The following is a 59,762-nucleotide window of genomic DNA, read 5'->3' as shown; positions in this document are numbered from 1 at the left end:
ACGCCATATCCCCTTGCGCGGCGGGAACAACCACGCGCATCGAAGGGATAGAACTAAAATCTTCCAAAAAGCTAGTTTTAGATGTTCAGCGTGAGGTGCTCTAACTGTGACTCCATGCACTACCTAGTTATCTCCTGAAAGACACGTAAAAACATTTGAATCAGTATAAACTGAGTGAGTTCACAAGTTTTAGTAACTTGATAAATCGTATTGCATCATAATCTTGATACAAATCATTCTGAAACATAATTCTGATAGCATCATTAAAACACATGCTTGGTAAAACATAGTTCTATCAACATATTCTGATAAAATCGTTCCGCGGGTTACGCGCGAACATTTCTGGGAACTGTGCTCGTCTATGCAAAGTGGCGCTGCCACTACGAGCTAAAATAAGTAATACCGTCCCGCGGGTTACGCGCGAACGTTTCAGGAAAATGTGCTCGTCCATGCAAAGTGGCGCTGCCACTACGAGCTAATCAATAATTCCGTCCCGCGGGTTACGCGCGGACGTTGTGCCGGAAAACAAGGCGCTCGTCCATGCAAAGAGGCGCGACCCCTACGAGCGGGCTCAAACCCATAGTACTGCCCCATGACCATACTAGGCACTCGTCCATGCAAAGAGGTGCGACCCCTACGAGTGGGTGGATCAAACCAGCAGTCCCTACCCTTAGAGTTCCAATGGTAAAGTGATCACTTACTCGAATTCTGGCGCACATACATCGTAAACCAAAGATAACCGTTTGCATTGCTCATCATGAAACATAACTTAAACACATAATCGCTTGCATAGCTTGTAAGTATACCATGATAAAACATTATTTAAGTACGTGTCCCTCGCCCCGAAAACAGTTTAAAAATAGTGAAAACAGTGAAAATAGGGGCTGTGAGACTCACCTGTGGTTCTTGTTAAGGGATTAATCGAGATTCGGGTTTTCTTGGTGTTGGCCTCGGAATCGAAGGTCTAGAATACGATTAAATAACAAGAAGTATATATATTAAGATCAAGAAATAGGAGAATATAAGGGTTGGAAAGTAGATCTCAAGGTTATATTCTCGGCTTACCTAGTAACAGGATCGGAAATGAAAACAACGGATGCTTGGGAGGGGATTAGTGCAAGTTTGCAGTTCTTTGAAGTGTGTTTTGGGTGATAATTTAGGTTACATATTTATAGGCAAACTCAAGGGAACACAATTCCTTGTTTTAGGGGATTGTAATCTTTTCATATCTAGGGGTAATGATGATAAAGTATGGAAATTATTATTATTTATTTAAAAGTGGAGTAGTGGATAAAAGATTTTGATTTTGATTTGGTCAGGACATGCAGGTCTGGGGTTGGTGAGAATAGGGTGGCTGACAGTTGACTTTTCGTGTTACAGTGTGCTTTTTCAGGTACTTTTGTCAGTGTACAGTAAAAAAAATGGAAAATCTCTGAAACACGCTACTGTTTCCTTTTGGGCGGGAGTAATCTCCTTACGTCTGGAGAATAGACTAAGTGTTCCGTGCGTATCACTTTGTGCGCATAGCTTTCTGCGTGAAGGACATTTCTTTGCTGCGGGTAGGTGCGTAACCTTCTCGCAGTTAGGGACATTGAGTTTCATTTGTAGATTCTCCAGGTGGTCTTGGTATTTCAACATAGTGATCAGTTATGTTGAAGTCAATTCCATCTTGGAGCTTCAGACAAACTAGCTCTCAATGTTCCCGCCATGCGGGGAGGTTAGTTCCCTTCCGCACGCGCATAAACGATTTAGGGTGCACCCGCCTTAGCATCATGCGTGACGGTCAACCCATTAGACAACATAACGTTAAGGTACATGAAAACATAAAGCCAAAACATTCGCGCATGGCGCATATAACATATGCCCACGCTGGTTTTTAACATGGCGCGCTCGCGCAGGGCGCACATAATATGCCCGCGCTGACTAACATGGCGCGCTCGCGCAGGGCGCACATAACAAATGCACGCGCTGACTAACATGGCGCGCTCGCGCAGGGCGCACATAACAAATGCACGCGCTGACTAACATGGCGCGCTCGCGCAGGGCGCACATAACATAATTACCTAATATTTAGGTTGATTACTTGGTTTAAGGGATTGGGAATTTACCGGGTGTCACACATATTGACATACGTCATCATTTTATACGGGATTGTGCTGAGAAGAAACTGATTGTTCTTGAAAAGGTGGATACGCTTGATAATTTCGCTGATTTATATACTAAAGCGTTTGACAAATCCAGATTTCAAAACCTTATTGAACTAAATGGGATGATCAATCCCGAGTAACCATGCTTTTTGTTCGTAAAAAAAAAAAAAAAAAAAAAAAAAAAAACGTCACTATCGCTTAAAATTATGTCGGTTACCTCAGTTTGAAGGACATGTCTTAGGATATGTTTGGTCCTCATTTCTACTTGTAGAATATAAGGATAGCCATTAACCAAATGACTGACAGTGACCGGGGCGGTTTATGATGAGTTTTCATTCTTTCGCTGAAAAGTTAGTCGATCATACTTAGTTATAAGGACACATACTAGTATGTGGTCGGTCCAGCTGATCCATTGGATCTTCGGGATAGCCGTTTACCTGAAGACTTTGTTTTGGTCGGGGCGATTAATGTTAAATTTTTTTAAAAAAAAGGGGAAATGAAATTATTTTTCAAGTCTACTACTTCGTAAGAAGTACGTTTGCTATGTTAAACGGAAAATTGATCCAACCTTGGAAAATGATAGATATACTAACTTTGTGTGCTTAACTAGTGAAGTTATTAGGCTTAAAAGGCTTTAGGACAGTCATTGTATGTCATGGTAACTTTTTATGGTGCGTAAAAGTAGATGTGATACAAACTAAAACTACTTGATTTTACATGGAAACTCCTTACGAGTTCTGCATGTCTTCATATATATCTTTCCAAATGATAGGCAGAAAAGCGATTACCCAGTCATACACGAGCCCGTAAGTGTTCTGATTCCCGTGGAGATAGCGTTTGAAGAAACTGCAGTGATCCAGATTCGGGACTTGCAGTTGGTTACTACTCTGAAGTCTATGTAAAGTTTATCATAAAAAATATATATATATATATATATATATATATTTATATATATATATATATGAGTTATTGAAACATTTTAGAGTTCAACATATCAAGACTTCTTAATCATGGAGTAAGAAAGAGAACGGGAAGCAGATGAAGAGTACTTACAAGTTTAATCAGACACTATGGGTCGAAGTCAATTCAGGGTGACTTCGCCTGTATAACTCCGCCCCTATATAAAGGATTTTAAGGGTCAACAGTGTTCATTATTCAAAATCAGCGAACTTATTCACTCATCTTTTCCGGCGAACTTATCCAATATTTTCCGGCGAACTTGTGTTTATTCCGATTCCGAGTTATTTTTTCCCAGATTTCATACCGATTCAAGGTTCGAGATGCAATTATATCATATCATCAATGTACAAGGGCATTAATCTTAGGTCGTTTCGACCCGGTTATTAACCTCGAATCGTCGGCCATTCAACCGATTTTCAAAAACTTGTTTTTACGTGTTAAGAACCACTTTGATCGTCTAGATAACCTTAACATCATGTTTTCCGGATTCCTTAATCACGAAATCATCAACTGCACGTTGTTCCATAATCCTTACTGTCGCCGATTCTGATTCAGGCGAACTTAAGGTTTAGGCGAAGTTATCCGTAACTTCGCCTGAGGCTTATCTTCGCCTGAGGCGATGTTGTCATTAACTTCGCCTGAGGCGATGTTGTGATGAGGCGAAGTTAACATTAACTTCGCCTAGATCAATTTTACTGAATGTTAAATAGACGAACTTAAAGCTGAAGCGAAGTTGTTCCCAACTTCGCCCCACCTTTAACTTCGCCTATAAAAAGTTTATCACAACTTCGCTCATGGTAACAAAGCGAAATTGTGCTAAGTCTTAATGTTTAACTAACTTGGTTTGTTTGTTGCAGATATGGCCGCAGTAGCTGGTGCTGGAGGTGCAGGAGGAGACGACGGTGACAATCAGAGGCAATTTTTCCCGGGTCACAATATGTACATCACCCTTGACCCGGAAGCGAGCGGCGTTGAGGATTACCGCGAGATTATTACTTTCCTCATACGCTCGAGGATTTTTCATGCTATCACGACGACTCTGCCGATATCCTTACCAAATATCGAAGACTTTTGGCAGACGGTAGAATACGATTGTCGTATTGAGCCCCCGGTCATGCGAGCGACTGTGAACAATCAACAGGTTCAGTTCAATTCTGAACAGATTCGGGTGGCGTTACGGTTTGGAGAAGAAACGAGGGACGACCCAACTGAGTTTGTGGCTCCGTTTCGTGATGGAGCGTTTCTCCGAATGGGCTATTCTGGTCCATTAGGCGATACACAGAGACGGAAGGGTTTTCTGCTTGATCAGTGGCGCTTCCTCATGCACGTTATGATAGTTTGCATGTCTGGGAGGAAGGCGGGCACTGACGGTATGGGTGCGACCATGCAGTCCGCAATGACTGCACTGACTTACAATAAACGCTATAGTTTTAGTCAGATGGTCTATTACGAGATCGATAGACAGAGGAGAGCGATGGCTCGTGAGAGGTTTATTATGTATCCGAGATTCATTCAGATGATCCTGGATCATGTGGCTCCGAATCTACCTCAACGACGCCCGATCAGATACGTGGAATCTGTGAGCAAGCGTATCTTCGCTCAATGCCGCACTTCGAGTGCGAGGAGCAAGCCTGAGCTGCGTCCAAGGCATACTCCACTGTTTGGGTTTTTAATCAACCCAGAGTATGTTCCTGCTGGTGGGGACGAGTTCAGAGATCCTCAACCGCAACAGGCAAGAGCAACTCAAGCTGCATCTGCTGTGCCTGTTGTGACGGCTGAGGAGAATATTGATCTTGATGAAGTATTTGGTGGTCAAGATTACTTTGATATGGACCGAGTTGATCCGCTGGAAGAGGTGCAGGTCTCTGCTGCACAGGGTTCGGGTGTGAGTGTTACTAGAGCAGCAACGTCGATGGCTGACTCAGATTTGGATGAGATCATGAATGAGGGGAGACGGTTGATGGTGTCTCGAGAGAGAACGTTTGGGAAGAGAAAGAGAACGGAGGATGATGATGAGTCAGAAGAGGAAGAAGATATACATAAGCTGATAAGACGATCAAGACGGGAAAGGACAGGTGCTGGTATGGGAGCTGGAGAGACTTCAAGAAGGGTACGTTTCGCTCCGGCCGCACTGTCTGGTATGTCTATCGTTCCTACTTCTGTACAGGTTACAAGTATAAGCACTGCGGATGTTCCCGTGGTGGCTACATCATCTGCTGGCATTCCATCTACCACTACTATCCAGATGTCGACTCCGGAGATTGTGTCTCTACCACCTCCAACGCTTACTCAGTCGGTCGTTGCTGCACGATTTGTAGAGTCAACGGTCGTCACTACTGCAGGGTTATCAGGTATGGTACCACCTGCGGTTACGCCTGCTTCTGATGTCTCGCCTACGCCTACTTCAGACTCAGACAGAATAGCTTCACTAGAGCGGATCGTGGCAGAGCAATCTAAGACTATTCAACGCCTAGTAGAAGCAAATCAACTACAGTCATCCCTCCTGGTTGAGCATGGGAAAATTATAGATACCTTGAAGGAGTTCTTGGCATCTCAGGGGGAGATGAGCTGTAAAGGCGACGAGCTAAGGACGAAAAGAAGGAATGACAAAGACGATGATCCCAATGCATCGAAAGATGCAGGTGGTGAGTTGCCAAGAACTACTCTAGCTCTTGGTACTTCCACAGATCAGGGGGAGTCTGCCGACGCGGCTGGTGGTTCTGGTGGTGATGATGTGGTGTTGGTTGATGATGAGAATATAGGTGATGACGTGATTGATGCGTTGAAAGAACTAGATGATGATATGTTCAGCGATGATATATTGTTTGATGAGGATGTGCTGCCGAGTGATGTGATTGAGAAGATCGGTGAGAAGATTGAGATTGAGAATGAGATTGAGGAAGGAGAGATAGTAGAGGAAAATGTCGAACATGACATTCCAGAGGTTGAGAAGGCCGATATGGGTGATCAGACGGCAGTTGAAGATACTGAATGGGAAGAGCAGCCGAGGTGGAAGGAAGGATACGCTCAATGGTTCGTCAAAACGAAGAAACCGGCAGTCCCTACCATGTTCAAAAAGAGTTACAATATTAAGGGCTATGCTGAAGCAAAGAAAGGGATTATATGCTGGATTTATGATGAGCAGTTGCGGCTCTTCGTGATTAAACGATATGATGGAGTTCAGTACCTTAGAAGAATGTTGAGATCGTTAAACACACTGCCTGAATGTGAGGTTAAAGACTTAGCCAGATTGGGGTTGATCAATCGAAGTGATGATAATATGGCTAGAGTCATAGGGAAAATCGTATGGAAAGAGAGCATAAAGGAAAAGAAGTTTGAGCTGTTGAAACCACAGAAAGGGAAACTTGTTGACGACAAGGATAGAGGTTTGAGAGCTGATGGAAAGCCTTGGATGGTTATGAAGTATAAACCAATCCGGTGCCTTAAAGAAGTACTGATGAAGCTTATGCCCAAGGATGTGCTCAAAGACCTAAAGTGGTGGTTCGTTGATTGTGAGACAGCGGAGGCAGTGATGGAAGATGAGGATGAACAAGAGATTCTTAGAGTTTACGATCCGATGCATCTTGTTAACTTATCGCAAGCTGATCTGAAGGTGCTTAACGAGAAGAAAATCTTTTATATTCCAGCTTGGAAGGACGAAGCAAGAAAGTATCAATGAGTTGTGTCGGTGTGTGTTAGAGAAGGAGTGCACGCGTGAAGATACAGGATTACAAGACAGATGCTGAAAGATCAAGATATGAAGCTACTGCCAAGGGGGAGTCTGTTGGTGCATAAATGTCAGTAGTTCATATGTCTAATGTCTGTAATCGAGTCTGTAATATTGTTTATGTATTTGTTTGTTTAAAGCGAAGTTGTTGACAAGTTCGCTTAGGCGAACTTGTTAACCAAGCGAAGTTGTTGACAAGTTCGCTTAGGCGAACTTGTTAACCAAGTGAAGTTATGGACAACTTCGCCTGAGGCGAAGTTGTCGTGTATTTATATAGGTTACGGCTTATTGTTTAGAAGGAGTTCAAGTTGTTCGTGTAAGTCAGTTATTGTTCGTGAGTCAAGTGACGTGAGGTCGAGAGTCTGTAACTGTGATTATATCACGTGTTGAGTTATTAATATAACGTGTGTTTGTTCGTATCGTATTCGTGTGTTCGTGTGTTTGTGTTCTACGTCCGTAACGATCTACACAGAGATTCCGCACCTGTGTATATCGGGATATCTCGTGTGATCCGTCCAGGGAACCTACATGTTCGAGCAGTGGCCGTTGTCATCAAATTTGTGTTGATGCTAATTTGAAGTTGTTAATTCTCATTTACTTGTTTATCATAACACTTTTATTAAATATTGTAATCTAAATATTTTAAATATTAGATTTAAAAATCATAACACATTACACAAGGAACACAATAATATTTTCTTATCAAACGCAATTCTTTCGTACATATTTTGAAAGTGAAGTCACGACAACCATCATCGTCTTCACTGTCATCAACTCTCAGTCATAAAGGTACAATACCTTAAAAACACTCTTAATTAACAACACAATACAAATATTACATTCAAAAAATAGCATTTACACAACATAATATTACATTTATAGATGTTGTTGACATATATGAAAATGTTCTTTTAAAGGAATTCACTCATCTTTATGGCGCTTCTCGGGTGGTTCTTTTAGATGTTCATTGGAACCCGTATGTAGAAATGCCCAAACTCTTCCCTCCATCATTTAATGGCGGCCACAGTGCCTGTAAACGGCGCCGTTGAGATTTATGACGAGGGAAACCTAACATTCCGATCGGGCAACGACAACCCCACCCCTGCCTGTCACTCCAAAATAACATCTACACAACCAACAATAAGTTTTAATAGTACCGACCACATGAAACATTGTGAAAGGCTTTATTGAAAACATTAATGAGGGTGTGGTTGAACGAATGGAAATTCGGAGAGGCTTTTGTAGACAAAATTTGGAGGTTGTATACGTCACGTTAGGTACGAAACCCAGCGGTTTAGGACGACAGGTTACTACATGTTGCCAGATTTTATATGTACTTTGTTATCTTAAAACGCCGCTTTGAGGACTATACGTGCCTTTGTTTCAAAAAAATCCATTATAAATTATGCCCGAAGCCTCACTAAGCCTCTATCCATCCAATACATAGATAATTATTATGATGACCCAAACTCTAATTTCAATGATTAAGAGGAAAATATGTGTCAACCGAAAGAGAGAACGTTGGCCGTGTAGATGTTATTTTGGTCTAGTTATTATTCTTTGGGATAGAAGCTGTCATTAAGATCAACAGTGGGGTGTTGGCATTAAGTTGTTGGAAGAACAACAAGAAAACAAGAACAGAGAGAGTGCATTGCTAGGACCCCGTAATTGACGTGCCATTAGATTATCAAGCAAAGAAGGTGGCAGACAAGGCTGCGTAGATGCTATTTTAAACTACAATATGTGTTAATATCTTGTTGTATTAGTTTTGTCAATTGTAATCGTTTGTAACTTTTAAGCAACGATTATGATGTTTTTTCCATGCCGTTATGAGATATAAAATTTTAACAATACTATTTTCTAATGTAATCGTTTAGAAATTTAAATCAAATGATCTTGCCAAGCCCGTTCTATTCAATATTGGAGTAAGTGTTATACGCCGCGTTAATAGCTTACCGTTGCCGATAACACGCTCCTGCTGCAGCCTTTTCAGATTTTGTCGATTTCGAGTTACCCTCATACGTCACGTCAAGGCCGTAACGTGGCGGATAAGGGACTCAGAGACCATCTATATAACAACCGATAATTTATGGCTCAATACCACAATAAATCGTTAGGCCTTAACACCACTCCACCCATTCAACAATATATTACCCTGCAAAATAATAACAATGTAGCCCGAAAATAGCTTCTACGCAGCCACAGAAATTTCGGCGTGAAATAAACGATCAAATTGTGGATGTGTGGATGCTATTTTGGAGTACATTATTATTAATATATAATACGGTATCGTCGGTCAACTTTACGGCAGCTGTCCAGCAGATATCGGTAGCTGTGTAGATGCTATTTTGGAGTCTTTATTAATATTAATATAAAACTAGGGGATGAAGATGCCTAGATGGCCCCCTTTATAATTCACAAAAGTGCCCCAAAAACTCAAAAAGGAAATCAAATGAGGGTATCTAACATCCAAGGCCAGCTATGAGTAAAGACTGGTGTCTGATATTACTATTACCTGTTAACTAGAAATTTGCAGGTGGATTTCGAAATTTAAGCAATTGTTGTTTGTCTCCGTCATGTGTAGATGCTATTTTGTTACTGCAATGTATATCTCAATGTTTAATTTGTTTGAAAACTAGTTTGCACCACCTATAGATTAAAGTATCGTTATATATTACGTAAAAGTGGCATCTTCAAACGAGGTCATGTTTATCGGCATTTATTATTGGAATACAATGTATATATATATCGCATTAACAATGAACGATATCGATAAAAATAGGGTTAAAAATACCCAACAAATATCATATTCGAAATAATATGTTGTCATACATATATTTAAAGACAGACCTCGACAACCTATATCGTCTCCACTGTCATCAAATCTGAACTACAAATTAGGAAAAATATCTTTCTTTGCAACTTTTTATAGGGGTCAAAAATTTTATTAATATTTCACCTCGCGTTTATGTCTAAACGTGACGGTTAAGACATACCCACTTTTTTCCACATGCAAACACAAGGTTTCTCTTCAAAGTGAATAGGTGAGTTACAGGCTTTTCAGAGTTTGTAGATTTGCCCCTTACCTAAATACGCGACGTTAAGTTCTTAATGCATCGGTTACAGATATTTAGGCAATCAATATACGCAACGGTAAGAGCTTTAAGCAGAGGTAAAGGCCGACAATATTGCACGCAAAGGCTTTTACAGGCTAATCACAGTTTCTAGAGATCCACGTTACCATTATACGGTTCTTGAAGATATTATCGTGGCGGTTAACACTTAAAAACCCAAGTTAGGATTGGCAATGGGTCGGGTTTTGGTATTCCCAAACCCATACCGGGTTATGAAAGTCTATCCCAAACAAACCCAACTAATCGGGTATATGTTACCAGGTACTCAAATTTTCATACTCATTCACAAATCAACCCAACTAATTATTTTTTATTATACCTATATGTAATATGATTAGTTTTTATCTCATATAAGAAATATAAAACAAAACTGTATATTTATTTTTTTTAGAAATGTTAAATATTATAAATTATAGACAAAATATCAATTTATAGGTGAAATATAAAAAATTCTTGCCAAACAATAATTTTTTATTTTTATTTAAGTATAGGTGCCAACCAAACTACTAAAAGGTTCACGAACGAGAATGGTCTTATAAATGACCTCCGTAGCAACAACATCCATCCTTATTTTCGTCAACGCAATAGATTCAACATAGAGATGATTACACAATAACATTCGTCACGTGGATTAAAAGACAAAAATCATTATTAATTAAAAATTATAAATTCAGTTTTCCTCACGGCCACTTCGTTTCACTATACCCTGTTTGCAAACGGTTGATGATTATTTTAATATAAATACGATACCTAGAAATTCATACAAACATTACAACACATTTAAACGTGCAGAATTTAAGTAACACATTACAGTACATAAAGCATCACAAACCACGTACAATACTACTTCCAATGACAATCATCGTTTGACCAGTCAGAATCCCACACCGGATCATTTTCATATGGATCATGATAGTAAGCTTCCTCCGGCTCACTGGTGTAGTTGAAAGCTGCTTTCAAAACCTCAGGGTCATAATCATCACCCGGATCTATTTCATGCTCCTCACTTGGTCTAAATAATTCATCCTCTTGCACCAAATAAGCAATCAACTCATCTTCTACCAATTGACATTCTTTGTCTTCCATTTGACTTGCTTCATTGTCAAACTGAACTACATTCACAACATTCTCAATTTGATCCTTCTCATTTTCATCATGACTGATAATGTGGAAAGTAAATAGATGAAACATGAAACTCTAAACATTAAACAACAACAACAAAGGTTACAGTATCCCATACTACAAATACGATGTTATCAGCTAGTAATAAACACAAACATAAACAAAGAACAAAAACCAACTAATAGCTAGCAACATCTTCAACCTTGTTACTTCTTTGGTTTTCATTCTTGCAAACTCATCTTTCTTGTTCATCATATTCACCATTGCTTGAATTACCTTTCCACAACTAGGGCATGTGGGATCATCGGCCCATTTTAGCCATCCACAACTCCCTTTCTGTAATGGACTTAATATATCAACAAACAAAAACCCCTAATTCGATTAACATACTAAGAACACTAACACCTAAATTTGACCTAACCCAAATTAAAGGAATCGTCTTAGATTAACAGACATAAACACTAATTCGTTAGTAATTAAAGACTTACACAACACAGAAATCGACGACCGGGGTTTGCATCGGTCCTGGATATCCGGTAACATGTGGCGGCTCCACATGGGCATCTCACGCAAAGGTCATCTGCACGGGAAGGCTTCGAAGATGACCCAGAGGAGTGTTGACTAGACTTGGATTGAGACATCCCTCAAACTGTCGCCGGAAGATGGAATAATACGGGGAGGAGGGGAATCGGTCGGCTGAACAAGAAATATAGACTGAAAGAGGGGGAAACAATATTTGACTGGCTAAAAATAGTGGAACACTAACGCCACGTCAAGGACTATACGTGGGGTTATTGGTAACGCACCGACATGACACGTCGGAAAATAATGGGATAAACCGTCATGTATACCTCTTAACGTGGCGGTTAGAGATTTTTTTTTTCCAGTTTACAAAGCCAATACATTTAAAGCATCTGAACAACCTGTCACCCCCACCCCCACCACCTCATAAACCATATGATACCTCTCTCCCAAACTCATTCACCAAGTTTCACCAAAACAAATACCAAACATTTTCGAATAAACTAGGTGTGAACGTTACTAGAAAACGGGTGCGAAGACTACTAATGGTGGACGTGTGGATGCTATTTTGGACAACTGTGTCATCGTGTTCGATTTTTCTTCATATTTAATGATATTCGATTAGTACATAAAATTACATATTTTTATGTTAACTTAATCGCACAGTGCGTATAATATGTGGCTGTGATACATCGATTTAAATATTCAATCAAGCGGTTAAATCAACTGTGTCACATTCGACTCGCCAACTTGACATGATTCTAAGGTAGTCATTTATACGATTTTCATACAAGGCCCTCCAGCCGTAAGCCTCTTCTTTTGCAAATCTCGCCCAAGTACGAACCGGCAAAGGCACCGGGAAATCCCCTTCGAGTTGTATATATAGCCAATGAGTATCTGTAACATTAGCAATGGCCAGTACCGGATGACCACGAAACAGATCTGGTCCCTCTCTCATCGGGAAAAAGGTCTGGCTGCTATGCGGCTCCATGAGAATCAGAACGCAATTAAATGCTTGAGCAACGACGTATCCATGGGCGGGTAACTGAAACCAACGGTTGTGGGGCGCATCTTGAACCGTTTCTAAAAAATCTAACCGGCTACGGGTCGTCTCAAAAAACTCCGGGTGCTCCGTATTTTATATTTCCCTCCACCAATCTGGGTTCCTATCCATCTCATTCTTCATGGCAACCCTAACCTCCCTCCAACAACTTTGACCCATTCCTAAACCTTCCGCAATTGCCCAAAAACTGCAGTTACCGTCTGGCTTTACGTCTATGATCCTTGAGATGTAAGGGTAACTCCAGCTTGGAACAAGGCCCTTATACCAATTTACCGCTGCAACATCTTCCGGATAAACAACTATAGGAAAACCTATGGCAGCTCCAGTCTCCTTTTTCTTAGACGACCGTTTTGAAGGTTTAGGAGGGGGCATCTTAAGCTGTGAATGGGACTGCGACCACGAATGCTCCAAGAATGAGGGGGTTTGGTCAGTGTTCTGTGAGGACGAAGTGGGGTACGAGGAAGGGATATACGAGCTGTGCCGGGCGGCCTCGACCTTTTTTGTTTGCTGATTTAGGTTTGGGTACCCGCGAGGGTCCTCCTGTTTCTCTGGCTCTTTTTTATTTGAGTTGCCGGGAAGAACGGACCAAATCTTCGATAAAAGACTTCTTTTCTGTATTCGATCTTTACGTATCAAAACCGTCTGTTTAAGCTCTTCCATTTCTGCCTCGAAGTCTTCTTCTTCTACCTGTGGGACCACTGGATTGAAGTCAAGCTTCCTCCAGAACGGGTCTATCGATTTTAGTGGAATAGGTACCAAAGTATCAAGGTGACGCTCCACCTCACAAGCACACGACAACCCCATAGACATTCGCAACTGGTGTCGGCACGTATATCCCGAAACGATCATTTTGTCAAGCTTTCCGTACTCCTTTTCTAGTAGTGTAAGAGCCTTAATCGACACTTTATAATGTAGCCTGTAAAAAACCTGAAGGTTATGGTCTCTCTTCAACGTAATCCGGGATTTTTCAAATGTTGCTCCGATTTCAATCTTATGGGCTTCTATAAGCTCAAGGGTATAAGCCGCAAGTGCTTGGAGGGTGTTGTTGGCCCCGTTAAGGTGCCTTTTCAAGTTCGCGTGCTGACTCTCGACTCGGTTTGTTGTACTCTCGCCGAAGTTTAACCGATCGGCCATCCAGCAAGATACAAACTTTTCCTTGTCTCGTGACAGCCAGCTATCATGGATATAGTCCCATACCTCTGAAAACGAAACAAAATTAAACTTATGAAATGTACTACTAGATTAACACTTATTGTATATTAATAATCAGAACGACTTACTTTCTTTCCCAACTTTGAATAACATTTCTTGCAACTTTAAGCAGTTATATTCGTATTCATCGAACGTGGGAGACTCACACAAGACCGTCCATAATAGAGCGCAATCTTCTCTTGCCTCGCTATCATAGATACCCTTCCACTTTTTCTTTATATTCTCACGTATGTGCCACCGGCACAGGTTTCTGGTAGCATTCGGGAATACTTGTTTACAAGAATTCATCAGGGCCGAGTCTCTGTCGGTGACTATGACGCGCGGCTCAATAGAATCCTCGAGCATACCTTTCAGGTGCTCGAGGGCCCATGTGAAATCCGTCTGGCGTTCCCTAAGTAGAACCGCGTGCGCGATACAGAACGACTTCGACGTCGACGTCACGCCAATAAACTGCACAAACGGCCACTTGTACATGTTTGTGTTGTAAGTGGTGTCAATCAGAAGCAAATGGGGGAACGCACGCCACATTTCATGCGACGTGTCATGACAAAAGAATACGTCCTCTACGCGGTTTGTGGCAGGGTTCTCCCGTGTGTGATAAACGAACCCGTTATTAATCAGGAAGCTTTCAAATACCTGCAACCGGTTTTATTTGACGTTAATATATTATTTTGAACATCCATTGCAATAAATCAAATTCAAAAACGTGAACCTGCATTGGGGTATCGCCAACTGTATTTTCTCTTCTCCAGCTCTCTATAAGATTGTGTATGTCCTTGTCAATAACGCAGGCTTCGGGAAACTGTCTGCGTAACAGTGGACCTATTTTTGATGTCTTCAAGCCATCCGTGTGTAACCTCGCAACCATATCAACCATCTCGTCGGTCATTCTCCTTAGATACGCATGACCCTCCTTAAATACGAACGGGTCGTGGTTGTGCGTCTCGTTTACGACCTCAAGCTTCCAAAAATTACCAACACGGTTGTGCCTTCCTTTTAGCTTAAACGGACAGCCCTTCTTTATACTGCCTGTACGCCTGATTGTGGCGGTGAGTTTTGGTTCGCCGCCGCGATTGCATCCAAGATCCACGGCTCTTGGCCTAGACCGCTGGACAACAACAACACACACGTGTTCCCGACCTCTTTTCTTCGCCCACTCCTCCAGCTCCTCACGGGAAGAAAATAGCTGGAACAGTATTAACGTCAAATTTAAAACAAGTTCAACCCAACTACTAATTACAAAATACTTTTAAACAAAACAAATTGGCTCGTACGATATCCGTTTTATATGACACCCTAGCCTCGCGAATGTAATTATCACCAACGTCGTCAGAATTATGTCTGCCGTAATCTTCATCAACATTCTCGTGGGGGGTTTCAAGAATATGGTCTGGTTCTGGTTGTGACCGATACGCATCACCTACCGGTAATGGGTACGAACATTGACTACATGAATACGGCTCCTCGGTATTAAAATGGTACGAAGGTTGGGCAACGTAATGCGGGTCTCCTGATAAATGGTATGACGGCTGCCCGTAATCATGTTCAGGATGTGACAAGTACGAACTGCTGCTAGGCGCCAAATACCAATCCGGTTGGTCATGCACAAAATATTCCTAACAAAATATACTGTTAACAAATCTAATTTCATAAATTAATGACGACGGGTAACCCAAATAAACATGTGACGATACCTGGTTCAAATTTGGTAACGCCGCCCCCCGTCATAATCTACAAAATCCAGCGGCGCAAGATTCAAATCCGGAATACTTGCCTCGTCGTTTGTCCTCGGCGGGCTCGGAAAATAACCGTCAAACATCCAAGACATTTTCTTGAGTTGGGAATAAGGACACTTTGTATGTAATGTAGCAAACAATTTATGTTTTGCAGGCTAGCTAATGTTTACTTTGTATGTAATGTAGCTAATGTATACCACCACAATTCTGGGAAACTGCCTAAATAATTGATGGTTGTAAACGCCACGTTAAGGTCTAAACGCGGCGTATTTTAGGACAACGACAGACTTCACCAATCAAATCATCCGTCGACGTCGTCAAATCAATCACGTCGAATAAACCGCACCGGTAAGGGCTGAACGCAGCGTCTTGTAGGGTATGAGGTTTGGTTAGGAGGACCCTTTATTTATTTATTGTAAATCAGTACACGATTCTTCTATTTTGACCTATACAGGCATACAGCTATACTCATCCTAATCTAGTCTAAAAGTAACATATAAATATTATTATTATTATTATTATTATTCCCGTAAAAATCAATCAGTTTACGGGATTTGCGAGAGGAGAAAAGGTTAACCCCGTGAGTACATATGGTTCACCTTATCATTTTATGAAATGAGTTGGATATTTGTGACGTGAGCTTCTAAGAACTTTCTTTGTAATAATGTTGTTGTACCAAGTTTTACTTTTACCTTATAATATAATTCTTTTTCTTTTTTCATTATATCGTGTAGATCGTGTTAACCTTTTTGTATGTATAATTCTGTTAATTTGGAAAACAATCAAGTAAATCTTAAAAGTCTTAGGAGATTTTAGACACCTCTTTGGTCAACTTTCATAAGAGTTTGTATATAACAATAAACTCATACAAACCGACATATTATCGTCACATCAAATTTCAAACTTTTTTCAAAAACTTCGTTTTTGACTACAATAACAAACCTCTACAAACCCATTAAAAATATTAAAACTATATATGTATATAGTGTATATATATGTGCAGTGGCGGATCTAGAAATTATTTTCGTGAGGGGCGACATCAGAACTTAACACTTATTGTAAGGGGGCGATCGGGATTTTCACAGATAAATAACACTAAAAAAAATTTAGGTGCCCCCCTCCCCAATTCAATACATAGGTCCGCCTTTATATATGTGTAAGAGAGAGATGGGAAATTAAGACTCACTTTTGTTGTTTGTTACAAGTTTGCAGTCAAAGACTACAGTTTGACAAACTTCCTCTATAATTGTGAAGTTTGTGATGGGGCTTGTCCAATGAATGTCACATAGATTTAAACCTAGAGATTTGAAGTTCATTATAGGTGCTCTAAGTAGATCATATTAATCTTGTATAAGTATGTTAATTTGGAAAAGATCAAAGTTAATCTTAAAAATTCTTAGGAGGTTTTAGACATCTCTTTTGTCAGCTTTCCATGTTTATTCTCATATATGCATGCTAGGCAAATGGTTTTTTAGTGTTTTCGAGATGAAGTTTAAAGTTTGTTATTCTTTAAAATATGGTGATCGAATAAAGAGTGTCATGGGAATCATATGAGTCATATTTCCTATCACAAGACAACATGAGTGTTTGTTTGGGTGTTTCTCTCTCCACAATGTGTATCATAAAAAAGAATGGCATCAAAAAGAATGGCATCAACTTCAATTTCAAAACTGACTTATGTTTATTGATGAAAACTTTTTATATAACAAAATTTGGATGCATTCAAAGTTCAAAAATAAAAAATAAAAACTTACTTTTATGTGTTAGTGGTGAGTTCTTATTAAAATTATTATTTCAAAACAAGAGTTGTTGTACAAGGCTGTCAGTTACGAATAGTGTGTTAGGTGTGCATCGGGACATTTACATCAACGAACCAAAGGATCATGTCATTTGTGGATCATGTGATATTTTATATAATGTCAGTTTATAGCATGTTTCTTTTATATACATATTTTGAAAAAGATATATCATTTATTAGCATGGGCAACATTTTTACGGACATGGATTCACCAATCATGGGGTTAATGAATAGTCTTCATAATCCCCATGTAACATCCATCCGTTAATTTAGGGATTGATTTAGAGGCCATCAGAGCATACTTTTAGTGCGCGTATTTGAGTAAACTCTCGTCAAAAAGACTTGTCCCGAATAGACTTTCTAATTGATCAAACTCTACCTGTGGAAATAACATTAGATAATACTCTTCTTTGACTGCATGTAACCGATATTTATAATTTAAAATTCACATTTCAAATTAAGTAACATTTTGCTCGTATTTCACACGGTACATTTGAATCAACAAAGATAAACAGCTAAAGTGTGGAGGTGGGAATGGAAAGTGATACCATTATTGTTTAAAATATCAAACATCCATCAAACAATTTTGTATAAAACTTTTAAATGTTAACAATTTTTATAAATACTCTTTTACACTTACATAATTATGTATAAAACTTTTTATTTTTAATATTACAAAATAAGACAATGATTCAAATTGAATATGCTTGTAATCAAATATCCTTAAATAACTAGAGAACTTATCTTTGAGCATTCTCATCTAACCCCTCATATTATGTGAGGTGTGTTTTATAATTTAAAGAGTGATTTAGGGAGGGGTGTTGTGAGTGAAGAGTTTTTATATTTTATAAAATATAGTGATTTTTCTGTATATTTGAAAAACTGTTGTTCACCCTTTATCATTTTTTAATATATTTTGAAAGTGGTTGTAAGTGAATTAAAGAGAAATGGTAATGATAAATGTATAAAAAAGTATTATTTAGTTGAAAAAAAAAGAAAAAATGTAGTGTGTAATTTTGTTTTAGTGTTTTAGACATCATTATTTTAATTTTTCATATTTTTGTTATTCTAAACATTAATATTAAACGAATATAAATGTAAGCAGACGACTACTAAACCTCCAAGAATAGAGAGAGATACCTCCTATAATTGGTTATGACTTATGAGTGTGTGCACATGTAATGGATACTTCAGTTTAGTTTTTGAACCAAAATCGAACCATTTTTGTTTTATAAAAAAGGTAATCAATCATTTTTCTAGTAAATCAGTTCTTTGAGTAGGTATAGTTGGCTTAACTTAAGGGTTTGTTGCTGCTTTTCTAAGGTTTCCTTCAGTTGTCCGGCTCGTGAAGCATTCTCTAACAATTAATTGATGATCCACTTGAAAACCGTTCGATTTAGATTTTTAGTTTTAGATTTACCATGGGTGGTCCGGTTCGGTTAAAGTTTTACCATTTGGAATTAAAGATTTTTGTGGTCTTGAAACATGTGCCTATTTGTTTATCTTTACTTTTGTTAATTACTGAATAACCTATGATTACCCATTTGGACAAAATTGTTTTAGGGTACACCAGTTTTTATTTTTATAAATTACCTAAAGTTTGTTTCTTGGTTTTTTGGTTGATAGCAAACCTGAAATCGAAAACCCATTTTTGAAAAACCATAAAAGCAAACCACCAAATTTTTATTGTGAGGTTAATTCGGTCTAGTTACAATGGCAATTCTGGTTACGGTTCTCCTATTTCGGTTTCATATGCACCCATGTTTGCAAACACCTCACACAAATTAGACATGCAGAAAATTAGAATCACTATGAATGAGTCAAGTTGGAACAAATTGGAGAGTGGAGTCAGTTTGGATCGATTTAATCTACTTTGCGTGGTATGTTGATCGAAATCGGTCAAAATATTCTGTCATACCAAAACTAAAAACTCAACTATCAATAATGTGTTCAGTTTGGTTTGATTTTGTTGATTATTTCGATTTGATTTAGTTCGGTTTGTTCAATTAGTTCGATTACACTCGATTAACTGTCAATTTGTTCACCCTAAAAAATAGACTTCTGAGCATATAGGTGTATATAAAAATGTTGGCTTAGGCACTTTCAAGGCCTATCTTTTTTTTTTCTCATATTTTCCTAAACTTTTGTTACTTAAATTATTTGTTGATAATCAATACAACATTATTAACAAATTTCCTAGTCATTTTGGGAGATGGAGATACACATCTTGAAATATTATTTGTTGGTTCGTTGAGGAGATATAACAGAAATTTAAATTAATGTATTGGTGTTTTAAAGTGTAGTTTTATTTTATTGTAATCGTTTGAGTTTAATGAGAATATATAAATATTTTAGGGAAAAAAAATTAGTGTGGTTATTTTTCATCATGTTTTTAAAAAATAAAACTAAAAGAATTTTAGATGGTGTTTTGAGAACTAGTATCCATCGTGGTCTATTTAGGGATGTCCTAATATATTCTAAAGTTAATAGAAATACCGCTACAACAAAAATTCGGGCTTCAAATACCTTATATTATATTACATGAAAAGGCTAAATACTCAATCTTATAGATGTGTTTGATAAGAAATTACTAAATAGTGCTTACATGTGATTGTGAACTAGCAATTTCACGCGTGAATTAGCACATGATTTGTTGATAATTTTTAAGATTAGGTGTTTGAAAGCACATTTGTAATCATTCACGTGTTAAGATGGCTGAAGACATGTGTTTATAACATAGGTGAATCGAATATTTAATGCTTAAACGTTCTAAAACAAGAATTATACAGTAGTTTCTTTTGTAACGATAATGTATGATTGATTTATAGAGTAGTCACATTCCAAATCCCGAACCTTAAAATTTATGTCAAGAAATGGTTTACATTAAAATAACACCTATTTACATGTTAGCTACCATTAATTAACATGTGAATTAATTAGTGTTAGCCGAAAGTATATCACATGCAAACTAACGCCTAACCAAAATTTTAATGATCTAGTGAAGGAATTTAATTAATGTATATCAAGCTGAGTGTTTATTTAAAAAGAAAAAAAATGCTTAATGATTTAATCTGTTTGATTTAGCTATTTTATGTGTTTAAGGGAATTATGTTTGATTTAACTATTAATTTATGCATGTCCAACTACATTATTATATAATATGGGTTACAAAAACGAAAGCATCCACCACAAGATAATCGACTAATCGTACATGTCTCTTGATAATAATTCTATATGTGAGGCTCGTATTTATTTATACTCTCAATAAACATTTTTATTTATTTTTTCTTAGACTGATTGGTGTGGGTGCTGATTCACCGGTTACAAAAGGTTCAAAACAAGACAAGTTTGTTCCATCATTAATCACTTGAATTTGATCACAACTACAAAACGGTCGAAGTTTTTATTGAAGAAGCTAGCCGTAGATTCCATGATCGTCAAATACGTGTTTGATTAATTCAAGGAATATCATTATTTGTGTAACACATACTTTCAGACAAAAGAAAAAGGCCAACTTATGTTATGATATCACATGCAAAAACCCCACAGAAATTCATGATTCCATCCAACAGGATAAACATGCAAGTTAGTTAAGTTGATATATCGATCATTTTGTGAAATATGATCTAGCGTCATGTGAGTATGTCATTTTTTTTAATTAAAATAATATTCATAATGTTAAATATTTATGTATGGGTTAAATCAATATAATTTTACTTGCATCACTTTTAATCACAATGTAATTTAAGCCTGACAAACCAAATGGCTCGGGCGGATTGGGGTGACGAGTCAAAATGTGTTATGGTCAAAACAAATTCCGAGCAAAATGAGTTAGAGTAAAAACGGGTTGTTATAAAAAAGTATCAAATTGGTTAAGGTCATAACGGGTATGGCCAAAATGAAGCTGAGTAGAAAGAAGTCTCTGGGTGGTGGTGATGGGCGTTACAGTGACACCAACATGTTGGTGGCAACACATGGTGAGCGCGGAGAGACAATGACGACGATTATGGGGTGGATCATGTCTAACTATTAGCGGATGTTGTCTAACCAATGCGTGTAACAAAAACTCCCTAAAATGTTCTTCATTAAGTTTTATTTCTTGCATCTAAAACACATTATATAAAAACTTATGACCAATATGTTTTGTTGATCAATTTGTCATATGCACGGTGATAAAATAAATTACATCTTATAAAAGAGAACTCTTCCAAACATTCGGAGCAAGTTTACTTTTTTTTAATTGCGTTATTTTAACAACCTTAAGATTAATTTTGATGCCTCGTCTTTAACTAAATCACTGTCTTTCATCATCAATATGCATTATATTTGTGTAACTAGCATCTACAAATCAACTACAAGAAATAAGAAAATTACGTAAGGGTTTGAACATATGCATATGCACCCAAACTATGATGCTAATTCCAAATCTGAGTTACAAGTCGTTGAAGTTGAAGGACCAATGCTGACAAACTGATCAAAGTTGGTTTAGTTTCCTAATTGCGTTCTAATTACCTTGGTAATGTCTTGGCTACATGTTAAAGGTACTCTATATAAAACGAGCCATGGTTAGAACTCACTACTTGAATTGGTATTAGAGAAAACTATAAACAAGCGAGACCTAAAGGTCGATAAAACCGATCAAAACCCGAAATTTGGTTTAGACCCAATCGAAAGAACCCAAGAACAATCAGCCGCCTTCAATATAATACTATCACGTTAATACGTTTAAACTCATTAAACAATTTATCCAACTATCGTTGTTCGTTGTGCGACCATTTAGGATCAAACCTCAGTAACAACATTGTCATATGTTGTCATATGTTGTTACTTGGGTATCTAGGTCCAACAAATACAAACTTTGTTATGGTTTGTAATCAATAACTCAGAGCAACACAAGAACGTCACATTTAAAAAGTGCTTACCTTTTTGTAAATGTTTCAATAGATACAACGTTATTTGGAGTTAACAAACAAGTGCACCACTTTAGTTCCAAATTTGGATGGATTTGTTCTTGTAATGTTTGAAGCTTGACACATAATGTATATCAGTAGATGTAAGTGTTATTTATAAACAAAAGTTTTTTAGGACCTATATTGACCTCAACACATGTTCGATCTCGACCGCACCCAGAAGTTACCCAAAGCTTTTATATTCCCCATCACATTACTCAAATGAATCAGTTTCCAATTAAACACCACATCATTCCGGGCCTTCCATAGACAACACATCGAAATAAGACAAATAGTATGAAAACTTTTAGCCTTCTTTTTCGAGAAGCTCGTCTTTCAATACCTAAATTAGCTATCGTTGCATAAAATTACACCAATAAATCTAGAAGATTCCCGTGTTATTTGCCTACAACCAAAAGACTGTTGTTAAAACTTGAAAATATTAATTAAATTAAAATTGGCAACAGCCAGCGTTTTAATTTATATATATATATATATATATATATATATATATATATATTACGCTATTATCTACCTATTATAATAAAGTAAAATATTTGTGACAAATGTCAGTTTGTGGTTAATCCTTACAATTTTTTTTCCTCCAAAACTTATATATGTCATATATCAATAATTATTCACATTCCTTTAACACGCCATTTATATTATATCTATAACATGATTAAATTATTTATTTTTCTTTAAACTCTCTTTATATTATATATATACACTTTTATAAAAAAAACATTTACATGTTATACTTCTATACATTGATAGAATATATTTCACAACATACTTTGTGAAATCCAAAAATCAACAACAAACCGTGTTTGTTAAATATTGAAAAGAATAAAATGTTAAATGTTATCATTAACATATTATACTATGATTATTGATGAAAATTGTAAATAAAATAATTCTAATATGTTTCAATTTACGAAGTGATTTTTTTTAATCATTAAGTTATAAATATATGCTTAAAAGTTGATCCATTTTTTAAAAATAAATCCATTATCTATTGGTTTTTTGTACATTGTCAGATAAATTTATAAATTATAAATATATGATTTAAATCTATCTATTTTTTCGGTTAATTTAGTAAACTATGCATATATGTGTTAAATTGTAAAGATAGTATATACCAATCACTTTCAAATATAATAGAATATGTGTTAAATTGTAAGGATAGTATATACCAATCACTTTTAAATATAAAAAACTTTATCATATTTAGTTTCTTAGGTTTTTTTTTATCAAGGATTGCTTAGGGTTTTTTGTAAAACTTAAATTTGATGTTACGGGTTAAAAGTTGAGAGATAGATCGTTTGGTACAAATTAATTACATTTGGCTCAAATTTGTTACATGTAAAATAGGGGTAATCTGAATACTTTTAAAAATTTGAGAGTGCAAATAGATTTATCGTCAAACGTGTTACGGGTTCAAAGTTTTGACTTGAAATTGAAACACATGAAAGTTAGAATTTTAATTGTGATTGAGTTTCGAATTTATTTTTAATGACATTTTTTTAAATATTCAAAAGATTAGAGATTTTGCACATTGAGTATTTTTCTAATGACTATTAAAATTTAAGAAAAAAGGACAAACACTTCCGACATGCCACCTCTAGACCTATCAATGCTTCTAACTTATATCAAATTAAAAACATTTGTGTCAGCATTGACTTTTCCTTGAATAGTGATCATAATGTTGTATGTGAATTATGTCGTACAAAATTATGCTCAAGTGAAGCAAAACATTTACAAAATTGAATGGGTTAACCTATTATTTTTTTTTTGTCAATTGACAAAGTCGAGAAACCCCTCAAACTTATAAAAAATTTTCATAGTGTAGCTCAAAAATATTATTCTATGAGAAATATTCTCATATAATAGATGGAGTGTTCTTGGGGATGTTTTTGCAGGTGCAGTATTTTTTTTATTAAGTTTATTTTATTTTGGAAAATATCATTTTTTTATATAAATAAAATCAATTTATGTATAATGATATAAACATAGACGTAGTACATTTTTTTCATATATATTATGTATTACTTTATTTGTAACTTAATTATTGTGATTATCCCGTGTGTTACACGGGCTCTAAAGCTAGTTACTTGATATTAATATATATATTTTTTTAACTTGTTTAACACTTAAAACCAAAAAAAACATGCAATGACTATTTCAGGAAATGTGAAGATTGGGACGAATTGTAAAGTCATTCGCTAATAATATCATAAACAAAAATTGCAAAGACATGAAAATTGTTAGGACAAGTTTAGTCAAATCATAACATCTTGGTGATGACCTTTTAATTTCTAATCCTTTTGTTTAACTTTTCTCTTTCCTAATCTATTACTTTTGCTTAAGCATCAAGAAATATGTAACTAATATTATTAAAACTAAAACTAAACAAGATCATCTACATTAGTTTTGACATCTAAAACCAAACAACTTATTCAAGCCCAAAATCAAACATCCATCATTCCATCTTGCCATATCCAAATCAATAGTATTTTAAGTCAATTCTGTCACACCCACACCAAAACTTAGACTCGACACACGTTAACCAAATCCCTTCACACGAAATTAACCAAAACAAAATCCTCATACATCGTAAGTAACCCTCCGTTATTGTTCCTATTAAACGTAAAACCAACCCACACATGCTAGGGGTGCATTTTTTAACTATACGAGTATGCTGAACCAGATCAAAACCCACCCGAACCCAAATTAGAGAATACCCGAAAACCCTGAAAAATAAACGCGTCGATTATCTAGTCAGTTTTTCTCTCAACAAAATAATTTTGCAATATGTAGTGGAAGACTACAAATTGGGGGCAGTTTTTAACACGTGGCGCCATGCCAGCAAATGGGTAATTTTATTTTATGAGTGTAATGGTTTTGTAGCCTCATTACACACACACACATATATATATATATATATATATATATATATATATATATATATATATATATATTACACACATATCATATAATAATATTAAACCCAAAACACACCACGACAAATACATGCCGCCCCCTCACCCCATCGCCATTTTGTAGCCTGGGGGCGGTGTTGTAGCTCGCTTGTCGCCCCACTACACACTTGGACTTAGTACAACCTGAAAAACTCGAAACCAGAACCCCCTAAATTATCACCATATAGTAATGTATTAAGCCACTAATTAAGAGAAAAACAAATTTAACACATAATAATCCTCCCACCGGAATCTGGTGCGAATATCATATTATCATTTACACGAACGGAGAACAACTACCTTTTTGATAAATAAATGTGGTGGCGATCCGCTTCCTTTATTCTTGACCGGAACGACAACAACAACAATATCCTTCATGACAACCCAAACCCTAAACCCGAAAGCCGTCTTCTCACTCCGCCGTCATCCTACATGGCTGAAACCACCATCCAAAACCCTAACCCCAACCCTATCTCCGCTTACTACCAGACACGAGCCGCCCACCACGGCGTCGTCACCAGCGACTGGCTCGCCCAGGCTCAAGCCGCCGTCGGCCGTGACCAGCCGTCCGATTTGGATACTTCAGCTAGGTCTAGCGGCTCTGAGAAGCCGTTTAGTGTGATTGAGGAGTTTAATAATTGGAGGAAACAGCCTGATTTGGCTGAAGCTGTGGCGGCTATTAGGGCTTTGGCTTCGGTTATTAGGTCTAGTGAGGCTAATACTATTGCCGAGCTTCAGAGTGAACTCAAATCGGCTTCGGATTCTCTCAAGGTGTGTTTTTTATTGTTAATTTAGGGTTTTATCTTGTTGTTAATTTGTTAGTGCAGATAGTTAGAGACATAACTATTAACATAAGTATAGTTTACCGTAGAGAGTTATCGTGTACGTACCGGATGATACGGTTAAACCTGTTTAAGCTTGTTTGATAAATGAAAAACCGCACGAATGACTATTGTCAAATTGAAGTGAGAACAGAACATATGTAACACCTATTTTTTGTATCAATCAATATTAAAATTAATCAGGTCTAGTATGGGTCTACATTTAGAATGTTATGGACTGAATATACATTTAGAAAATAAGTTTCTACTTGCCATATGTTAAACAAGTATCTGATCAGTAAAATGTTGCATCTTAGATTCAGTACTTTGCAGCGTGCGTTCTGTTGTTTATGTTAACAATTGTTCTCGTGGTTCTTCTCTTTATTTGTGCTTTATGGGTTTATTCTGCATATTTGTGATCAATGTTGAAGCTTATGACTTGGGTGTATGACTTTATGGTCATTTGAGAAGACTTTTTAACTTTTTAAACGTTTACATTTCCAGTCATGGGACACAACATCTATCTCATTGACAGCCGGATGTGATCTCTTTATGCGTTACATAACTAGAACATCGGCTTTTGAATATGAGGATTTTAACTCAGCTAAATCTCGTTTCCTTGAGCGTGCAGAGAAGTTTGGGGAAATCTCATATAAGGTTTGTACCTTTTTACTTGAGTCAATGTATGCATCTAAATACACATAAAGCTTTTAATCAAGATTTACTTTTCCAGGCTCGAAAAATCATTGCGATGTTAGGTCAAGATTTTATTTTTAATGGTTGTACAATCCTGGTTCATGGTTTCTCAAGAGTTGTTCTTGAAATTTTGAAAACCGCAGCAGAAAGTAGGAAAGTTTTCCGGGTTCTCTGCACAGGTCTGTTTAGTTTACAGTGTTAGAAACATCTTAGTAGGCCTGTAAATGAACCAACGAACATGAACAAGGGCATGTTCTTATTCGTTTATTTAATATTAAACGGACACGAAAGCGCATGCGAACACTTAAGCGGGCAAATATTTGTGTTCATGTTCGTTTATGACATGAACAAACGTAAACGGACACAAATAAACATAAAGTAATATAAACAAACACACTTAAATGAGCACAAACAAAAAATATAAAACATTAAGTAGATGAGTCATCCAAAGTTACATAAAAAATGAGCACAAACGAACATAAATAGATGAACATAAATGAACGAACATAAACGAATGGTCACAAACATAAATGAACGAACGACACATGTGTTCGTGTCCGTTTGTTTATTAAATGAATGAGCATGAACGAACTTCCCGCCGAAAGGTTCACTAACAGTTGATTAAACGTTCGGTTCGTTTACAGGCCTACTTCTTAGTTTGGTTAACTGATAGTTATATTATATGACTATTTAGTTAAAATGAAATATCGCACACTGTTAACTTTGTTTTATATAAAAACAATGCATATTATGATAGTTGATAGTGATGGTTTGATGCAGAGGGGCGGCCAGACAGGACGGGGTTACGATTTGCCAATGAGCTGGCAAAGGTTGATGTACCTGTGAAACTGTTGATTGATTCGGCTGTAGCATACAGTATGGATGAAGTTGACATGGTTTTTGTTGGGGCAGATGGAGTTGTTGAAAGTGGAGGTATTATTAACATGATGGGAACTTATCAGATTGCATTGGTGGCTAAAACCATGGACAAACCTGTTTATGTTGCAGCCGAGAGCTACAAGGTATTATTGTTATTATTATCATGATCACATTAGAAACTAACTTAAAAGTTAAAATGGTCATTGATGTTGTAAAGCACATTACATTGTAGTTTGCACGTTTGTATCCGTTGGATCAAAAGGACATGGTGCCAGCTGTACGACCAATTGATTTTGGTGTACCGATACCATCAAAGGTTGAGGTGGAAACATCTGCACGGGATTACACCCCGCCTCAATATCTTACCTTGCTTTTCACAGATTTGGGTGTGTTGACTCCGTCTGTGGTTAGTGATGAGCTTATCCAGCTTTACTTGTAATCTAAATCCTTTTTGACATTCAACTTTTACTTTTTTGATAATATTGTAATGGATGGAAGATTGCTTTTAACTTTCAGATTGTTTTTTATATAATATCTTTATGAAGTTAACTTGTATTTTAAAAACACAACAGGATAATTAAATTGTTGTTGTCATACAGCTCATGAACATGTTATTTTGTTATCAGACTTTGGCCACGTAACCTTTCTACATCTTGATGTAACCTACCCTCAACCCCACATATTTATTGTTATTGTATGATTACGAGTGCTTCATTTTGGTGCTGTTTGTTTTTGCAGACATAAACTGTCTGCAAGCTGATTTCATCTGTTTTCATGTCTGCAACTGAAGATGTGGTCTGAAGATCTGCAAGCTGAAAATATAAGACTGTTTGTTTTTATAAGCTGATACTGTCTGCATAACTGTCAAACTTATCTCACAAGATAGAAGTCATTTATTCAAGTTACATCTAGTTTTTAGTCTTTGCTTGCCATGCCGATTTGGTTTTGGTGGGTGGTGGAAGGTGGTGGTGGTGGATGGTGGTAGTGGCGGCGGACGGTGGGTAGTGGCGGTGGATGGTGGTGGTGGACAATGGGTGGTGGTGATGGATGGTTTTGGTTGGTGGTGGACGGTGGTGGTGATGGATGGTGGTGGTGGTGGCGGTGATGGATGGTGGTGGTGGTGATGGATGGTGGTGGTGGTGGATGGTGGGTGGTGGACGGTGGTGGTGATGGATGGTGGTGGTGGTGGCGGACGGTGGTGGTGATGGATGGTGGGTGGTGGACGGTGGTGGTGATGGATGGTGGGTGGTGGACGGTGGTGGTGGCGGTGATGGATGGTGGTGGTGGTGGCGGTGATGGATGGTGGTGGTGGCGGGTGATGGATGGTGGTGGTGGCGGTGATGGATGGTGGTGGTGGCGGACGGTGGTGGTGATGGATGGTGGGTGGTGGACGGTGGGGGTGATGGATGGTGGGTGGTGGACGGTGGATGGTGGTGGACGGTGGCGGCGGGGTACGGGGGTGGTGGTGGCGGCGTACGGTGGGTGGTGGTGTTGGCGGACGGTGGTAGGAGCAGTGGATGAGAGGGTGGCTGCAAAGGGAGAAGAGTAGGGTTTTTTTGTGAAGATGTTTTAAGCAAGATTTCCTTGCTTTTCTTTTAAGATGAAAGAAGATAACTTCAGATCTGTTTTAAGAAAAAAAACAAACAGTCTTCAAGGGTAATGTCTGCGCGCCTGCAGACATTAGCTCCCTTGAAGATGTTTGAAGAAAAAACAAACACCCCCTTTATCTGCTCACAAACATGATAACATAATAAAATAAAATATAATGTTAATTGCACATATGGCCCTTGTGCTTTGAACAAATTGTATGTTTGGTCCTTGAAATGAAAACTTGCAAACATGGTCTAATCATCTTTGAGTGAGTTGCACATTTAGCCCCTAACTTCGTTGCTCGTTAGTTTTTTGGGGTTATGTAACAAACGCATTCCATGAGAGGGTATATTTGTCATATAATATTAATAATTTTGAAATGTTGATGTTGTGATGATGGATGTCGAACAACGTGATGGTGTGTTAAAAGAAGTTGAATGAACATGAGGCGTGTTGATGGAAGTTGAATGAACGACTGTTTGTAGGGAGAAAGAGATTTTATTGGGGCTTACAATTTGAAAAATATGAATTACTCTCATATGGGTGGCACATGGGGTCACTTTCTGTTATCGCCGGGGGGGGGGGGGGGGGATATGGCTAACTGCTCATAAACGTTTGGACTAAGTTTGTAACTTTTCAGTCTTTAGGGTAGACATGCAATATGATCAAAGCACAAATGCTATTTGTGCAATTAACTCAAAAATTTATGTCATGTGTTAATAATGTTATTATACTATACAAACTATTCAGAATTATTCAAGCTTATCATGTACACTCCATTTGATTGGTGTTGGTCATTTAGGTTTCAAAACAAAGATATGTATTGATGCAACATAACGTTTCTTCCATCATAACTATGTATCGAGATTACAATCTCAATTCTATTATGCTTAACGAACAAATAATTGATTCCAAGTCCCTTAGTGACAGATAGATCCATACCTGATATGATCAGATACGTAAGATACAAAATTATTGGCTGGACACGTAAGGTACAAAATTATCGACAAGAGACGTAAGGTACAAAATTGTTGATTGAGAATACTTTTTCCTTTATAACATCGTAGGTTCACGGTTGTAAAGCCAAGTCAGTCTATTTTATTACATGCCTGTCTTCATAGCATAAAATGGTGTTACAACCACCATGGCTCCATGAGCTCAACGACAAATTATGTACAACATGGAGGCATTGGTCATAGGAAAAATGTTTCATTATGATTGGTCATAGAAAAAGGTGAATGAAACATGTGAAAATAGTAAAGGAAACATAGGATATGAGGTGGTGTGATTCACCAAAACCCCTATTTTTATGCAATGCATGACCTAGCAATTGTTATACATAGTGTAAATTCTAATCGGTTATTGAACCAAAATTGGTTAGGACCCGAAACCAAAACTTGTTGGTAATCAGTATAGTAGTAACTGGTTTGTAACCGATATTAACCATAAGTTAGGGATCACTTGGATATGATTTTTGACCGATTTTAAACGGCTATATAACCATTCAAAGCCGGTTTGACCTTTTTGCCCCTTCTGTTAATATAAAATAGGTTATGGTTTTAGACATGTTATCGGTTTTATAGGTTATGGTTGTAACCTAATCGTAAGTCACAACCAATTATTGCCTTATTGGAATAACCGGTTTTGATTGCATTGATCAATAACCAGTTTGGTTAAAGTTAAGAAACCGGTTGACTAGTATTTGCACCATTAGTTATACATGCTTCAAGTGACTTATCTCCGTATTTGATTTCTAGTGCCCAACAACATGCGGCATGTGTAATGTGTTAATGACTTAATGTTACTTGGATTTTACCTATAAAATATCTCTTATTTCCCTCCAACTTCGCATTACAAAATGATTCTTGCATTGTTTAATTAATGTTTATATCATGAATTCAATTCTTGGATTAAGATTACAATTAAGCCGCATGCATATTCATGATTTGGTTGGTGGACAAAATCAAACAAAAGTGGCTTATTTAAAATACTCACTGTTTCTTTCCCAACTACAACTCAAAAAAGTCAAAATAGCCAAAATATTAAGTAAATAATAATATATTGTTTTAAAAGTGCCACCCACTAACGCGTACACATTTAGGCTGAGGGGTGTGGGGCGCTAACCTGGGCGCGAGAGCCCCTCCGTTCGCGCCCCCAGGCGCTAACCCCACACCACCGGGGCGCGAACCGGGGCGCGAACAGGGCGCGAGCCCCCAGGCAGGCGTGAGTGTGGTCGCGGGAGAAGAGAGAGAAAGAGCCGTTGAGCTCGCCCAAAAGAGCCGTTGGAGCTCCGAATTTTTTTAAAAAAATAAAAAAAAATCCGCTGGAGCCCCTCCACACCAGGGCCAGGGGCTCCAACACCCCCCTTATCCAGTTTCTCTCTCTGCCACACGTCACAATATTATTGGCTGGAGCCCCCACTCGCGCCCCCATTAGAGCCCCCCACCCCCCTCAGCCTTATATTTTGCCTTTTGATTTTGATTTCAGAATTTAATATATTAATAACATGAAGTCATGATTAGTAATTACATTTTAAAAGTTTGTCAGCCAATGTTATCTAATTTCGAGTTTTTTACTACTAAAATAGTGTAGTTGGTAAAATAATATTATTTATCAATATAGTATAGTTTTAAATATATTTATTAAAATGGGTATTTTTAATGGAACCCACCACCCATCCACTTACTTCATCTTCTTCCTTCTAACCTAACTACTCTCTCTCTCTCTAGACCACCAACATACCACCGCCATGTTCATGACATTCTCCGGCGGCCTCCGATGCCTCCACCGGAAATATAATACATGATGCCGTGATGGAAAGATTAATAGAAAACACGATAAATACATCAATTATTAATAAAAATAATCTGCCGAGAAAAGATTATTCATCAAAATAATCAAACTCAACGATTTCAGCATTTTCTTTCAATTTTTGCGTGAAGATATTCACCTAGGAACTCATTATTCAACTCCGCCGTTAGTGATTTCACTTCAATTCAAACCCACAAAAGAATCATCCACGCCGGGAAATCCAAATATGCAGAATCTGAATCGCCGGCGCGGATACATACGCCGGAAAACTTATGGGAATACTAAAGTCCGGTGCAATCCTAGGATCCGGCGAGTACTTCAAGGATGTCTATCTCGGCACGCCACCACGGCATCATGTATTACATTTCCGATGGAGGCATCGGAGGCCGCCGGAGAATGTCATGAACATGGCGGTGGTATGTTGGTGGTCTAGAGAGAGAGAGAGTGGTTAGGTTAGAAGGAAGAAGATGAAGTGAGTAAGTGGGTGGTGGGTCCCACTAAAAATGCCCATTTTGATAAATATGTTTAAAACTACATTGATAAATAATTTTACCAACTACACTATTTTAGTAAAAAATTCTCTAATTTCTGCATAAGAGGATTAGCGAATCAAATTACCAAGTAATTTATTAAATTTATCAGGATAATATATATTTTGTTTAGACTACTCACGGCTTCCACGTTTTGGTATTATTAAATGAGTGAGCCCCTCTCTTCCACGCCTATTTTTGTCTACCAAGTTATTATTATAAATTTATAACACAACTGGCCCACCTCTCAATTCATACGCGTCCTTTTCGTCAAACATTTTTTAATATTCGGTCTTTGGCAACTAAAAGAGCTTTGAGGGCGGTTGAATTTATGAAACGCCTGCCGGACCTGAGGGACCCTCAAAGTGAGCTCCTTTTGTTACGCTCGTGCATGGGGGTTGCTAAGTTAGTGTTTGGGCTCCGGACCAGTCAACCTGAACATGTCAAAGAGGCTGTGTCCATCTTTGATGCGAGCCTGCAGGGGGCAATTGAAGATATTGTTGTGTGTGGAGGACCGCATTTTGGGGACCTCCAGTGGAGGTTGGCTTCCTTCCCTATGCGTTGCGGAGGCTTAGGAATTTTCTCGGCTGAGGATGTCTCCGCATATGCATTTGTGGCTTCCAGGTCTCAGTCGTGGAAATTGTAGGACCACGTCCTGCGAAATGCTGGTGTTACGGGGGTAGATCCTGACTACTCTTTTGCACTTGGTAATATTGGAACAACTCTCCCGAACCTTGATATAGGCGGTTTTACTGATAAGGAGACCGCCCCCCAAGAAACCTCAACAAACCTTGGCGAGTGCTGTTAATGATAAACACGTACATGATTGGGAGGAGAGATTCGATATGACCCCGAGACAAAAGGCAGTTTTAGCTTGTCTCAAGGGGGCTCATACCCAGGATATTTTGACTGTTGTGCCCATTGAAGGTCTTGGGCAACGGATGTCGGCAGTTGAATACAGAGTCATCCTTAAATACCGGCTTATGATTCCCCTTTTCCCTCCATATGAATTATGCCCCATTTGTAAAAAAGCTTGTTTGGATAGATTCGGTGAGCATGCCCTCCACTGTAAGGAATTGCCGGGATTCAAGTATCGTCATGACTGGGTTAGAGATGTGTTATGGGATGTGCTTAAACGTGCCGGGATCTCAGCCAAGAAAGATGCACCTGTTAACTTTTTGACTGATCCGCGTGAGGGAAGATCTACCCTGCGTCCTGCAGATGTTCTTGTGTTTGGCTGGGCAGGGGGTAAGGATGCGTGTGTTGACCTCACTGGGGTGTCCCCGTTGGTGGGGCTGAGAGACAGTGGCTTCGTACCGGGACAAGCGGTTTTGAGAGCGGAGTCTAGGAAGGTTGCTAAGCATGAGACATCGTGTTTGGAGAATCAGCACGTGTTCATTCCATTATCACATAAATCACCAACAATTTGTTAACGGTAGGTTACCGTAAGTAATAGTTGTTTTGTTTTATAGCAAAAAATAAATAAATAAAAGTAGCTAGAGTTTCCTGTAAATTCAAATATTTAAAAAATTTGTAATAAATTTATGTAAATTAAATATGTAACAATATATAAAGAAATGTACACACACTAAGAGTATTCAGCTCCTATCCATAAAAAATATGAGTGCGATTTTTATAATATAGAGAAAATGCAGTGAATTTTTTGTGTATGCGAATTTCCTATTCACACCTTAAAATTTTTTAATAATTTTTGAAAGTGTTTGTGTGTGGAGGAGAGTGAAAATATAATGGTAAAATTATAAAAAAAATATTATTTAATTAAAAATGAAAAAGAGAACATAATGATTTTTAGTGGAATTTTGAATTTAAAAATAGAAGAAAGAATGTGAATGCTCTAACAACCTATCTAGCGAGAAGGGGAGTGAACGGCGGTGGTAGTCATGACTGCTCTCATAGCATGCAGTAAACCTCTTTAGATATTTGGATATGCTCAACTATCTTCAAAGTTAACTCATCCTGTCTTGGTACTCAATATATATACAAACATTAAACATTATACACACGATACGTATTTCATTAACGATCAAAATTAATATCGTTATAACATACATTCATCGAAAGGACCATAAGAATCTTCAAGTGTTGCAACTATTGTTATTTTTATTCATATGTTAATTATTTTGTATTGCATTCATCATCAACAGTTAAAACACATGGTAAACATGATGCCTTTCTAGCCATGAGCCCTCTTAAAGTTAAAAAAGCAATGCATGACATGTTCAAAAAAAACAAAAGGAAATGAGTCAGAAGAAAGAAGAAATATATAACCATAGAATACTTTATCAGCATATGGTAAACATGGTCCCTTCCTAGCATTTATTTATTTATTAAATATAGTTTCATCTTTTGTGGGACACTCCTCTTTTTAATATGTGCCTTTTATAAATACCCACAACCATCACTCAACTCCTTCATATCTCTAGGCCTTTCTCATTGAACTTGAAGTTGAAGGAACTTAATAATAATATTAAGATCTTTATGGCTATCAAACTCCAAATAGCTTCAATGGAGTCAAAAGCTGTAGGTTTGAAGATACTTCCAACCAAAACACACAATCATTCCAATCCCATTTTCCAAAGGAATCAAATTCCATCTTATCCACCTCCACCTTGTTTTCTCAAATCTTGTTTTCTCTGTCACAAGCATCTTCCAATCAACAAAGATGTTTATATGTATAGGTATACATAATTCCTTAATTCATCAATAATATATTCTTAATCTAAATATTGTCTAATTAGACTAATTGATATATGCATATGTGTTCAGAGGGGATCAAGGTTTCTGCAGCGAAGAGTGCCGGAGCAGACAAATATACATAGATGATGTAGCACAACTCGAGATATCCGTCAAAAAAATGAGACGACAATCTCTCAATGGTAGCCGTTGCAAAAACCGACATCCACGTCAGCATAAAAACTCCATGGCGTCGCCTAGGCCACTAATTTTTACAAACCATTGATTGCGGGATATTTTGGAGATAAAGACGTACTAAGGATTTTTTTAGCATGTATGGATTGTAGCTAGGTAGACGTTATAAGTAATAACGTACCACAATATTAGATGGCCGGGTGAAAGCAATTTCAAACTGATATTTTTTGTATGATCTGTACTTATTCCCATATTTCTTGTCACATTACACAAACAAATCAACCTTTTGTCAAATAATAAACCAAACATCAACGTTTTGATAGGATATGGAAAAATAATTAATATACACCAGATAACGAACTATAATAAAACACATTATTGAAAAAATGTGCTTGAACTGATACTCAAAATTCAAATAGTTGTTGAGTCTTTCTATATATTCAAATCATTCAAATACTATATTAAACCGATATCTAAAAAAACGATTGATCGTTTGATGCTTTATAACACATTCATCACATTCCTTACACAAAGACCTTGAAAAAAAAAGATATTTCTATTAAAGGAAAACATTGGAAAAATAGGAAGTACAGACAGAGGGACCCATTTAAATCAATAAAGGTTTGGTATGTGCCATATTTCTATACGAGCTTGGAGATCGATCATGATATGGTAGGATATTGTCGATCCGATGGTAGTGAAGCCAAAAAATATGCTGACTAGGATCCATTCTTTAATTTTCCCAAACTTAAAAAGTGAGGAGATTTATTATATTCATATACCGGTAGATAATTTAGAAGACTCGGAATGAAACTGTTATCGATGCTAATGATATGAAGACAAAACTCATAGCACATGATATATTTTGTATAGAATAGATATGAATTGATTGATAATATCTTCTCTCATTTGTAATTGAAATTATCACCTTAGTTAGACTTGATATTAAACTATGCATTGTAACTTTAAATGAAAAGGAAACAATTTCTTGGCATATTATTTCTTACATGGTATCAAGAGAAAAACCTAACATTAAGGGTGGGCAGAAAACCGAAACCGAATAACCGAAAAAATCAAATCGAAAAAAACCAAACCGAAGCATTAACCGACGGTTAATTTTTAGTTTTTCGAAAAACCGATTTTTGGGTTTAGGTTTGGTTATCCATTTTAACAAAACCGAACCGAACCAATTAATCGAACCTATGTTTTCTACGTGTTTTTTTAAAATGTTATGACCGAAAACAAAACACCAAATGAATCTACCATTGACGGTGATGAAGATTATGAAGATGATGAAGATTGAGTCTAAACTTTGAAAATAAATAAGATAATAAATGAAGATTCAGGCCAAACTTTTAGTGTTTTTTTTATTAAGAACTTTTTTAAATTTTAAACTCTATTACTCAACAACAATTTTGTATTTGTTTGGTTCCACGTAACACGTGCCTATTTTTGTATTTTGAATTTAATATATATGAGGTGCTCTATTTTTTTGAATTCTTTTTTATTTTTTGTAATGTCTACTCACACTAAAAAAACCAAAAATAACCGAAAATCGATCGGCTGGTATTCTAAAATAACCGATAGCTTCGATTTCGGTTAGGGTTTCACCCAATAACCGAACTAAACCGTGCTCACCCCTACCTAGCATACCCTAATCTTCTCACGGCTGACCATCAGTTTCCGCATCTCTCTCTGAAATCCGATATTTCTCTCCTTACTTTCACATCTCTTCCCCTCTCTAAATACCGATGGAATCCGAAATTCATCCCGCCGTCACCGTCTCCAACATAAGAAACTTCATACCGGTTACACTCGAGATGGAATCGACACAACTTTCTTCATGGTTCGAACTTTTCAAGATTCACAGTAAAATCTTCTTAGTCTACGATCATCTTTTCCCCCGTGTCATGCTCGAGCCTAAACCTGACACACCATCAAAACCCAACGCACTACCAAAACCTAGACCACATATTGTTGATGAGTGGGAACGACTTGACTTTATCAGTTTACAATGGACCTATGTAGGGTTGACATATCATGTATACTCGTACACGATAAGACAGGAACACGAAACATGTACACATATACATGACACGAAAACTTATTGTGTATATGTATCCCAAACCCGAACACGAACCTGTTAATACCAGGTATACATGATAAGAGTTATTTAGAAACACATATTTAACAAGTTGCTTAGAAGGGTTCAGAAAAGAATTTGGTCATTCAGTGGCCGTTGGCGCTGCAAATTTGAGGAGGCCGGACTACCGGAGAATCGACGATGTGGAGAGATATATCGGAGAATCGAAGGGTCGCAACCAACTGAGATGTGGAGGGAAACCACCGGATTACCAGAAATTCGGAGAGAGAGAATCAGAGAAGTGTTTGTGAGCTGTCTGCTTGATGTTCAATTGTTTGGTATAAAAATTTATGGTTAACTATTTCGGGTATATAACATATTATAGTATCATATATTTTTATTTATAAAATAAATCTAATAAGGTACTAATGTCCACTTAACAGGTAAACGGGTATTTTACTAGTCCAACACGAAATTTAATGGTCGATTCGTGTCTACTTGTTTATTACACGCAACTAGGCCATACCCGCAGGGGAGGCTCGGAGGGTGTGCGAGCCGCACCATCGGCCGTGGCACATAAGTTTCAGGGACACAAACTTTTTTTTTTATACATATTACCATATATATGTTTTTTGGTGTTAAAAATAAGGTTATTTGCAATAATTTATGAGATAATTACATGCTTAGAATGGTTTCTGCTTATAATAAATTGGTCAATGAAAGTTTTATCCACATACGCTAGCGAATACAAAATTTTCGTTAAAGCCTACGGGCCTTTTTTTTATTTTGGCTCAGTCGAGGTATTTAAATTCTCAGAGGCGGCCCTGCATACCCGATACATACTAAAGTGGTGTAAGTTCGTATCGTGTATTCGTATATCGTGTCTAAATTGCCAGCCATAGATCTATGAAACTATTTTCAATGATCTCTTACATACTATATATCATGCAAACCAACAACACTACATGTGTCAAGTGGAAAATCCTAACCAACATATTCCATGATAACCAAGTCACATGGGCTCTACAACTCACCAGCAAACTCTCCAACACAAGCCTAGAAATTCTCAACGATTCCGTCTATTGCCAAGAACTCGTAGTGGTTCCAAATCTCCGAGGCTCTCTTGGTTTTGATGAGACATTTTCATTAGTTGCCATTGATACTTGAGGTGGAGAAGTAGAGAGGTTTGAGAGCTTTTGCGTTTAAAAGAGTGTTTGAGAGATGTAAAAATGGTGTAATCAAACCTAAACATCCAATACCTATTTATACTAAATTGTGGGTTGTAAAATGGTCCAAAAATGGTCACAAACTGCTGTATAACCATTAGAAAACGGTCCAAAACCGTAAATATTATTTTTAATTTAAAAACCAATTTCGAACCTCTACCCAAATCAATTTCAACGGTTCTCAGTTATCCACACTTTAAACCACTTCCTATATAAATGGTGGGTTGACTAGGAATAAATTCGGTCCAAACCAGTTCAGGATTTTTAACCGGGTTTATACAACTCTAGTTGAGATCCCCTTGTGATGAGAGCCCATGATAACCTAATTAGTGGACTCCAAAAGACAAGAGAAAAAATGGTAATGTATCTCATTAATTTTGATTTGACTTTCTTTATTTGTTCTTAAATTAACGTGACAGTCTTGATTTGATTTTCAAATAATATATATCCTGAGTTGTCATAGGTTCATTTTATCGATAAGTTGGTTATTAACTTTCTGTATTTTGAAATTTAACAAGATCTATAAAATTTAAAATGACGATTGATTGACATAAAAACCCTATTTTTCTGTCGATCATCAAGCATCAGTTTCTGGTAAAAACCGATTTCTTGTAAGCCTCATCGCATTCAGGTTAGCAATCGTTAGGGTTCTTCTTCACTGGCAATGAGTAGTAATTATCAATAGGGTTCTTCTTCACTAATTCTTCATTGATGTATATATCATCATCAAGTCATTTCTTGATGTATCATCATGCAAACCCTCGTGTATCTTCATGTATCATTTATAAGTTTCGGACTGTCCATCATGTTTGTGTGTATAATTCTATAGCAGTAGTATGTGTAATATATTGATGTAATCATTCTGAAAATCATCTTCCGTATGTGTGTATAGTTCTATAACAGTTGCTTCTTGTGTGTGTATTAAACATGCTTTAAATCATTGATATTGAAAATCATTGATGATATATTCTGTGACAGTTGGTTCCATCTTGTTTTATGTTAGAAATGAAAATCAATTTGGTTTGCTAATATCAAATGTTCATCATGTATGTATGTATGTATAATTCTATTGCAGTATTTGTAATATAAAAGCTTCACATATAGATCTTCATTCGTAATTCTTCATGCATATTATCTTGTTTTTCATATATCATTAGTTACGTGTTTTCGATTAAGGATATCCTTCATCAAAGCCTTCAGTAAATGTGTGTATATCCAAAGTAGGTTCCTAGCTTGTTGCGTTATGTTTGAATTGAGAATCAAGTTGGTTTGCTAATTTAGTTGTTTAGGTTGATGTGTGATGTTGAACGTTGTCACCGTTTCATCTTCAAAAAAATATAGTGTACTATAGTGTTTTCATTTTGTTATGTTAGTTCAAGTTGCTATATAAAAATTTAATTATTTGCTGTAGATGGGTTCATAGAAAGCACGACAAACACGAAGTAGCAAAAATGACAGGGGAAGCGAACCCATAAACGAAAAAAAACCGGCCAAGAATAATAGGTCAAGCAAGCCCATAATCGAAAAAAAACTCGTGAAACAAGAAGCCAAGAAAAGAAAGAACGCTTCTGTTGTTTCGGAGCATTTTGAGGAGTTCAATGTTGAGGAGCGTAAAAAAGTCAAGAGTGAGTTGTGCGCAGACTCTAATGTTAACGACACATCCTAATTAGGTAAGCATATTCTATGTGTTGTGAGATTAATCCTGAAATTAGCAAGGTTAAAGTACCATGGTTATGAAAGAAAATGTGATAATAAGTCCTTTGTCCTAGTTTTAATTATACAATCAAGGTGGACAGTTGCTCATGATATACTTGCCTATTATTTGGTTAAAAACAAACAAAGATTGTCTTTTACAACTGGAAATATCATAAGAGAATAATCAACTTTAACAAGATATTTAGCCATAAGGGTGAGAATATGCAAGATGCATTTATAAATGTAAACCAGATGACTAAAGGATATTGCTGTTAATTCAAGCTCTAATATTATATATCATTTATACTTCTCAGCTCTTCGAGACGTTGATGAAATCGTTCCTATTTCTGATGAGAAATACGCGGAAGAACTGCAACTTCAGGAGGCGTTGAAATTCAGCTCAGCATCAGTAACCCCTTCTCCATCTTCACCAAATCAAAAAGCATCATCTCCATCTTCATCATCATTGAAGAAGCCTTTGACGACATTGCCTGTAGCAATTAAGCCACCACGGTATAGCTTCTGTGCCATATGCATGGACACAAAGACGGTGTCTGAGATGTTTGAAAACACCAACGTTTGTCGTCATTTGTACTGCCAAGACTGCATCTGTGGACACGTGGCAGCCAAAATCAAGGAGAATGTAACCAAGGTTAAATGTCCTGACACAAGTTGTAAAGGGCTGATAGGACCTGAAGTATGTAGATCCATTGTTCCAAAACAAGTGTTGGAAAGATGGGAGAATATATTGTGTGAAGCTTTGATTAACGAGTCACATAAGTTTTATTGTCCGTTTAAAGATTGTTCAGTAATGTTGGTGGATGATGGAGGGGTCACAATTACGTCGTCCGAATGCCCTAATTGCCACCGGCTATTTTGTGCGCGGTGTAAGGTTGCATGGCATTGTGGGATCAGTTGTGTCGAGTATCAGAGTTTGAAGAAGGGCGAGAAAAGTCCGAATGATATTTTGATAACGAATCTTGCAAAGGAAAAGCGATGGATGAAGTGCCCAAATTGCAGGCTTTTTGTGGAAAAAACTTCTGGTTGTAATCACATTTCTTGCAGGTAAATTAATTGGCTTATGCATGACTTCTGTCCATAAATAATTAAGTGATTGATGATGAATTTTGTTTTTTGTTGTAGGTGTGGGCATCAGTTTTGTTACCGGTGTGGAAAGCCTGATAATGGACAGAGTCATATTTGTACATCAGTAATTTGATTATTTGTTTGTGGTAGTAGACGTCTAGACGATGTCATGCATGTGTCTCACTCTTGAATTTGTTTTTTCTTAATTTGTTACAATATGAAGGGCGGTAAACAAACCGAACGGTTGGGGGAAAGTGTGTTTATGTTCCTTCGTTTAGTAATGAACAAACATGAATGATGAATTTCATTATATTAAACATGAACAAAAGTTATGCTCGTTCAATTGTGTTCGTGAACATTCAATAAGGTGTTGGTTAACATTTGTTTATGTTCGCTAATGTTTATGTGTTTATGACTTTATGACTTTATGACTTTATGACTTCGAGTAAAGTGCCATTTTCGTCTTTATGGTTTGACAAATAATGCAAATTTAGTCCAAAAAGTTTATTTTTTGCATATGGGCCCTCCACGTTTCTCAGTTCCTGTCAATTACATCCAAATCACTAACCCCGTTAAATTTTATCGTTAAGTCAGGGATAGACATGTATTTTCACTCTTTCTTTATTATAATACTTATTTCAATGAACTGCGGTTTTCGTCCCCCTGGTTTGTCAAAATCTGCAGTTTTAGTCAAGTGGTTTCAAATTTGCAATTTTCTTTCCTGTGGTTTTATTTCACTTGCAATTAAACCTGAATTTCCTAATCTCGTTAAATATGGTCGTTAACCCATTTGTGTTCCCTCATGTGACGATCAGTTTTGTCGTTTTTCTTCTCAAATAAACCTCATTCCTAATTCGCAACCCCCCTCATGTGAAGGGTTGGGGTGTATTTGGGAAAAAGGGAACAAAACTGCCCCACACGTGAAGGGCACACTGATGGGTTTAACGACCAGACTTAACAATTTTAGGGAATTCGAGTTTAATTGCAAGTGAAATAAAACCATAGCGAAGAAAATTGCAAATTTGAAACTACTGGACTAAAACTGCAGATTTGGACGAACCAGAGGGACGAAAACCGCAGTTCACTGAAATAAGTATTATAATAAAGAAAGAGTGAAAAGACATGTATACCCTGACTTAACGATAAAATTTAACGGGGTTAGTGATTTGGATGTAATTGGCAAGAACTGGGAAACGTAGAGGGTTCATATGCAAAAAATAAACTTTTTAGACTAAAACCATTCTCAGTTAGCAAAATCAAATAAAACATTGTTTATGCTAATTTGTGTTTGTGAACCGTTCACAAACAAGTTAATTTCCTTAATTAACGAACACAAACAAGATTTCTCTCCGATTTGGTGTCATGAACCGTTCGTTTGTCCCATAAAATCTAACGGATGAAGATGAACAAAACCTTGTCTGGTTCATTTCGGTTCTGTTAAGTTTGCTTACAACACTAAGTCAATATCTCTGGGTCATTGTTAAATTCTCGATTATGTCATTTTTCTTTTACAGTTTTCCGAAAATGGTTTTAAATTCTTTTTTTTGTTAAACATACAACAAGAGTGTTTATAAATATAATCATACATATTTATTTCAAACACCACTGCGATTCAAAGCAATAATATCATACATTCAAACAGTCAAATGAAAAGTGGTAATAAGTTTGCAATAACATCAGATGATAAGAAGGTAACTCCATAAAACCAATACAGGTTAATCGAAGTTACAAAGTTTGATCCATGCAGTAAAACATAACAGGGCTCATCAAATCTCGATTCTTCTTTTGGTGATAGAAAACTTGAAAGGTAAATGTTACATATATAAAACATTATGCATTATTAGTTTAGCGAAAACACCATGGTTTATAAAATAATAATTTTTTTCTTACATCTCAAAAGTTGTTTTTGAGGAATTTGTTCATATGATTATGAATATGCTTAACTTTGCATTGAATAATTATTCGGTACGGAAGTTATGATCAATATATAATCTTGGAATCTGAATAGAATACGAAACAGTAACCTGTTGATATCCCATAACGTCTATATATTTGAATTAACTATCTATCCAATATGCATTTATAATTACTTGTAGAGCAGATCGATACACATTCCATGGCTGTCAATTCAACCTCTGATCTTTACTTCATTGTATATGATTTATACTTCTCGGCTCTTCACGACGACGATGAAATATTTCCTATTTCCGATGAGAAATATGCAGAACAACTCCAACTGCAAGAAGCATTAATATCCAGCTCAGCATCACTTATAATCCATTCCCAATCTTCTTCTTCATCATCATCATCAAAGCAGCCATTAATGACATCTGAAGCAAGTAAGTCACCGCGGTATAGCTTCTGTGCCATTTGCATGGACACAAAGACAGCTTCTGAGATGTTTGAAAACATCAACGTTTGTCGACATTTGTACTGCCTAGACTGCATTCTTGGACATGTGGTGTTAAATTGGCAAGCAAATATCAAGAACCAAAACACATTGATCGTTGAACAACTTTGTTCGACTCTTTCTTATTAAGACAGAAAGATTACATACATAAAACAAAGAAACAACTAAATGGGTTTATATAATACCCCAAGTCCTAATCCTTTTCAAACACATCTACCGACTCAAATTTCAAATTAAACATTATCTTTATTTTAAACAATAAAATAAAACTAATTAAACAAACTTAACCATTGAGCATTAGATCTCCTCCAAACCACCCCTTCGAGATCAACCGAACCGCCCTTTGATGTTGTAATTTTTATCACTCCCTCAACATCAACTTCCAATTTTACTTTCCTGCAGAACTCGATTAACTTTGGTCCCGGTAAACTTTTAGTAAACATGTCCGCTACTTGATCTTGAGTATTAAGATACTCCATGTTCACTTCTTTTTGCAACACTTTCTCTCACACAAAGTGGTAAATGAACCTCGATGTGTTTCGTTCTCGCGTGAAAGGTTGGATTCTCAGCCAGTTTAATTGAAGACATGTTATCACACAATAAATTTACTTCGTCACTCTCCAACTCTTGGTTAAGATTCTTCATTAATAATCTTAGCCACACCAATTCTTGAGTAGCCATTGCGGCTGCTCGATACTCCGCTTCGGTAGTCGATAATGACACCGTCGGTTGCCGTTTACTGCACCAAACTATAGCACTTCCACCCAACGTAAACACATAGCCGGTTGTTGATCTCCTTGTATCTAGATCCCCGGCGTAATCCGCGTCACAATACCCAACAAGTTCTAGCTTCGAGTGTTTCTTAAAACTAATACCATAATTATGTTGTTTTTACATACCTCAAAACTCGTCGCGCGGCTTCTATGTGTGCCTTTCTAGGATTCTGCATATACCGACTTAAAACACCAACTGCAAAAGCTAGATCCGGCCTTGTCAAGGTAAGATAAATCAAGCTTCCAACTATTTTTCGGTACATGGTAGCATCTTTTAGTTCACTGCCCTTATCTGCACACAATTTAATATTGGTATCCAGGGGAGTACTTGATGGTTTGCAATCAATCATTCCAAACTTGACTAGCAAGTCATAGCAGTAACGTTTTTGGCTGAGAACAAATTCATTTGTCTTGTACTCAATTTCCAAACCAAGAAAGTGGCTTAGTTTACCAAGATTTTTCATATTAAATCGAGTACACAAATTTCCTTTCAACTGATTTATTATATCTTCATCATCTCCGGTTATAATTAAATCGTCGACATACACGAGGACGACAACGACTTTGGTTCCAGTTGGCTTAACAAATAGACTCGCATCAGCAGATGTCATCTCAAAACCATTATGAACAAGAAACTCGCTTATTTTTCCGAACCACGCCCTTGGCGACTGCTTTAACCCGTATAGAGCCTTCTTTAGTTTACACACGTAGTTTGGATGTTCTTTGCTCTCGAACCCTCTTGGTTGTTCCATGTGATCACATGGTCCAAATCACCGTACAAGAAGGCGTTACTAACATCCATTTGCCATAGGTTCCAAGATTTACATGCTGCTATGGCAAGAATTACTCGCACTGTGCTTAACTTTGCTACCGGGCTAAAGCTATCATCATAGTCGATTCCGACTTGTTGCAAGAAACCGCGAGCGACTAGCCTCGCTTTGAACCGATCAACAGTCCCATCCGCTTTTCTCTTAAGTTTAAATGCCCACTTATTTGTAACAGCCCTCACTTCATTCGGTCTTGGGACAAGTTCCCAGGTTTTGTTTTGGTATAAGGCTTTCATCTCGTCTTCCATAGCTCGAACCCAGTTTTCATCTTGACTTGCTTCCTCATACGTGTCTGGTTCTAAGTTATTGTCTTCAACAATTGCAACGTTTGCAGCATACTTTGGGTTCGGCCTTCTATCTCGTGTAGATCTTCTTTGTTCAGCATTATTATTCGGTTCTGGTTGGTGAATTCCGGTCTGCCATGACGTTTGATTTGAGTTCATTTGTGGTTCAACCTCAGTTTCTGGTTCCTTTTCCTCATCAAAACCCAACTGCACTTTTGTAGTCTCGAGATCTTCAAGGAGTTGTTTTGAGTCGGGTAAACTTTTCTTTTCATTCGACCACCAAGAGGAATATCGAACACCACGTGTCTCGATACATGGCACTTCCCGGTTGTCGGGTCACAACACCGCCAACCCTTTTTCTCTTGGTCATACCCTAGAAAGATGCAACGTATTGCTTTCTTTTCCATCTTGGTTCGGAGTTGGTTCGGTATAAACACGTAACAAACACATCCGAACACCTTTAGGTGACCAACATTCGGTTTCACATTGAAAAGCTTCTCGTATGGAGACACAAATTCTTGTTTTTGTTGGGGTAGTCGGTTAATTAAATACAAAGCTGTATTCATCCCTTCCGCCCAGAACCTAGCGGGTACGTTTTTATCATGCATAATACTTCGACACGTTTTAGCTAAGTGTCGGTTCTTTCGTTCTGATACACCGTTATGTTGAGGTGTATTAGAACATGTAAGTTGTCTTCTAATTTTGTGTTCTTTCAAGAACTGTGCAAACTCGTGAGCTAGATACTCTCCTCCGTTATCTGACCTAAGACACTTCACGCTTTGCCCGGTAATCATCTCAGCATTCGTTTTGAAAATTTTAAATTTTTCGAATGCTTGGCTTTTCTCCTTCATAAAATCAACCCAAACAAAACGTGAATAATCATCAATAAAGGTTATCATAAACCGCAAACCTGTATTTGAGGGTTGTTTTACAGGACCAAAAACATCTGAATGTATTAACTCCAACGGTTCGTTAGACTTAAATTTAGAATCTTCAAATGGTTGTTCTTTAGCCTTCCCATATTGGCATCCGGCACAAACGATTTCTTTATTTACTTCCAGTTGTGGTAGATTGATTGCAAGCTGTTTCTTCATCATAATATCAAGTTTATCATAACCCACATGACCTAGCCGATTATGCCACAAATCGGCGTTCTGGGTTTTGTTAGTTCGTTCCACATATGCCGCTTCAGCCGACAATACATATACCGTATCTGTTGGTTTTCCTCGAATTACCGGTGTCGATTTTGTTTCAAACTTATCGAATATTTGAACATCATTCGGGCCGAACAACACATACTTTCCGGCAGCGGTGACCTGCGGTACCGAGAACAAATTCTTTTTCATACCGGGTACATGAAACACGTCTTCCATGATAAACTCACTTTGATCGTTTCTTGTGGGAAACTTCACAGTCCCCACATGTGAAATTTGGTGTCGAGTCATCGGCAATTACAACCACACGACTTCCCTTATGGTTCGAACAACCGGAGTCCACAACCCACTCCTCGAAATCACCACGTTTTGATTCGGTTGTTGCCGACAAGGCGCACTCTTCCTGAACTTCAGCAATTCGGGCCTCAACATCCCACGTTTCATCTTCCCTTGCCTCGGCTACATTCCCTTCTTCTTTGGGTTGGCGACAATCCTTCGCCATGTGACCTGTACGACCGCAATTATGACACTCAAAAGGGAACCGTTTGTTAAACTTCCACTTCTTACCACTCGCTTCCTCGCCTCTTGGGTTATCTCGGACATCCCGGTTATCTCGGTTCTTCTTGTAATCTTGTTTCTTCCAATATTTCCCCTGGGTTTTAAAACCGCCTTTGTTGTATCGCCCCTTCTTGGATTTCTTGGCATATAGAGCCTTTTCTTCATCGGCTTTGATTGTGACAGTACTTAACTGTTTAGACAAAGCTTCTTGACCAGCAAGAAGGTTCTCGAGTTCGGTTAACGATGGCGGGGCTAGCCACCCTTGTACAGCCGCCACAAAACTTTGAAATTCCGGCCTTAGCCCGTGAATGATTATTCGCTTCATTCTGGCATCACCGATTCGGGCCTACGGATCTCCTCTCTCTCTGCACAATGTTTTCACTTTGTGAAAGTATTGCGGTATACCGAGTTCTTTTTGACTTACCGATAAAAGCTCGTTTTCTAGCAACTGGAGCTTCGTGTCGTTTCTTTTGGAGAATAATGACGCGAGTGTATCCCAAGCTTGTTTGGGGGTCGCAAGGTCCCGGATATGATCGAGCAGTTCCTCCTCGATCGTTGTTTTGAGAAGGAACATAGCCCGACCTACCTTAACCCGCCACTTGTGAATGGCACCGTTGGTGTCGATTCTTGGCTCATTTACGTCTGTCCCGTTTGTGACTTCCCAAAGGTCTTGTCCCTGCATATAGGACATCATGCACGTAGACCAGACATTATAATTCTGGTTGTTCAGTTTCTTTACTCCACCAATTAATTGCATCTCTGCCATCTCGTTCGGTTACTTTCTACGATCGGAAATCTTTTGCCTTCGACCGGGATCAATCTGCGAACAAGATGGGAGTACTACGAGAACCGAGTCTTGATCGACAAGGCTCTGATACCACTTGTTAAATTGGCAAGCAAATATCAAGAACCAAAACACACCGATCGTTGAACAACTTTGTTCGAGTCTTTCTTATTAAGAAGAAAAGGACAGAAAGATTACATACATAAAACAAAGAAACAACTAAATGGGTTTATATAATACCCCAAGTCCTAATCCTTTTCAAACACATCTACCGACTCAAATTTCAAATTAAACATTATCTTTATTTTAAACAATAAAATAAAACTAATTAAACAAACTTAACCATTGAGTATTAGATCTCCTCCAAACCACCCCTTTGAGATCAACCGAACCGCCCTTTGATGTTGTAAATTTTATCACGTGGCAGCTAAAATCAAGGAGAATGTAACCAAGGTTAAATGTCCTGACCCGAATTGTGAAGGAGTTATAGGACCTGAAGCATGTAAAACCATTGTTCCTAAAGAAGTGTTGGAAAGATGGGAGAATATTTTGTGTGAAGCTTTGATTAATGAGTCTCATAAGTTTTATTGTCCGTTTAATGATTGTTCGGCAATGCTGGTGGATGATGGTGGAGAAGCGATCACGTCGTCCAAATGTCCTAGTTGCAACCGGCTGTTTTGTGCACAATGTAAGGTTGCGTGGCATTGTGGGATGAATTTTGTGGAGTATCAGAGTTTGAAGAAGGGCGAGAAAAGCCCGAATGATATTTTGTTTATGGATCTTGCAAAGAACAAAAAATGGATGAAGTGCTCACAGTGCAAGCATTTTGTGGAAAAAACTAGTGGTTGTCACCATATATCTTGCAGGTATTGGTTGGTTTGTGTTTTAATTTGATACATTATTATTTTTGTGCATAATTAAAGTGTTTGATGAGTTTTGCTGTTTTGTTGTAGGTGTGGGTATCATTTTTGTTACCAGTGTGGAGAACCTTATGTTGAAGGACGTCATATGTGTCCATGATTTCTAGTATTTGTTTGTGCCGGTAGATGTTGGTGTTCTATGTCCTACTTTAAGTTTGTGAAGATTTGTTTGTCACACAATAATACCTCAGGCGCATTGTTAAGTTTGATTACTTGTCATTTCCTTTTCCAAATGATATAACTAGATGGTGCTTGTTATTTTCTCTATCGACTTCTAATTTATATTTTTCGTCTCTCTTCTATTAACCAACTCTCTCTTCTATTAAATAATAATGATTTAAATGACTAAATATCTAAAATTTATTCTCATCAAAAACTTGTATAAATCTTAGCTTGATTTGAATTTTTAAGTAGGCTTATTGGATTTTAATAATTCAATTAAAGGTTACGAACTGATAATAATCCAAATTGAATTTTTTTGGGCTTTTTATAAGAAAGATAATACGAGTTGATAGATATAAAACTTAGTTTTACATCAATCGACACTACTAGAAAACTGGGGTGTTTCCTACGCCACTTTCCGTCGGAAACGCGTAGGAAAGAGTGTTTACCTACGTATTTCCGACGGAACCATGCAGTAGGAATTGACCTCGTCGGAAAACCTTTGTTACGCTTTTCCTACCAATTTTCCTATGTGTTTCCTGCAAAAAAATTCCGTCACAAATTTCCTACGCATTTCCAACAAAATTTTGTTTTAAAATTTTTAGGCTTCTTACATAATTCCGACGGATCCTCTTTTTTTGTTTTTTATTTACCTACGCATCTCCAACGAAATCAGTTTTTTTATTACTTTTTTCCTACGCATTTCCAACAAAACTCTATTTTTTTCCAACATATTTATAATACATTTTTGAAAAAGATTATAAAAAATCAATTTTAGCCTGCTAAAAACTCACAATATAAATATTTCAAAACATAACTTTATAAATGTAACCAAACACATTAACATAAATTCAAAACGGGTTTACATTACCAAACATGCACTAGTAAGTTATAAATCCAAAATATTGCAAACTACAACTAATTACTACCGACCTTAAACTTTCTCATAAACTCATCAAATTGTTTTTGCCTCCTTTCTTCTTTTTCCTTAAGTTCTTTTTCCATTTGTTCCATTCGTTGCTCTCGTTGTTGTACTCGTTCTTCCAACTCGTTTCTTGACTTCCTTTCATTTTCTAGTTCTTTTTCCATTTCTGTTCTAACTTTTTGAACCTAAAATTATTAAAATATTAGTATCATAACTTGTAAAGGTAACATGTGAATAAATCAAACCCAAAAACATTGGTTTATCATGGTTAATTGGAGTGTTCATGTTCCGGTTTGTCATTTTCCAGATCAAACATTTGGTAACATTTTTTTCTTAATAACTAATATCAAACCATTGAAACCTTAATGCCAAACTAAACCGAACATGTTGTATCCATAGTGCAATACTTTGATTACTGAAGTAAATATCATTGTTTTTAAAACCGGACTGGACCGGCCAGTCCTGCGGTTCAACCGGGAATCGACACCTTAGCTGGTCCGAGTTGTGAAAAAGAACCGGTTGACAAATTAATTATGAGAATGTAACTATTTATATATTATTATAGATATATACTCATATGTAAACTAATGATAAATAAATATAATATATATAAACAAGAAAAACTTAATGTGAAAAAATGTAATTTAGTAATACTGGACTATTAATAAGTTTATAATTTGATTATAGTATTTTAGTTTTCTTACTTTCCCTAAACATGATGATTATTTTATTATATTTTACATGTATATTTCTAAATAATTAATAGTGTTATCCGGTTCTTAATCCGAGCCAACCGGTCCGACCAGTGAACCAGTAGCGTGTCCGGTTCGATGTCCATTCTAGTTATGAAAACATTAGTAAATATGAAGTAAATAATACCTCCTCTTGAGACGTTAGGGCACCAATATATGATGCAGATATGGAAGTTGTAGACGGTGTCCCAGTTACCAAGAAATGAGGATCCGCTGATCCTATCCCTAATATCCGACCCCTGCTACCTCTTGCCGCTCTCGCCCACACATCATAATCATCCGGATGCTCATTGAGATCTGGTCCGTGCAACTTGATCATTTCAGTCTTGTATTCTATCTACATTTTAACAAAACAAAGTGATTGTTGTTGTACAAGTTGATAGTAGGCTAAACATGATGGACCTGAACCAGAACCGACCAGATTATATATTACACCTATAAAATAAGTATGCAATTTTCATTCAGATTTTCAGCTATAAACTGAACCAACCCGATTATGTGTATACCACATGTACCGAAAATTATAGTGTTGGCAGATTTTATGTTTACCAGATCAAGCAAAATGAAATTCGAAACGGTCTTTTTTATTTGCTCGCCCCTAGTTGATATGTTATACCTAATTATAAAAAAACGAAAAATGTTAAAGATAACTTACAAATGCACGTTCTGGCTTTTCGGTACAAAACTCAAATCCCACAGAGCTATTAATTTCGAGCTCTCCCGCCCAATACTTTTTTTTCCTTTAATTTATGGTGCGGTACGGGTACATGTACTTTCGGGTACGGTACTTGCTTTGGTAACACTTTGTTCTTTTTTTTATGAAAATCTCCACTAAACATGGTATCGGTACCGTATAGTTCCGACAAACAATTATCCATAATACCACAACCAAAACCGTTATAACACAACCAAAACGTAATACTAAAACTAAAAATGAAATAAACCATAATATAAAAGTCGTTCATAATCATTGATCCTATCTTTTATATTGGTGTTAGAGCGTAAGATTATATCCAAACTTTTTTAGTAATATTTACCTATATGGGCCTGTTTAATGTGTTATCAGGACACCCAAACCAATCCTGTTGTAAATAACCGGGTCTTATATATTCGGGTCTTGCCATGTTCATGTAAGGAGCAGATGGATCACACTCGGACTCGACTAGGCTTGTTTGCACCCCTAGCATTTAGGATCAGGGTATTGAGCTCGATTAGTGAAGTTCATATTGGTTTTTAATATGCATATTTTAGGCTGTGATGATTTTTTAGCATAAAGTTTAGGATTGTCTATTCAAGTTTGTACTAGTTTTGAAATTAGAATTAGAAGTAAATTATTCTTTTCGCTAAATTTAAATTGAATCAATTCAAGTTCTATTTGAATTACAAACTTGAATCAAAATTAATTTCAAATTGAATGTTTAAATTTGAAGTGAATTTGTCAAACCTAATTTTGAATTCTAATATAAATGACAAGTTGAATTGACCAGGCAAAAGTAAACGAAAGTTTCACTCAGCACTTACTTGTTTTTAAAACCGGTCTCACCTAAACCGACCCAAATAGCCAGTTTCAGGACTGGTTCCCATAAGATCTACCAAACCGATTTTAAAACCGAACCAGTTTGAGAAAAACCGGTTAAACTGAACCGGACCGAACCGATATGACCAAGTCGGCCTATCTTGCTTCTAAACCGGTGTGGGTCAAAACCGGTTTTGACTAGTCGTTGACTAAATCGGTTCGGTTTAAAACCGGGTCGGTTTGGGTTTAAAACCAGGTTGTACACCTCTAATATGTATGTGTTCACTTGTTACGCTATCTCAATGGACTTGACAATGTTAATATGCGTAAGCCATAACACTTTTGGGTTTGAAGGTTGTGATCATGAACCCTCATGTGAGATACAATTTCATTAAACAGATAGTATGAGTTGAAGATGATGATGATGAGCATAAGCTCATCTGAGGCCTTCCTTAATTTGCTATACGGGCTCATTTGTTTGTTTGAGGCTAATATGTATAAAGTCCAACATTTTATGGTGTTAGAGCATAACATAATAAGCTTGACTTTATATAAACATCGATCTTATTGGAAAATCATATTTAACTCGATGATGATGAGCTAACCCCTCATCTGAGATGTGGTCGAAACAACCCTTTACAATTGTTATAATTTACTCTACACTCAACTTTTGAGAAAACGTTTGGAGGTTGTTAAACTTATGGCTGTAACACGCAATTATATTTGTCATTAGCATTTACATTACAGACACAAACCCGATGCGCGGGTTATAAAACCTAAACAAACATTAAAATTCATATTTAGTAGGGAACGTGTACTGAAGACTTTTATAATTGTTTAATAAATAAAAAACAGATCTGTAGGAAATGTGTCAGAAACACCGACGGAATTCCGACGGAAATGTAAGATGGCTATTTATAAAAAACAACATTGTTAATATGCATAAATATTTTTATAATATCCGTAGGAAATGTGTAGGAATCTCCGATGGAATTCCAACGGCACCATGGATGACCTTTTAAAGAACTTCATTGATCATAATTATAATAAGACTTGTAGGAAATTTGTAGGAAAATCCGACGAAACATGTTTTTTTGTCGGCATTCCGTCGGAAATTTCCTACACATTTCTTACGTAAATATTTTTGTCGCTAAGGTGTAGCAAATTTGCTGGAAAATTTTGGGTCTTCCTTTCCGTGTGAATTTTGTTGGAAATCCGTCGGAAACTTTGTTCGTAGGAAATCCGTTAGACGTTTTCGTAGGAATATTGCCTCTTTTCTAGTAGTGCGACTCGTATTCTTCTTATGATCTAACGCCCTAAAAATTTAGTTTGAAATTCGAGAAGAAAAAAATTTAACGTCATTATGTTCTTTTTTTAACGGGGAATCACTGAGAGCCAATTTTTTTTAAACTTGGGATCATCTGTGATGAGAAACTCAGTTGGGATTATTATCGACGAATATTATGATCCAATAAACATCTCTAATAAACAAATCTTTGTTGTCGTAAATTCAATTTATTGATTAGTTATTTATTATGTGTTTTAAGAACGTTTGTAGGTGCTACACCTAATATTTTAGTGAACCTTTATAAGACGGAATGTCAACAATTCATATTAATTTTAACACTCCAGGGTCATCTAAAAACACTATAAAAAAGAAAACATACCTCTATACAAGAAAACCCTTAAGCAATGTTTTGAATTTCAATCCTGAAACCAGTGTCGCTACTTTCTTAACTATTAAAAAGTTACTTTCTTAATTTCCTTAATTTACTTCCTCGCTTTCAAGATTTGACAATATCAATAAAAATTTAGAATTACGCTTGATTAGAGTATTCCCGATCCGTTCTCCTCTCTTTTCCAACGATTACACTAAAAATTACAACTTTTTTTTTCAGTTAAATAATAATTTTTTATATCTTTATCATTTCTTTATTTCTTTGTTTACAGTCATTTTAAAAAATAATATTAAAAAATTAATTGAGGGGTTAACAGCGTCTCCCAAATAGGCAAATACACGAATATATAGTAACATTTTTTCGCTACTATGCCCACCAATCATTCACAACCATTTCATATAATATTCTTATACATAACCCACTAGAGGTGTGAATGGGTTGGTTTCGGACGGTTTTTGGTTAAACCCATACCCATAACCAAATGTCATTTAACGGATTACCATAACCGATCCGTTATGGTGGTTTTGGTTAGTCGGTTTTGAAAGTTATAGCGAGTCGGTTATGGGTTGGTTGTTAACCACAACCAAAACAATGTAACCGAGCCTAAAAGTTTGGTATCAAATATTATATAATCCATAATATTAATATCAAATATTCAAAAAGAACAGCTTTATATAATCTAACAATGAAATTCAATTTAATTAAATAATAAACGTTGAACCAAAAACATCAAAATAGTAAAATCCGACTATACGTTTAGTGGAAGTTAATCTTAAATATAATGTCGGTTAAATAAATGAGTCAGTTCAGTTATGACGGTTTTGAAATTATCATTAACTAAAACGCACCCGTAACTAACGACTTTTGAAAAATTCACTAAACCGATCCGCCATTTATATCGGTTGTTGGCTAAAATTGGTTTGATTATTCGATTATACTTCATTTAATAGTTAAGTTGCTCACCCCTGAAATCCACTCACAAAGTTTCCGGAATGGATTGTGAATAGTTGTGTCTGTCAAACCCGTTCCGCTAGACCCGTGAAAGTGTATTCGGTTTGTCGGGTCGGTCCGGGTATCACCCAGCGGAGGTCTATTAAAACCCGGGAAACAGGTTTGCATAAAAACCTATACATTTTAGGAGTATATATATTATTATATTATATTGAAGTTTAATTTACATCGATCATCACTCAATTTGTCAAGCATAAGTTTGTTTGTGATTGTGATTGTGATTGTGATTCTTCTCAACCTCGATCGTCATCGCAATATTCAGGTAAGCATTAGGGCTGTTCTTCATTGGTAATCTGTAATCGATCATCATGTATCATCAAGTAGTTCCAGTATTTATAATTCTATAGCCGTATTTGTAATAATTATTCTCAAAATCGTCTGGGTATAAATAACTTAATTTGTAAAAATCGGTCAAACTGTCTGCTATGGTCAAAAGCAGTAAAAATGCCCAAAATCCGCCCTAGTCGGTCAAAATTGGATCAAATCGGTCAAGTGGAACTAGTTATTACCTCAATTCGAACCAAAATTGGGGCTTGGGTATAAAATTGGTTAACCAAAACTTGGAAGTTTGGTATAGTTTGGGAGTTTATGAAAAAGACAATAGTGTGGAGAATTATTTTTTAAGTGTAGTTGTCGGAAGACGATTAATTAGATAGGTGGCGGTGGTGAATACAAAAGACTGATATTTTAATGGATGGTGACGATATCGTCTTTCGGCATAGCCATTGTGTTCAGGTGTGTGAAGTGGGGATGTAAGATGAGAGATCTCACAAGAAGCAACATGAGATGCTAGTTTGGTATATTCGCCTCCATTATCGGAGAATAGTTGCTTAACTATAGTTTGAAAATAGTTTTCAATGAATAAAGGTGTTAAGAGAGTCGGATTTATGTTTTCATGGATAAATCGAAATGTATTTAGTGAAATGGTCAACAAATATTATGAATGGGTGCTGGGATTAGGTTTAATTAAGTTTGGGTATTTTTATTCTATAGCAATTTGAATTGAAAATTAATATGGTTTGCTAATATGGATCTGTTCATCATGTATGGATGTATGTGTAATTTTAAAGCAGTATGTGTAATAGAAAAAGAGTTTACATAATTCTACGTCATGATTCATGAATTTTCATTCATAATTCGAACTGTTCATCATGTACTTATGTGTTTTCGATTAAGGATATCCTTCATGAAAACCTTCAGTAAGTGTATGTTTATTAGGAGTAGGTTAAAAATTGTATTATGTTTGAATTGAGTAATTATATATCTTATAGGGTTTTCGATTAGGTTGACTTGTGATATTGATTATTGAATTATGCTTTCATATTAAAAATTATACTGTTTTGTTTTCATGTTAATTTAAGCTGCTATATCTAACATGCATATAGACATTTACCTATTTGTTGTAGATGGCTTTACAAGAACCACAATACATACAAATACCAAGTGACAGTGACGGCGAGAACGTGACACCACAAGCTAAGAAACATAGAAAAAGAAGGTGCAACTACGATAAGAGTGAGTTGTGTGCAGACTCTGATGTTAATACTTAATAGTACATCCTCATTACACATTTACCACGCATAAGTCATAACGGCTCATCTACTTAGTTATGAAATATTCAGTTGAATAATATCATATTTTTCTTCGTATAAAATTTTATATGGGAGACGACTGTTAATTAAACCTCTGATCTTTGTCATATTGTAGATGATCTATACGTTGTGGATCTTACCGGCGATGATGAAATCTTTCCTATTTCTGATGAGAAATATGCAGAACAACTCCAACTTCAAGAGGTATTAACATTCAGCTCAGCATCACTAATCCCTTCCCCATCTTCACCAACTCAAAACGCATCATCATCATCGAAGCAGCCATTGATATCATCGTCTGAAGCAATCAAGTGGCCTGCTTATAGCTTCTGTGCTATTTGCATGGACACAAAGACGGCGTCTGAGATGTTTGAAAATTCCAAAGTTTGTCGTCATTCGTTTTGTCAAGAATGCATACGTGGACACGTGGCAGCCAAAATCAGTGAGAATCGAGCCAGGGTTAAGTGTCCTGACCCAAGTTGCAAAGGGGTGATCGGACCTGAAGCTTGCAGATCCATTATTCCAAATGAAGTGCTAGAAAGATGGGAGAATATTCTGTGTGAATCTGTAATAATGGAATCTGATAAATTCTACTGCCCGTTTCAAGACTGTTCGGCAATGTTGGTGAGTGATGGTGGGGTGGCAGTAACGTCATCGGAATGCCCGTATTGCCACAGGTTGTTTTGTGCGCAGTGTAAGGTTGCATGGCATTGTGAGATGAACTGCAACGAGTTTCAGAGCTCGAAGAAGGGGAAGGGAAGTGAGAAATTGTTGATGGATCTTGCAAAGAAAAAAAAATGGATGAAGTGCGCAAAATGCAACTTTTATGTGGAAAGAGTTAATGGTTGTAATCACATTTCTTGCAGGTATTGGCTGGCTCTTGTTTCATGATTTTTGTGCATACCTAAGACTGATTGATGATGATGGCGACGACTTTTGTTTGTTGTTGCAGGTGTGGCTATCAATTTTGTTATCGGTGTGGAAAGCCTTCTGATCATGCAAGAGTAGGGCAGTGTTGTGGTGCAGGAGTCTATTAATTACACGACACGAAGTTAAACAGGTTTGGGTTTGATTAAAGCAGGTTTCGTGTCATATACATGTAGACACGTTTATGGCACGTTAAGATGTGTGTCTATAGACATGTTAAAACCTGCCTAACACATTTATGACAAATTTAAACCCGTTTTAATATTTAATTTTATAAAATCCTAAAATTATTAAATATCTTAAAATTCTGAAATCATCGATACTTTATATGAATCCTAGCAATCTTCCATGCTTTAACTCGATTAAACCCATTGAATAGTAGCAATCAAATTATTATCACCTAAACCTCTACTATTCGTTTAAATCCGTTGATTATGCAGCTACATCTTTTGTTTGATTCAATTTGCTATGTTTCGATTTGCAGGTTGCCATCTTCGGGTTTGCAGTTGGCATAAATTGATGGTTTTCGAAAGTCAAGTTCTTGTACATTTAAAGTGAAACTCTTGTTCTATATTGGAATGCTTTGTTTAACTTAAGATTTATAGATCGTACTTTTTGGTGAATTTTATTATATTGTCTCCAATGCTAATGGCGCCCTTAAATGCCCTATGTGTTTAGTCAATTGGCCCTTATATGCTCTTAGTGTTTAAGTCAATTGTCATATCATATCCATCATATCCTTACAAATCGTTTTGAATCTCCATTTTCACCTTCAATGATACAAACATCTTTATATATTCATACATTTTTAGCATTCACCCATTTTTTCTTTAAATTTCATCACTTACATTGAAAAAAAAATATAATTAATGGAATAAACAATTAATACAAGTAAATAAAAAAATATATAAAATTAAAAGTAAACTAGATATAAAAAACACAGAATTTGCATTACATAAAAATCAGAATAAACTAAATTTAAAGAAACAAAAATTTTAAAAATAATCACAAACTTCTCTATAAAAAATTAAAAGAAAAAAAACAAAAGGTTATAATAGCTCAATATATATGAACCGAAATACATTGGTAAGGTTGTTCTCTATGGTGGGGGCATCGAAGCCCCTCCACAGTGCCACGTAAAAAACGGAGCTTCGAAGCCCTTCTTCATAACGCTCCGCCATGATTTAAAGCCCCTTTAGCGCCATATATATGTATATATATGTGTGTGTGTAAAAGATGGAGAGAGAATGTCGCCCATTGTTGTGAAGCCCCCCCCCCTTTCTGCGCCCCCCTACGGTGTGCCGCGCCCTCGGCCCCCAAGGGCGCCCATAGCGTGGAGTCTAACAAATGAACGGTATTATCATTAAAAAACACCGAGATTTAAAAGAAACTATTGGTTTAAAAGTTGCACAATAACCCAAAAATAAGGTGTCATTGCAATATGATTGTAAGGCCCCGATCCAGGTAGCCTACTTTAGCGTCGGATTTACTCATTAACACAGTTGTAGAATCAGAGTTAATTAAAACTTTCGTGGAATAAATAAAGCTTTGATTACACGTCGCAAAACATTCCAAACTTATCTTTAAATCATAACATAAATCATTGTGTTAAAACTTCATTTCTTATATCTTTAGATGCCAGCCATTCAATCCATGCCATGTGTCATCCTCATGCTGACTCCTTTAACCTGTTTACCTGCATGCATACTAAAAGTCAGTTACGCTGAGTGAGTTCTAGTTAATCAAGCAACTTACCAAACAACCATTACATGCATTATATACGTATCAGAAAACACGTAGTCCGCTGTCTAACCTGCTCACCTTACCGCTT

The 59,762-nt window shown here is 36.8% G+C and overlaps 4 protein-coding genes across 4 annotated transcripts; 3 read left to right on the top strand and 1 right to left on the bottom strand.

Annotated features, from left to right (window-relative positions):
• Positions 1-12,750: 12,750 nt before the first annotated feature.
• Positions 12,751-15,715, bottom strand: LOC143552568 (PKS-NRPS hybrid synthetase cheA-like). Its single transcript, XM_077042751.1, has 5 exons — positions 15,623-15,715; positions 15,162-15,503; positions 14,600-15,073; positions 13,956-14,523; positions 12,751-13,874 (listed from the first exon to the last, which is right to left on the bottom strand). Exons 1-5 carry the CDS (start codon positions 15,713-15,715, stop codon positions 12,751-12,753), a joined length of 2,601 nt encoding a protein of 866 aa, XP_076898866.1.
• Positions 15,716-25,497: 9,782 nt separating this feature from the next.
• On the top strand, positions 25,498-28,343 carry LOC143555607 (uncharacterized). The gene is made up of 5 exons (XM_077045128.1): positions 25,498-26,122; positions 26,677-26,829; positions 26,906-27,047; positions 27,649-27,890; positions 27,980-28,343. Exons 1-5 carry the CDS (start codon positions 25,667-25,669, stop codon positions 28,184-28,186), a joined length of 1,200 nt encoding a protein of 399 aa, XP_076901243.1. The 5' UTR covers positions 25,498-25,666; the 3' UTR covers positions 28,187-28,343.
• Positions 28,344-39,496: 11,153 nt separating this feature from the next.
• LOC143555598 (E3 ubiquitin-protein ligase RSL1-like) lies at positions 39,497-58,407 on the top strand. Its single transcript, XM_077045123.1, has 4 exons — positions 39,497-39,507; positions 56,819-56,927; positions 57,120-57,870; positions 57,957-58,407. The coding sequence occupies exons 2-4, from the start codon at positions 56,819-56,821 to the stop codon at positions 58,039-58,041; spliced, it is 945 nt and encodes a 314-aa protein (XP_076901238.1). The 5' UTR covers positions 39,497-39,507; the 3' UTR covers positions 58,042-58,407.
• LOC143555811 (E3 ubiquitin-protein ligase RSL1-like) lies at positions 40,560-41,899 on the top strand. Its single transcript, XM_077045303.1, has 3 exons — positions 40,560-40,592; positions 40,834-41,636; positions 41,715-41,899. The coding sequence occupies exons 1-3, from the start codon at positions 40,560-40,562 to the stop codon at positions 41,788-41,790; spliced, it is 912 nt and encodes a 303-aa protein (XP_076901418.1). The 3' UTR covers positions 41,791-41,899.
• Positions 58,408-59,762: the final 1,355 nt, after the last annotated feature.

This window comes from Bidens hawaiensis, unplaced genomic scaffold (assembly GCF_021521415.1).
Source record: "Bidens hawaiensis isolate Kalapana, Puna unplaced genomic scaffold, B.hawaiensis_p1.1 tig00001032_1, whole genome shotgun sequence".
Classification (NCBI taxonomy): domain Eukaryota; kingdom Viridiplantae; phylum Streptophyta; class Magnoliopsida; order Asterales; family Asteraceae; genus Bidens; species Bidens hawaiensis.
Note: the sequence above shows the minus strand (reverse complement) of the source record. Positions and strands in the feature narration are given on the sequence as shown.

What these genes read in the sequence shown, in the direction of transcription:
- LOC143555811 (XM_077045303.1), top strand. Translation starts at nt 40,560, where the DNA reads ATGTGTTGTGAGATTAATCCTGAAATTAGCAAG. An exon ending in TTAATCCTGAAATTAGCAAG is followed by an intron (nt 40,593 to 40,833) that starts GTTAAAGTACCA and finishes AGATGACTAAAG; the next exon opens with GATATTGCTGTTAATTCAAG. An exon ending in TGTAATCACATTTCTTGCAG is followed by an intron (nt 41,637 to 41,714) that starts GTAAATTAATTG and finishes TTTTTGTTGTAG; the next exon opens with GTGTGGGCATCAGTTTTGTT.
- LOC143555598 (XM_077045123.1), top strand. Translation starts at nt 56,819, where the DNA reads ATGGCTTTACAAGAACCACAATACATACAAATACCAAGTGACAGTGAC. An exon ending in AAGGTGCAACTACGATAAGA is followed by an intron (nt 56,928 to 57,119) that starts GTGAGTTGTGTG and finishes GTCATATTGTAG; the next exon opens with ATGATCTATACGTTGTGGAT. An exon ending in TGTAATCACATTTCTTGCAG is followed by an intron (nt 57,871 to 57,956) that starts GTATTGGCTGGC and finishes TTGTTGTTGCAG; the next exon opens with GTGTGGCTATCAATTTTGTT.
- LOC143552568 (XM_077042751.1), bottom strand. Translation starts at nt 15,715, where the DNA reads ATGTCTTGGATGTTTGACGGTTATTTTCCGAGCCCGCCGAGGACAAAC. An exon ending in TTGGCGATACCCCAATGCAG is followed by an intron (nt 14,524 to 14,599) that starts GTTCACGTTTTT and finishes AACCGGTTGCAG; the next exon opens with GTATTTGAAAGCTTCCTGAT. An exon ending in ATTCAAAGTTGGGAAAGAAA is followed by an intron (nt 13,875 to 13,955) that starts GTAAGTCGTTCT and finishes TTTCGTTTTCAG; the next exon opens with AGGTATGGGACTATATCCAT.
- LOC143555607 (XM_077045128.1), top strand. Translation starts at nt 25,667, where the DNA reads ATGTGGTGGCGATCCGCTTCCTTTATTCTTGACCGGAACGACAACAAC. An exon ending in CGGCTTCGGATTCTCTCAAG is followed by an intron (nt 26,123 to 26,676) that starts GTGTGTTTTTTA and finishes TTACATTTCCAG; the next exon opens with TCATGGGACACAACATCTAT. An exon ending in TTGCAGCCGAGAGCTACAAG is followed by an intron (nt 27,891 to 27,979) that starts GTATTATTGTTA and finishes ATTACATTGTAG; the next exon opens with TTTGCACGTTTGTATCCGTT.